This window comes from Macaca mulatta, chromosome 20, assembly GCF_049350105.2.
Source record: "Macaca mulatta isolate MMU2019108-1 chromosome 20, T2T-MMU8v2.0, whole genome shotgun sequence".
In the NCBI taxonomy this organism is placed as follows: domain Eukaryota; kingdom Metazoa; phylum Chordata; class Mammalia; order Primates; family Cercopithecidae; genus Macaca; species Macaca mulatta.
Window position 1 is genome coordinate 19,285,815 of NC_133425.1, and position 61,686 is coordinate 19,347,500.

At 45.2% G+C, this 61,686-nt stretch overlaps 2 protein-coding genes across 20 annotated transcripts in view; both read left to right on the forward strand.

Annotated features, from left to right (window-relative positions):
• Positions 1 to 4,718, forward strand: part of SYT17 (synaptotagmin 17) — a 93,764-nt gene extending 89,046 nt beyond the window's left edge. For all 19 annotated transcript variants that reach the window (XM_077986380.1, XM_077986385.1, XM_001082835.5 and 16 more), the window contains one exon: positions 3,300 to 4,718. In XM_077986380.1, the coding sequence (XP_077842506.1) occupies positions 3,300 to 3,496 (197 nt within the window). In that variant the 3' untranslated portion in view covers positions 3,497 to 4,718. The remainder of the gene's footprint in view (positions 1 to 3,299) is intronic.
• A 17,509-nt stretch (positions 4,719 to 22,227) lies between these two features.
• On the forward strand, positions 22,228 to 46,386 carry CLEC19A (C-type lectin domain containing 19A). The gene is made up of 5 exons (XM_001083721.5): positions 22,228 to 22,436; positions 35,246 to 35,411; positions 39,537 to 39,630; positions 43,016 to 43,148; positions 44,426 to 46,386. The coding sequence occupies exons 1-5, from the start codon at positions 22,349 to 22,351 to the stop codon at positions 44,503 to 44,505; spliced, it is 561 nt and encodes a 186-aa protein (XP_001083721.2). The 5' UTR covers positions 22,228 to 22,348; the 3' UTR covers positions 44,506 to 46,386.
• Positions 46,387 to 61,686: the final 15,300 nt, after the last annotated feature.

The following is a 61,686-nucleotide window of genomic DNA, read 5'->3' on the forward strand; positions in this document are numbered from 1 at the left end:
GCAGAGGTTGCAGTGAGCCAAGATCGTGCCACTGCACCCCAGCCTGGGTGACAAGAGTGAAATTCCCACTCAAAAATAAAAAGAAAAGAAAAAAAAACTTGTTCATAAATGTTTACAGTAGCATTATCCATAATAATAGTCAAAAGGTGGAAACAACCCAAATATTCATCATCTGATGAATAGATAAGCAAAACATGGCATATCCATACAACAGAATGTTAGCTGGCCGTAAAAAGTAACACTACAACATGGATGAACCGGACAGATAGCAGATATGTGAGGCTTTGAGGGCCACATGGCCTCCAAATTATTCAGCTGCTGTGGTCAGTCTGAATAGTTGTCCCCCACCCTGCCAAATTTATATGTTGAAATCCTAACCCACAAAGTGATGACATTAGGAGGTGGGACCTTTGGGAGATGATTAGGTCATGAAGGTTGGAGCCCTCATAATTGGGATTAGTGCCCTTGTAAAAGATGCCCCAGAGAACTAGTCTGTCCCTTCCGCCATGTGGGGACTCAGTGAGAAGATACCACCTATGAGGAAGCAGCTTCTCACCAGACACCGAATTTGCTAGTGTCTTGATCTTGAACTTCCCAGCCTCCAGAACTGTGAGCAATAAGTTTTTGTTGTTTATAAGCCACCCAGTTTATGGCATTTTGTTACAGCGGCCTGAATGGACTAAGACATCAACTCTGCCCTTTTTGCACAAAAGCAGCATTATGTAAACAAATGGGTTTGACTGTGTCCCAATAAAACTTTATTTACAAAAACAGGTAGTAGTCTACATTTGACTTGGAGGCTCTAGTTTGCCTACTCCTGCTATATAAAATATCCTTGTATGTATATTTTTGTCCAGTTGTGCAGAAAATTCTATGGGATCAATTCCTAGAAGTGAAATACTGAGTCATGAATTATGATGTATTTATTTTGAACAGATGTTGTGAACCACCCCAAAATTTGATCCAACTTGCTTTTCCACCAGCAGCACATGAGAGGACTTGAGACTGAGTTTCCCTTTTTTTTTTTTTTTTTTTTGAGACAAGCAAGGTCACTTTGCTACCCAGGCTAGATCCAAGGCAGTGGCACCATCACTGCAGCCTTGACTTCCCCAGGTTCAGGTGATCCTCCCACCTCAGCCTCCCGAGTAGCTGGGACTACAGGCACGCACCACTACATCTGGCTGATTTTTTTTGTATTTTTTAGTAAAGGTGGGGTTTCTCCATGTTGCCCAGACTAGTCTCAGACTCCTGGGCTCAAGCGATCCACCTGCCTCAGCCTCCCAAAGTGCTGGGATTACAGATGGGAGCCACCATGCCCAGTCAGAATTTCCTCTCTTAAATCCCTTTCACAAAGAAGTAGAACCCATACCCATTTACAAGGGAAGTTTCTGCATTGTCTTGAACTTTGGAGAGGAAGAAGAAGATAGAACATTTTGCCCCCAAAGAAGAAAACCAAATGGGACCTAAAGTGGCCTCATGATAGTATCTGATTTTAGATTTGAGGCTCGCAGGGAAGGGGACTTTGGTAACTTGTCCTCGTTTGGTGAGATCAAACCTTACACTGGCCACTGAGTGTCATTCCAAAAAGCCTTGAGTGTTATCTATTCATTTTTTTTTTCAAAGGCCGAGAGCTCCTTAGCAATTTCATTTATTAAGCAAAGCTTCCATTCCTATTATTTCTTTTTATAAGTAATTTGCATGTAAATGAGGTCCACCTATGCATACTGAACATGTTACCAAATGTACAAAAAGTATACACGGTCCATTTTTTCTCCACAGAGCTGACAGGTACCCATCCCTCTTGATGAAGATGACATAGTATTTCACGTAGCCTGGTTTTCCCTAAGTCTTTTTGGCTTTTGGACGATGGATGGAGTTTTTGTTTTTATTTTTCCATTTTTCTTTTTCTCCCTCATTTTCACCATTTGGAATTTGTGGTGTGAAATCCACAGGGGAGAACAGAGACTTGTTAGCATTCAAGCTCTGTTTTTGGATGCATATTTTAGTTGGTTTATATGATATTCGGCATCCCTCCTGGGATCTAGCCCGCCTTTGCTCGGCTCACGCTGGGTGAATCTGTGATATTCCCCATTCTGTAGCCCTTCCTTTATAACACAGGCGTAGCCTGCTTTCCCATTAGTGAGATGGCATGCCTGGACTACCCACACACAGATACAGAATTAGGCGGAACTTGGCCGGGAAGCTAAATCAAGTTAACCATCTCATTAGGCTTGAAAGACACAAATTAAGCTTAAGCTGGGATTAACAGAGAAGCCTTTCAAAGAGACATGCAGCACAACAAGGGGTGGAAGAAATTGCCATAGCCATTACTCTCAGCAAACTTCCACCATTTAATGGAACAGAGGAGACATGAGGTCTCTTTTATAAAAGGTCAACAGACAGAAATTTAGGATCGAAATAGCAGTGTAACATTTGTTGAGCTCTTACCACTTGCTTGGCACTGTGTGCTGAGAGCTTTACACATATTCCATAGAAATTGCACATTGACCTATGAGAGAAGCACTACTAAAATTCCTGCTTAACTGACAAAGAAACTGAGGCTCAGAGAGGTTACTTCGCCTGCCTCAGAGTCCCAGAGCTTGGTCAAATGACAGAGCCAGGATTCGAGCCCAGGATATTTGGCCCCATGGACCATGGCTTAACCTAGTGGTTCCCATTTGGGATGCACTGGCCTCCCCAGGGGACATTTGGCTATGTCTGAAGACATTTTGGGTTGTCACAGCTGTAAAGAGAGCTGCTATCAGCATCTAGTAGGTAGGTACCAGGGATGCTGCTAAACATCCTACAATGCACAGGACAGTTACAGCAAAGGATTATCCCGCCCATAATGTCAACAGTTCCGTGATTGAGAAACCCTTGTTTAATCGCTCAACTGGACTACATTGACAGGCTCACTGTTCCACTAGAACTATCCACTTACAGAGCTCTATATGCAGTGTGGTGATGCTGTGGTATATACGTTTAAGGCTGCATATTGCAGGCGGTGCAGCTATCTGGCAGAAGGAACAGCCAATGCCAAGGCTGAGAGGTAAGACTCTGGCTGGCATGGGATGGCAGGAAGCCAGGTGCAGCTGTTGCAGAGACTCGCAGGAGGATGAGATGAGGGAGTTGGAGTTCTCACCGAGGAAAGGAAAAAGACAACGTGCCCTAAATGATGACCGCCATGTTTGCACTTGACGAATGTGTAGATTAATGGCCTCTGTCTTCTCTCTGCCTTTCTGTTCTGTTCCCCTCCTTCCTCTTGCCTCCCTCCTGCCCTCGACCCTCTGACTCCCTAGTTTTCGGCCACAACATGAAGAGCAGCAATGACTTCATCGGGAGGATCGTCATTGGCCAGTACTCTTCAGGTCCCTCTGAGTCCAACCACTGGAGGCGCATGCTCAACACGCACCGCACGGCCGTGGAGCAGTGGCACAGCCTGAGGTCTCGAGCTGAGTGTGACCGCGTGTCTCCTGCCTCCCTGGAGGTGACCTGAGGGCTGCAGGGAAGGCAGCTTTCATTCGTTTAAAAAAAAAAAAAGACGGAAAAAAATGTGTCACATACTATTACATCCACACCTGCATACACACTCACAACATGTCTACACACGTCCACACACACAGACACACAGACTCCCCAAGTCCTCTCAGAACTGAGAGGAAGCAGACTATTGGTCACAAAATAGCCGCCCTCAGTCAGTGAGGCCTGGGAACTTTCCAGAAGCCCCATCCGTAGTAGATCACAAGCTCAGTGGGCTCTGCCGTCGGACTTATTGGCACTGCCTGTTCTTGTCAATACTCCTGCCCCAAAATGCACTTTCAACCCTCAGGCCAGAGAAAGGACCTCCCAAAGGGTGCCAACCTCCATCAAGACTGTATTATTTACCAAGAGTTTGGCCAGTGTGTGGGAGACCTGACCACTCCCCACTCCCAAAACACACGCCCACTGGGTAACTTCTGAACAGACTGCTGTTCCCTGGGGTTCTTCAAACCTGATACTTTTCTCTAAAGGTGTAAGTATCTTTGTCTTCTCCTTAGTAAATGTGATAACTAGATTATGGACCATTTGGAGAAGCCAAATGGCAACCAAAACTATTCCAGTGTCAGAAGCCCCTCCTGGCTTAATGGAATTGTCCTTGTGTTAGCTCATCCCAGGAAACTGCCTGTGGGTATATATGTGTATGTCTTCGTGCATGTGCCCTCACAGGCGAACACGTGTGTGCCTATGTGTCCTCTTGGAGAGCATGGCGATGGGCTGGGACCTCAGCCCTGAGCACTGCCTTCTCTCTGTCTCTCGTGTCCAGTGAGAGTCCAACCAGTGTCCTCCTGTCTGTCAGAGACCCCACCTTGGATAACAGTAATGTGTGTGTCAAGTAAATAGGATATGATAGAGCAAAAGTAACATTTTTTGACCGAATCATGGTGATTGTGACCCACAAAAGACATACAAAGGACCTGATACATGGATTAAAATGGCTATCACACCCCATCCATGATGATCTTCTTCCTTAGTCATACTCTGAGGATACTTCTGTGTTTGTCTGTGAACCAATGTCATGTCTCTCGTGCTAAGGAATTAGTGTAGTTAGAATAGGTCTTCTCTCTCTCTCTCTTTCCTCTCTCTCTGTTGGATGCTTCTGTATCTTTTTCCACAGCATAATGGCTGGTGTGACGGGGAGCTATTTATTGAAATTAAAGATTATTTATTTGTGCCATGCATTCGAGTTATCTTTTTCTTCATGAACGCAGGACATAGAAGGTGGGAGGGCATTGCAGCTAGTACTGCTGTGTAACAAACCATACTGAACAAGTCAAAACAATGAATTTTTTTTTTTTTTTTGAGACAAAATCTCACGCTGTTGTCCAGGCCAGAGTGCAGTGGTGCAGTCTCTGCTCACTGGTGCAGGCTCTGCTCACTGCAACCTCTGCCTCCTGCATTCAAGCAATTCTCCTGCCTCAGCCTGTCGAGTGACTGGGATTACAGGTGTGCACCACCATGCCTGGCTAATTTTTGTATTTTTAGTAGAGACAGGGTTTCACCACGTTGGCCAAGCTGGAACTGAACTCCTGGCCTCAAGTGACCCGCCTACCTCAGCCTCCAAAAGTGCTGGAATTACAGGCATGAGCCACCACACCCAGCCTCAAAACAACGATATTTATTATACTTATAGATTTTGAGGATCAAGAATGTTGAGTATTTGCAATACATCTGTTTGACTTGAGCAGTGTACTAATGCCAATTATTCCAGCTTTGCTCTTCTCTATAAAACTTTTCACATCCTCAGGGCAAGATTCACGGTTTATTTAGCTTTTTATTGGGCAGGCCCTGCTAAGGGCTTGACTCAGGTAACTGCTCCAAGGGCCAAAATGGCTTCACCCCTCGGGCTACATTGGGTATTGCAGAGAGAACCTCATGGTGTCTCCCATTCTGGAGTGGAAGTGTTGTGGCGGTCAAGGGGGAGAAGCAGGAAGGCTAGGTTAGGTTGATGTGTTCATCCGTTTTGCATTGCTGTAAAGGAGTACCTGAGACTAGGTAACTTATAAAGAGATTTATTTGGCTCATGGTTCTGCAGGCTATACAGGAAGCACAGTGCTGGTATCTGTGCTGGTATTGTTTTGACTTGGCTTCTGTTGAGGCCTCAGGAAGCTTACAATCATGGTAGAGGGCAAAGGGCGAACAGGTGTGTCACTTGGCAAGAGAGGAAGTGAGAGTGAAAGAGGAGGAGGTGCCAGGCTCATTTAAACAACCAGCTCTAATAGAGTGAGAACTCACTCGTCACCAAGCCATTCATGAGGGATCCACCCCCATTACCCAAATACCTCCCACCAGGCCCCACCTCCAACATTGGAGATCACGTTTCAACATGAGATTGGAGGGGAAGAAACATCCAAACGATATCAGTTAAGTTTTCAGAAAAGAAAAGGAGAAGTGTTTTCCTTCTCTATGAAATGGCTTCATTACTGTGGTTTACAGAAGAAGATAAAAGCATAAAAGAACAAACAAAATGAGTGAATATAGGTACATAATAAGCATTTAGAACTAGAGGTGGAGTCATTGGTGATGAGGCCCAAGAGCTCTGGGCCCGAGAAACCATAGTTCAAATCCCAGACCCACCACTCCTTAACTGTGTACTGGGGCACAAACCATGTAAGTCTTCTGAGCCTCAATTTCCTCGTTGTCCTAGGGTGCCTCAAAAACAGACCTTGACATGAGGACTTGGGTGCAGACCACCCCAGCAAGCGTAAGTGAAGAATAAGGGAAAGGAGAAAAGCAAAAGGCTTCATGAATTAGTACTGTGAGCTCAGTCATGCTGAGGACCCCTGTAGAAAACACTAAAGAATGATCATTATGCAGAAGCTGGAGTATTTAATTACTGGCCCTTGTCCCTCCTCATGGCTTAAAGGCTGCCCTGAAAGCATTACATGTTGGCACTTCAGGATTGTCCAGCGTGGTCTGTATAAGCTCCCGTAACATCAGAGAAATCTCTCGGCAGAGGAAGAGGCACATGTGCTTGATGAGGTCAGCTGTGTATGTGCACAACACAGCTCTCTACAGCCACAGGGGAGCCAGGTGGACTGAGGGATATGAGGCAGGGCATCCCCAGCATTTGCCACCTTCATTAGTAATAACAAGAGGGCCGACTAGCACCACTCGAGGTGCCAAACATCACATTTAAGCCTCATGCAGCAACCTTCAGGGGTGTAAAAGAGATGTTAATCTCCTTTTACAAATGGGGAGGCCAAGAATTTTTTCATTTTGTTTTGTTTCTGAGGCAAGGACTTGCTCCATCTCCCAGGTTGGAGTGCAGTGGTGGGATCACGGCTCACAGCACCGGGCGCAATCCTCCCACCTCAGCTCCCCCCGTAGCTGGGATCATAGACCTGGCTAACTTCTTAATTTTTTGTAGAGATGAGCTCTCATTATGTTGTACAGGCTGGCCTTGAATTCCTGGGCTCAAGTGATCCTTCTGCCTCGGCCTCCCATAAGTGCTGAAATTACAGGCATGAGCCACTGTGCCCAGCTGGAATTCAAGATTTAGTAAGTTTAAGTGTCAAGTAACTGCAATAGAGATAAAAAGCCAGCCCAGGGCCAGCTGCCTACCCTGTTACGGGTTGATGATTTGCTGGATTCCTAACCTTAGAATGTGGCCTTATTTGGAGAGAGGGTCTTTACAGAGGTGATCAGGTTGAAGTGAGGTCATGAGGTGAGCCCTCATCTGATATGACTGGAGTCCTTATAAGAAGAGGAAATTTGGCCAGGCGTGGTGGCTCATGCCTGTAATCCCAGCACTTTGGGAGGCCGGGGCAGGAAGATCACTTGAGGTCAGGAGTTCGAGACCAGCCTGGCCAACATGGTGAAACCCCGCCTCCACTAAAAATACAAAAAATTAGCCAGGCATGGTGGCACATGTTTGTAATCTCAGCTACTTGGGAGGCTGAGGCAGGAGAATCGCATGAACCCAGGAGGCGAAGGTTGTGGTAAGCTGAGATTGTGACAGCCTGGGTAACAGAGTGAGACTCTGTCTCAAAAAAAGAAAGAAAAAACAAGAGGAAATTTGAATGCAGAGACAGACACAGAGGGAAGAAGATGTGAAGAGACAGGGAGAAGAAAGCCATCTACAAGCCAAGGAGAGAGGACTGGAACAAATCTTCCCTCACAGCCCTCAGAAGGAACCCACCCTGTTGACACCTCAATCTCAGACTTCTAGCTTCCGGAACTGTGAGACAATGAATTTCTGTTGTTTAAGTCCCAGTCTGTGGCACTTTATTAAGGCAGCCCTAGCAAACTAAGTCAGAGTCAGTGTAAGCTAAACACTCCGCTGGGCTGTGTCATCTAAAAATAGGATGACAATTCTGGTTTTTTGGTCTTATTTTGAGACAGGATCTCACTATGTTCCCAATCTGGTCTCGAACTCCTGGGCTCAATCGATCCTCCTGCCTCAGCTCCCCAAGTAGCCGGAACCACAGGCATGCACCACCATATCCGGAAATAGGGTGACAGTTGTTACCCCTTAGGGTTGGTTAGCTGGGAAAATGCCTGCAGAGGATTTGTTTGTTTAGTTGTTTTTGTTTTGTTTTTTGTTTTCTGCCTGCAAAGTTTTACCATAACCCTTGGCACACTGCACGATGGTGATGATTGCTAGCACACATCAGGCAGTGTTTGCTGGATGATCAGAGGTAACAGTGGTGGACAGATCAGAGCCTTTCACATCTCCAGGAATAGAGCTCATCAGGAGATGAGACGGATATGTTGAAAGGTGAAGGAAGGACTGAGTTTCTGTAGAAACCTGCGCCCAAGGTGCCCTGTTGTGGGCTGCCCAATCGTTTTTATTGGCTTCCTCCTCCTCTTCAGGTAGGAAGTGGGAAAAGAGATACACAGGCCACTTAAACACCCTCTTTGGAATGGGAACTTGAGTTCAAAGAAAAAAAGCTGGATTGGAGATTTTTAAACTCACTTCGACTTTCCCAGGACCATCCAAGAGTCCGCTCATCTTCTTGGGTGAGGCAACATCCCCCCTCCCTCCTTGGCAGTGACTCCGAGCTCATGGCTGACTCCAGGGCACCCCAGGATTCCAGCCCACACCTTGGACTTGGTAGAAGCTAATGACCCCTGCCCAGCTCTGCTCACATAGGATGGGTCCCAGGGTGCTGGGAGTAGCTATTTCCTGGGCACTGATATTTCACTCCTAGAAAGCTGGGAATCACTGCAAGAAAATTCCCCTTCCCTCCCCTCCCCTCCCCTCCCCTCCCCTCCCCTCCCCTCCCCTTCCTCTCCTCTCCTCTCCTCTCCTCTCCTCTCCTCTCCTCTCCTCTCCTCTCCTCTCCTCTCCTCTCCTCTCCTCTCCTCTCCTTTCCTTTCCTTTCCTTTCCAGGTGGACTGTCATCCACTGGCAGTGGGATATCTGCCCTTTTTATGATCAAAAATACCATTTAAAAATAACTCTGGAATGATTTGTAAAAACCGAAAATTTACGCATAGAAAAAAGACTGGATGGCAATGCCCTATAGGTTGGCAGCAGCGGTCCTTTGGATCATTATTTTACTATCTAACTGTATTAGTCAGGGCTCTCAGAGAGACAGTACCAGTAGGAAATATGGAAGGGGATTTAATTAGGGGGAATTGGCTCACATCATCAGAGAGGCAGAGAAATCTCAGGATAGGCCAACTGCAAGCTGGAGAACCGGAGAAGCTAGGAGCGTGGCTCAATCCCAGTCCAAAGCCTCATAACCAGGGAAGCCAACAGTGCAGCCCCCAGTTAGACCCAAGGGGCCCCTGGAGGATGCTGGTGCAAGTCCCAGAGTCCGAAAACCAAAGAACCTGGAGTCTGATGTCCTTTTAAAGGCAAAAAGAGGAAAAGTGTCCCACTCTGGAAGGGAGAGAGAGATCAGAAAGGGCCGATCCTCCTTCTTCCTCTTTGTTCCAGCCAGACCACCGGTCAATCGGATGGCGCCCACCACGCTGAGGGCATCTCCCTCTCTCGGCCCACTGACTCACACGTCAGTGTTCTCTGTAAACGATCCCCAAGACATACCCAGAAACAGTGCTTCCCCACCTGTGTAGGGATCCCTCAACCCAGTCAAGCTGACACCTAAAATTAACCATCACAAGCCTATCCCTTGTCAACCTGGCACCCCCGCATGTCTCCTTAAACCATACTTAATCTCCAAATAAAGACAATTACAGAGTCATGCTTCCACCTAACATGATACAGCTATCCAAAGTACAACCAAAAATGCGCGAATCCCATCCCCAGAAGAGGAGGTAAAGTTCTTGAGTGATGTTTACTCTTCTCCCAATATTCCATAACTGAAATACTAGGATGTAAAATTGACAATGCTTAAATGCTGATATAAAGTTGATAAATCTGGCTGGGCAGGGTGGCTCACACCTGTGATCCTAGCACTTTGGGAGGCTGAGGTGGGCTGATCAATTGAGGCCGGGAGTTCGAGACCAGCCTGGCCAACATAGCAAAGCCCCGTCTCTTATACTAAAAGCTACAAAAATTAGCCGGGCGTGGTGGTGCATGCCTGTAGTCCCAGCTACTCGGGAGGCTGAGGCAGGAGAATTGCTTGAACCCGGGAGGCGGAGGTTGCAATGAGCTGAGATGGTACCATTGCGCTCCAGCCTGGGAACACAGTGAGACTCTGTCTCAAAAATAAATAAATAAAAATAAAGTAGATAAATCTTATGTTACATGATAAAAGAATTAGACAGAAGAGAAAATGAAGATATTTGCTTAATATATGTGTACATATGCACAAGGGATTGAGAGATGCCCTGTATATATAATGGTTTCTTAACCAAGTAGGGAGGAAATGCTCCTATAATTATAATCCTCATTTCTGTAACTGGTGCAGGTCATAGCTGATGTTCATAACTACCTTCTACTACCCATTCTGTATTCCCTTTGCTTTCAGCAAACACCTCAGCTGGTCAAGATTTTTTCGTTTTTGTTTTTGTTTTGTTTTTATAGAGACAGGGTCTCCCTGTGTTGCCCAGGCTGGTCTTGAACTCCTGGGCTCAAGCGATCCTTCCACCTCGGCCTCCCAAAGTGCTGGGTTATAAGTGTGAGCCACTGTGTCAGCCTGCTCTTGGTTTGTTATGAAGCAAGGTGACCCAAACTTTCATTTCTGAAGGGTTTGGGCCATTCATACTTCTGCCTAGACTGGGTTATTGTAGTTTCCCATCGTCCTTAATTACAAGGCATGGTAATACTACAAGACATCCTATGGGATCTCCTGTATTCTGGACATATTGTTCCGTTTCTCCATTGTAGAGTAGTATACAGTTTCCCCTTAGTAGTCCAGATGAATCACCCTACCCAACACCATAACTCCCTTCTCAGCCTGTAGACTCAGAGCATGAGCAGCCCAAAGTGGCCAGGTGGCAGTCTTAACTTTCAGGTCAATAGAATCACTATTGTGTCTCCTGGTAGAAGCATTCCTCCCTCCGGAACTAAGACCTCTAGGGCAGCAGAACATAATGTCGTGGAACAGGAAGCAAAAAAAAAAAAAAAAAAAAAAAGAAAAGAAAAGAAAAAATTGCTAGTGGATCACTAGGAGTAATGGTGAGTGGAGCTGCTCTTATGCTCACTCCTTGATTCCTGGACCCGTGAGTACTAGCTATCAGAGAAAAAATACCATATCTGATTCACAGCATATACAGCCTTCTGGAGAACCTTGCCCCACCCCTATAAAGTATTGTTAACTAGCTGGCTGTGATTTCAAAAGACCATTCCACTGTTCCATCAAGCCAGCTGCTTCAGGATGGTAGAGAACATGGTAAGATCAGTGAATTCCATGAGCATGAGCCCGCTGCCACACTTCTTTGGCTGCAAAATGAGTTCCTTGGTCAGAAGCAATGTTGTGTGGAATATCATGATGGTGGACAAAGCATTCTGTAAGTCCACACATTGTAGTTTTGTCAGAAGCATTGCGTGGAGGGAAGGCAAATCCATATTCAGAGTCAGTGTCTATTCCAACAAGGACAAAATGCTGCCTCTTCGATGATGGAAGTGGTCCAATATAATCAAACTGCCACCAGGTAGTTAGCTGATCACCCCAAGGAATTATGCCATATTGGGTGCTCAGTGCTGGGTTCTGCTGCTGGCTGATTGAGGACTCAGCAGTGGCCACTGTAGCCAGGCCACATTGATGAGTGGGAGTCAATGTTGCTGAGTCCATGCATAACCTCCGTCCCTGCCACCATGGCCACTTTGTTCATGATCCCACTGGGCAACGACGGGGTGGCTGGGGAAAGAGGCTGCCTGGTATTCATAGAACAGGTCATCCTATTCACGTGATTATTAAAATCCTCCTCTGCAGAGGCCACCCTTTGGTGAGTATTCGCCTGGGACACAAATACTCACATTTTTTGCACACTCGGAGAGGTCTATTCATATACCTCATCCCCAGATTTCTTTGTTACCAATCTTCCAATCACGTTCCTTCCAAGTTCCTGACTATTCAGTCAAATCATTGGCTATAGCCCATGAATCAATATATAATCACATGTCTGGCCACTTCTCCTTCCAAGTAAAGTGCACAACCAGGTGCACTGCCCAAGGTTGTGCCAGTTGAGATTTCCCTTCACCATTATCCATTGGAAATGTCCCAGAAAGTGACTGTACTGCTGCCGCTGCCCACTTCTGGGTGATGCCTGCCTATTATGCAGAAACATCTGTAAACCAGACCCCAATCTTCTCTTTTCTTGTCATCTGATCATAGGGTACTCCCCATGAGCCCAAAGGTGCAAGCTGTGAGAGAGAAGATAGTGTAGCAGGAGTGGGGATCTGGGCATCTGGTCCACTTCTTCTTGTAACATACTTGTGCCTTCAGGACCTGCTCAGGCCTGATCACATATACACCACTTCCATTTGATGAGGGAGTGTTGCTGTGCATGTCCAACTTTATGTCTTGGTGGATCAGATAACACCTAATTCATGATGGGCAGCTCAAGTGGCATGAGAGCTTGGTGACCCATAGTCAAGAGTTCAGTTTCTACTAAGGCCAAGTATCAGGCCAAGAGCCATCTCTCAACAGGAGAGGAGTTATCTGTGGATAATGCAGGGCCTTGCTCTAAACTCCAAACAGCATCCCCATCTGCCACTGACACCTTAGGCACCATTAGATCTGCTGGATCATAAGACCCAAGTGGGAGAGCAGCTTTAATAGCAGTCTGGACCCATTACCAAGCATTTTCCTGTTTGGGGCCCCACTTAGAACCAACGACTTTTTGGGTCACTCAGTGAATGGGCGAGAGTAACACACCCAAATGAGGAATGTGTTGCCTCCAAAATCCAAATACACCCACAAGGCATCATGTCTATTTCTTGGTTGTAGGAAGGGCCAAATGCAACAACTTATCCTTCACCTTAGAAGGAGTATCTCAACAGGCCCCTTACCACAGGAATCCTAGAAATTTCACTGATGTAGAAGGTCTCTGGATTTTAGTTGAATTTATATTCCACCCACTAATGTCTTACCAATAAGTTCAGAGTGGTCGCTACTTCTCACTATGTCCAATTAGCACAATGTCACCAATGTAATGGACTGATGTGACACTTTGTAAAAGGGAAAGGCAGTCAAAATCCCTGCAAACAAAATTATGATATAGGGCTGGAGAACTGATGTATCCCTGAGGTAGGACAGGAAAGGTATATTGCTGGCCTTGTCAGCTGAAAGCAAACTACGGTGGATCCTAAAAAATGCATTCGCCAGGTCAATAGTTGCATACTAGGTATCAGGAGATGTATTAATTTGCTCAAGCAATGAGGCCACATCTGGTACAGCAGCTGCAATTGGAGTCACCAGTTGGTTAAGCTTATGATAATCTACTGTTATTCTCCAAGATCCATCTGTCTTCTGCACCAGCCAAATAAGAGAGTTGAATGGAGATGTGTTCTCCATCCATACTGAACACCGAATGGAGAATCACCACTCCTGTGTCTTTCAAGCCCTTGATGATGGCACTAATCTCTGCAATCCCTCCAGGGATGCAATATTGTTTTTGATTTACTATTTTTCTACATAAAGGCAGCTCAATGGCTTCCATTTGAACTTTCTCTCCATAATAGTCCTCTCTCCATAAGTTAGGGGTCCATGTGGGGATTCTGCCAGGTGCTAAGTATGTCTATTTCAGTTAAGCATTCTGGAACTAGGAAATGTTTAATAACCATGGGATGGGTTCCAGGACCCACTGGACCCACTGTAAGTTGGACCTGAGCTAAAGCCCCACTAATTACCTGACCTCTGTAAACCAAAAAGTGTGTGAGACAGATCTCGATCAATTTAGAGGTTTATTTTGTTAAGGCTGAGGATGTGCCTGGGAAAAAGAGATGCATGTTAGAGTAGAATCTACAGCCTGTGCTTTTTTCCCAAGACAATTTTGAGGACTTCAATATTTAAAGGGAAAAGAGGGGCAGGAGGGAAAGGAGGAAAGAAAAAAAGAGGGGGAAGATACACAGTGAAGGGAGCGGTCACATTCTTGTGAGGCTCTGACCAGTGCTCAGTGAATCCACATTTTACATGTGAAAAGGAATGAATGAGAGGAAAAGTCAATTATGTATTCATCTCACACTCAGTAGATCTACATTTTACATAAGATAAAATAAGCATGTGAAGTTATAGCTATCTGGTTAGGAACAAAAGAAAGGCAGTTTTTGCATTACTCAGTTCCCAAGCTTAGCTTTTCTCCTTGGCATAGTGAGTTTGGGGTCCTTAGATTTTAATTTTCTTTCACACCTCCAAAAACCCCTACTTTGACTGGAGGACTACAGTGCCCTTTTTGGGTTTCCTGGAATCAATGTCAGTTAGAGCCAGTGTTGTAGTCCCCAAAGTTCTGATGATTTCCCTTTCCCCAGTGCACAGTTACCTATGGTAAAAGGCCACAGGTCCCTCTGGAGAAGGATGGGGAAAAGATTAACAGCTTAAATCTTCAGTAGTTTCCAAGGTCCTTCCTCAGGGAAACTCAGCCTCCCCTTCTTTCAAAGGGTTCTGGGTCTGTAGGCTGACTCAAGTCTAGAAAGTGATTGAGGGACCATGATTCCCTGTTTTTATGATTTAAATTACTTTTGTTCACTTGACTTGAAAGTTTTCTGCTTACATAGATCAAATAAGAATGTAGTAGACTTCCAGGGCCAGACAAGGTGACACACATCTGTAATACTAGCTACTTGGGAGGCTGAGGAGGGAGGCTCACTTGAGCCCAGGAGATCAAGGCTGCAGTGAACTGTGGTTGTACCACTGCACTCCAGCCTGGGTGATAAAACAAGATCCTGTGTCTTAAAAAAAATTTTTTTTAATAGCTAAAAAAATTAAAATTTTAAAAATAAAAATAATTAAACAAATAAAAGAATGTGGTAGGCTTCCCATCTATTTCACTTCTAGGATCACTATGATTAATTAGCCAATGCCAACAGGAACACGATGATTAATTAGCCAGTGCCATAGGTCAACAGGAGGCCAACTATTCTGGTTGTTGCTTTGCCTTTGTGATCCATTATGGTAACCTCGCCCATCTTGCCTTTGATGGTTAGTGCTGCTACTTGGCTTCTGCCACCCCGGAATCAATTATTTCCATTGCATTTCAGTTTTCCAGTTGAGTGACTGTGGTTCCCACTGTAAGGTCTGGCCTACAGAGAGGAACAATCACAAAACTCTTCAAGGATGCTAGTGTTCCCCTCACAAATCCATTTCTCAAGCATTAGTCAAAGGCATATTTTCTGGTCCTCTCCAGTGTGAGTGAGTAGGTTTTATGTGACAAATCTACTCTATCATCCCAATCTCCCTTCACCTTTAAATCTCTTCCTGCATTAAACCAGGGGAGATCAGGCATCACCAGCTCCATCATGGTGGGCCATCTTTTGATCCATGTTTCAGCCAACCAGTCAAGAAATCAAACTATTAACATCTTTTCTAACTCCCCAAGCTGCAACACTAATGCAGACTCTCTACTTAGTGAGCTTATGTTAGTAAATTAGGCCTGATCCAACTTTCTGTTCCTTCCACCATTATCCCACATCCTGAATATCCTTTCCCACACATGTTCTCCAGATTTCTGCATGTATAAATTAGAAAACTCATGTAGTTCTTCTGGTGTGTAGCATATATTCTCATGGGTCACACTTTGTGCCTCACTTTTATGGGCCTGCTGGGATTAGAGACAGGTTATAGGTCTAGAAGTAAAAAGGGGTGGTGGAGCTAGATCCAGAGGAGAATCCGCATTGTCTTGCCTGGCAACTGCCTTGGAGGAGGCCACTTCTGTTTCCTCAAGCAATGCAGGGTTTAATCCCCCTAGACAAGGGGGATTAACTTATAAGACCTGTAAGTGGTATAAGACCTATACCACTGCAGACAGTGAGGCCTCTTCACTTGGGAAACAAGATTCATCAGAATTTAAGAGCTCAGTGCAGTAAGCTACGATTGTGCTGCTGCATTCCAGCCTGAGCAACAGAGCAAGACACTGTCTCTCTTTTTGAGATGGAGTCTTGCTGGATCACCCAGGCTGGAGTGCAATGGTGCCATCTTGGCTGACTGTAACCTCCACCTCCCAGGCTCAAGCAATTCTCCTGCCTCAGCCTCCCGAGTAGTTGAGATTACAGGTGCCGGCCACCATGCTTGGTTAATTTTTGTATTTTATTTTATTTTATATTTTTTTGAGATGGAGTCTGGCTCTGTCACCCAGGCTGGAGTGCAGTGGTGTGATCTCGGCGCACTGCAAGCACTGCCTCCTGAGTTCACGTCATTCTCCTGACTCAGCCTCCCAAGTAGCTGGGATTACAGGTGCTGGCCACCACCCCTGGCTAATTTTTTGTATTTTTAGTAGAGACGGGGTTTCACTGTGTTAGCCAGGATGGTCTCAATCTCCTGACCTCGTGATCCACCCTCCTCGGCCTCCCAAAGTGCTGGGATTACAGGCGTGAGCCACCACGCCAGGTGAATTTTTGCATTTTTTAGTAGAGATGGGGTGTCACCATGTTGGCCAGGCTGGTCTCAAACTCCTGACCTTCAGTGATCCGCCCCCCTCAGCTTCCCAAAGTGCTGGGATTATAGGCGTGAACCACCATGCCCGTCCAAGACCCTGTCTCTTAAAAAAAAAATAGGGGTTCAGTATTCCAGCCTCACCAGAATCCTCCCACACATCCCTCCCAACTCACAGGGCCCATTCTTTCCCAATCAGTACCCTCACCTTAACAGTAGACACTCTGAGGGACTGAGTTCACCTTTCAATGTAAGTCAGCCAATTGCAGGATGAGGGCTTGTGTTTAATTTTCAGCACTTTCAATCCTATGACTATACAGGAGAGAAGATTCTGCTTCAGGGCACACTTAGAAGCTTCCAGGCTCATTGTGTGTATCTAGAGCTGAGAAATTGAGTCCCTGTCCTCATTCTTTTCTTTCATCACTTTGTCTACGGATGTTAGGAGCAACTAACCCACATCATTCTATGCCTTGGCTTTCTACAAATGCTCAAAAGTATCATGCACAGGGTCACTAAATTCCTTGCTTCTTATTAGTAGTGAACTAGGAGTATCAAGTGCATTTATTTTGTGTATCTCTATTAACAGTTCACGCCATGGACTATCAATGCTCTCTGTACTATGAGAAGTAGAGTCTTTAGCATTTTGGGATTTAATCAGATTACAGAGCCAATTCCAACAACCCCAAAACCAAGTAAGGAAATTCATTCTTAAAATTGTTTCTGTAAATGGACGGGCACGGTGGCTCATGCCTGTAATCCCAGCACTTCGGGAGGCTGAGGCGGGCGGATCACGAGGTCGGGAGTTTGAGACCAGCCTGCCCAGCATGGTGAGACCCCATCTCTACTAAAAATACAACAACAAAAAAATTAGCTGGGCAGGGTGGCACATGCCTGTAATCTCAGCTACTTGGGAGGCTGCAGCAGGAGAATTGCTTGAACCTGGGAGGTGGAGGTTGCAGTGAGCCAAGATCGCACCTTTGCACTCCAGCCTGGGTGACAGAACAAGACTCCATCTCAAAAAAAAAAAAAAAAAAATTATTCCTCTAGAACTACCTCCTGGTACCAAAATCTGTTTTCGCGTTCTCCAGAGAGACAGCCAATAGGATAGATGGAAGGGGAATTATTGAGGAGGAGGTGACAAACACAGTCACAGAGGTGAAGTCTCAGGATAGGCCAACTACAAGCTGGAGAACCAGAGAAGCTGGAATGTGGCTCAAAGCTGGGAGTGTGGCTCAGTCCAAGTCCAAACCCTCATAACCAGGGAAGCCAGCAGAGCAGCCTCCCGTCAAATTCAAGAGCCCCCAGAAGCTACTGGTGCAATCCCTAGAATCCCATTACTGAACCTGGAATCTGATGTCCAAAGGCAAAAAGAGAAAAAGTGTCCCACTCTGGAAGGAAGAGGGAGAGCAGAGAGAGGACCAATCCCCTTCCTTTTGACCATTTTTTCCAGCTGGCTCCCTGCCAGTTGTATGGTGTCCTCCCACAATGACAGCAAGTCTTCCTCTCTGAGTCCCGACTCCCATGTCAGTCTCCTCTGGCGACGCCCTCCCAGACACATTCAGAAACAATGCTATCTCCGGGATTGAGGCACCCCTCAATCCAGTCAAGTTGACACCTAAAATTAACCATCACATCAACTTGATACGTTCCTACACAGTATTTTTGAAGGTTATAAAGTGATCTAATGGTAGCTCCCATATATAGGATGCTTATCATGCGACAAACATTTTTTCTAAGCACTTGTATGAGGGAAGTATTGATTTCTTCCCATTTTGCAGTTGAGAAAATTGAGGATTAGAGGGGTTATATAATCACACAACAACAGGTCTGGAGTCTGAACAAGAATGCATCTGAATTGAAAGCCATGAAATGAACGGGCATCTATTGCCTCTTTTATAATTGTGGTGAAGGGGTAGGGGACTTTGTTTAATCGATAAACGACATTTTTTAAAAGCTAGGAAATTAAGGGAGATAGATGATTGACAGATAAATAGATGATAGAGATTAGATAGACAAACAGACAGAAGGAGAGAGATAAATGAGAGAGAGAGGGAGAATCTTCATGGAACTTCAAGATGCCATGAACACAGTGTATGTACTGGGGGAGAGGAGAGATAGGCCACCACTCAATAAATACAACTGTAAGAAGCCAGGAATACATACAGTGTAACAAAGAGATGCCTACAACCTCCAAATGACAGCAAAGATCATATTCGTTAAGTGGAGAAATTGTCTACTTTCTGGCCAGAAAGCTTGAGATCTAGAAGAGAGATTGGCAAGTGACAGCCCGTGGGCCAAATCTGGCTCCTTGCCTATTTTGGCAAATAAAGTTTTATTGGCCCACTGCCTGGTCCATTCCTGTATTTCTGGCAGAGTTGAGTAGTTGTGACAGAGGTTGTATAACCCACAAGTCCTAAAATATTTACTGTCTAGCTCTTTTTTTTTGAGACAGAGTCTCACTCTGTCACCCAGGCTGAAGTGCAGTCATGATCTTGGCTCACTGCAGCCTAAAACTCCTGGGCCCAAGCAAACCCCCTACCTCAGCCTCCCAAGTAGCTGTGACTACAGGTGTGCACCACCACATCTGGCTAAGATTTTATTTTTTAAGTAGAGATGGGGTCTCACCCTGCTGCCCAGGATGGCCTCAAACTCCTGGCCTCAAGCGATCCTCCCACCTCAGTGTCCCAAAGTGCTGGAATATAAGAATAAGCCACTGTGCCTGGCCTGTCTGCTTCTTTATACAAAAAGTTCCCCACCCTGTCGAGAGCAGTGTTTCATAAACTTTAATATACACACAACCCACCTGGGGAGCAGAATTGACTCAGCAGGTCTGCGGGGCGGTGGGGGGCCTGAGATTCTGCATTTCTGATGTGCTCCCAGGAGATCCCTGTGCCGCTAGTCCATGGACCATACTTGTGTTCGAGGAAGTAACAAATATCTTGTGTGTCTCCATTCAGAGAGGGTACATGAACTGATTTATAAAAACCTTCAGATGTCACAATACAACACAGATAATTTAGGAGGTTTATTTGCCAAATCAAAGGATTCTCCACTTATTAGAAGGATTTCCAGTGGCCTGCTTTGGACCACTCTTCTCCTCCCCACTTAATGTGTCCACACTCAGAGAGACATTGCTATGGTTTGAATGTCTGTCCCCTCCAAAACTCACATTGAAATTTAATTGTCATTGTGATGATACTGGGAGGCGGTACTGGTACTGAGCAATCAATGGGCTTGCTACCCAGTGTGCACAGAGACCAATATGATGGCACTGGCTTTTAAGAAGAGAAAAGCTTTATTGCTAGTCGACTGGCAAGGAGACAGGAGGAAATGCTCAACTCTATCTCCCCAAGCTGGGGTTTGGGTCAGGTTTTATAAGCATAGGGTAATGAGGTATGATCTGATTGGACGTTGCAAAGAGATGATGTGGGGAGGCATGACCTGATTGGATCCTGCCATAGGGTAACGTCAGAGCTCAATCCGATTGGATTCTGGATCCTGTCATGTAGTGTCTGCTTCTGATTTCAGTCCCTGCTCCTCAGTCTGAGCACTTAGGTTCCCCCTGTGGTTGCACACTTGGTTCATCTGGGCGTGCTCAGGTTACGTGACCTTCAATCTGAGGGTCCACGGCAAATGAAAAACAACTCACAATTTTATTACGTAAAAGTTGAACTAGACTGGTCCGATGAGGTTACAGGACTTTTAAGAGGTGTCTGGGTTATGAGAGCTCTTCCCTCATACATGGATCAAAGATGTTATCACAAGGATAGCTCAGGTATGGCAGGAGTGGGTTCATTCCCTCTTTAAAAAGCTCTCTCTCTCTGTGTGTCTTGTCTCTCTTTTACCCTCTCACCTTCCACCATATGATGACTCAGCAAGAAAGCCCTCACCAGATGCCAACACCTTGATCTTGGCCTTCCCAGTCTCTAGAACTGTGAACCAATAAATTCTGCTCATTATAAATTACCAGTCTCGGATGTTCTAGTATAGCAGCACAAAACAGACTAAGATAGACACTTTTAAATTCCAAGCAGCACCCAGGAACCTGACAGTAGGAGCCCCCAAATTTCAGCTTGCAAGATGATAAGGAGTAGGGAGAAAATATCCAAACTTTCTTCCATATTTATATCTTTTATCGACCTTTAATAATGTCCAATGTGGGGGTGTGTGTTTTATAACAGAAATAATACATTAGTACAGTGAGTTGTACCGGCACATCACTTATAAACATGTAATGAATATATCCCATTTATAAACAAGTGAGTGTGCGTGCTCTGGGATATGCACCAGTACACTAGTTTTGAGGCAACCGATCTACCCAAGGAGGCATCCTGTAGGTTGAAGCTGAGCCTGAGCTGTGCTCGTATTCTGAGTCAGACCTTGGCAGACTTTCAGCTCCGGTGCCAGCAGGCAAAGCAAGCTGTGTGGGCACAAGTTAAGTTATTCCTCACAAGCAGAGCAGCAGGTGTTCCAGAAAGAAGACTTGGAAGCCAAACGGACACATTCCAGTCCTCCCTGTGAGTGCCAGCCACACGAGGTGTCATGGCACCTGGCTGAGCATTTCTGGAGAGGAATGAGGGAGTGCAGGGGCAGAGGATGTGGGTGATGCCAAGGAAAGCCTTGCACTGGATCGATGACAACAATAGCAACTGTTGCTGTCATTTATTGAGTACCTACTACTTGCCAGCATCTATGCCAAGTTTTAGAAACAAATTACTTCACTTAATCCTCGTGAGGTAGGTACTCTACTTATCCCCCATTTTACAGAGGAGGAATCTGAGGTTCAGAGAGGCAAAGTGACTTGCCTAAGGACAGAGAAAGTGGGGGAGAAAGACTCTGGTTTTTAGAAATATTGATTCTCCAAAAGTGCGGTGAGATCCCAATGAAAACACTAGGGGTTTTTAAACATCGCATTCCGAGCAAGCCACACAATAGAGCTATGCACCAGTGACGACACTTTCACCTCTTTGTGGAGCACTTATTCTGTGCAACACTCAGTTGAACCTTCCACAGATGCCTCCTTTAACCCCCGGAGGAAACCTGAGAGACCCTGAGAGGTGAAGGGAGAGGAAAGGAGACTTATTCAACAGGCTTCCTGGTGCTTCCTCAGCAGTGGATGCTGTCAGGATCAGACCCATGAGGTGGGGACCTTGGTGAACTGAAGCTCAAAGAGCCTGGCTGAAGGACATGCTCTTTCTCAGCTCCATGCAATTGTTGCCCTGTAGAAATGAGGGCTATGTTTTGTTAGATCTTCCGATTTTCCAATAGAAGGCAGAAATCCCGACTTATACCTAACACCTCTTGGTTTTATACCTTAACAAATTTTTTAGAATTTAAAACACTGCAGACCAAATAAACGACATCCATGGCCCAGGAGACCTCTGCACTCAATGCTGACTTGCAGTATTTTTACCTTTTGGTACATATTTACTCTGAGGGAGGTGAGATACTTTGTCTCCTGTGACAGGCTGGAATGTGAGTTTCGTTACTATCCCATTTTACAGAGGAGGAAACTGAGTCTCAGAGAAGTGCTCACCCAAGGCCACAGGGTGGCTCAGAGACAAGACTGAGAGCTAAAATTTCTTTTGGTTCAGGGGCAAGACTGGGAGCTAAAATGTCTCTTGGTTCTTTGAGGGGGGCTGGCCTAGGGCTGCTTTGCTTTCAGCTGTCATTCTGAGCTGTCTCCAGCAGTGTGAAGAGGAGGGAGGAGAACAGGAAGAAAAGAGGAGGGGACTGGAGTCCATCCAGTCTGTCCCAGCTCCTGCCAGGCTCCATCTGACCTTAGGAGAGCAATCCTGGACCCAAGCTCCAGCCAAAGAGCCTCTCTCATCTACTCAGGCTGGGAGGTTGCTTTCTAGGAGCTCAGGATGCAAAGGTGGACACTGTGGGCTGCAGCCGTCCTGACCCTCCACTCTGCACAGGCCTTTCCACAAACAGACATCAATATCAGCCCAGGTAAGTGCAGGGACCAGGGCTGGGAGCAGGTGGAGAGGCGTACACTCTCAGGTACTTATTATATCGGTGAGGCCTGGCTGCTTCTGTTGGAGGGTTGGGGTGCCCTGACCCGAGTCTCCTCATAGCTTTCCCCCTACCACCTTTATCATGGGCACTCTTCTAGGCCCAGACACAAAAAGTCCTGCGTTTAAATCCCAGTTTTGCAGTTTACAAGCTGTGTGACATAGAAGAAGTTTCTTAACTTCTCTGAGCCTCAGCTTCTAGAAAGTCGGGTCACAGTGGCATTCTCTTTGCGCTACTGTGCAAGGCAGATGAGATAACATGGAGAAAGTGCTTTGCACGGTGTCTGGCACTACAGAAAGGTCTGAACATGGTAGTTTTGGGAGGGATCTGGGCCCCAGCCCCACCTTGGCTGCGACAGCCTTCCCAGGGAGCTTTCAGAGCCGCTGCTGTTGCCACCAGAGGTTAGGTGTGCAGGGAGGGACACTTGTCCCTCTAATGGCCTCCCTGGAGGCCTGGCCCAGCAACACCAAGCCTTGTGGGGCATCCCCAGGGATGAGAACCTGTTGGCCTTGGGAATGTGGCCTCCCAGTGTCCCATATGGAGGATGAAGGTCTTCAAATGAGCTCAATTTCTTCCACTTTGCAATAGGAAGGCTGGGGTACTCATTCTGGGGGACCCTCATCTGGATGAGAAGAGTTCTGAATCCCATAATTTGGTGGCCGAGAGTCTTGACTGTCACCTCTACCAGGTTCTTTCCAGGCTTGTTTAAAAATAATAATATTAGCAATATCAATAACAACAACTAAGACTCACATGACCCTAGTTATGTGCCAGGCACAGTTCTAAGCCCTTTTCAGATATGAATTTATTTAATCCTCATAATAACCTTCATATATGGATTTATTTGTCATAGCAATGGCAGAGATATCATTTTTAAATCCCCATTCAAGTAAAACTAATAATGAAATACTAAGATGGAGATTCTCATAAGGCCAAATTATTAGGTTGTGATACTGTTAGGGTGAATTTAAACAGTGGGTTGATAGGGTTGCCAGATAAAATACCGGTAAATAAATATTAATAAATTCTTTTTTAGTGTAAGCATGCCCCAAATATTACATGGGATGTATTTATATTAAAAATTATCTGTTGTTTACCTGAAATCAAATTTGACTAGATATCCTTCTTTTCTTTCTTTTTGTTTTAACTCTAGCTACCTTAGTGGTAACAATAAGGGATAGTCTTAGTTCATTTGGGCAAGGGGTTTCTGGTCTGTCCTAAACTCTCTGAGTGTATTCTTCAGCTCAGGTTGCCAGAGCAAAATATCACAGACTGGGGAGCTTAAGCAACAAACATTTGTTTCTCACAGTTCTGGAGGCTGGGAAGTTCAAGATCAGGATGCCGGCAGATTTTGTTCCTGGTGAGGACTCTCTTCCTGGCTTGCAGATCGCCGCCTTCTCACTGTACCTGCACATGGCAGAGAAAGAGAAAGCTCTGGTCTCTTCTTCTTATAAGGGCACTAATCCCATCACGAGGATGGGATCCCATCTAAATCTAATCACCTCCCAAAGGTTCCACCTCCCAACACCATCACACTGGGAGTTAGAGCTTTAACATACGAATTAGGTGCAGGGAAGAGGAGAGACACAAACATTCCATTCATAACAATGACTTGCATCCTTACTCTTGGACCTCAGTTTCCTCACCAGTGCAGTAAGCAAGCAGCAGAGAAGATGAACAAAATATTCTTGCAGGCTGCCTTGTATATCCCAAGATCTTGCCTTTCTGCCCAGCAAAAGTGGGAAGGGGCCAAGACTGAGTTTGAAAGCGGGAGTAACTAGGGGTGTTTTCTGTCCTTCACTAGCTTGTGCCCATGGAAACTGTCTGAGACTCAAGTTTCCTCACCTCTCTGAGCCCCAAGCGGGGATAGCAAGGGTCCCTATCAAGGGTTTTGGAGATCTTCAATGAGCTCATGCAAGTGAAGTGCCTAGCACACAGTAAGCACTTGAAAAATGAGTTATTAACATTACTATGTTTGTCACCGTGGTTGTTGATGTTATGCCAGAATTGGCCAGGAGACAGTTTTCTGTTCTGACAAAAGTCTTCAACATTGAAAGGAACTTCTGAACATCAGTCCCCAAGCCTCATCCCTACTCTATAGATAAGGGTACTGAGATTGTGTCAATCTCAGCTACCTGGGAGAGCTCAGAGTGTGGAATTGGAAGGATGGGTCTTAGAAATCCACTCAGCCCAACCTTTCCATATTGCGGCTATGGAAACTGAGGCTACAGAGGCCAATTGAGCCAACCATGGTCATCACTGTCCAAGAGGCAGTTCTACTGCTTCTCAGGTTCCCAGCCCTACAGGAAGCCCAGTTTCAGCCTATGCAGATAGATTCTCTAGAGGAAAGTGATTTCAACACAGAGGGAATGTGTGTGAGTTTATGGGTGCATGTGAGCAGGAGCATGCATGTTGGTATGTTGTAGGGAGGATTTAGGGGTCTCTGTGGGCCCCGGCAGACCATGAGAATACATGCACCTCCAAGGCCCTCCTTATTGAGAATGGGCTTGGTTTTTCATCTTCTTCTGTGTACCCCCAGCCTTTAGGTACAATGCATAACAGGGCACAGGTCATGGGTCATTCATCTGACTACTCCAGACCTTTCATCACCCACTCCCTGCATATGCAAACATATGCAAATAGCACAACTTGGCCACCCCCTATGTTTTGGAGGAAAAAAAAAACTCTTTAGACATCTCTTAGAGACTTGGGAGGATTTAGACAGACTAAATCCTTTTCCCGAAACCTTTTCTCTGAACCTGCCTTTGATCTCATTGTTTAAGTGGATTAATGAATGTAAAGCCCTCAGAACAGTGTCTGGCACAGAGTAAGAGCTACGTAAACATTTATTATTCTTCTTCTACCATCAAAAAGTTTCCTTTCCCTGACTCCTGAGCCCAAGAACTCTCTGTAGCAAAGGAAATTTATAGCAAAGTGTTTTGAAGCTCGGGACCTGCTTCTGCAGGGCTTCAGAAGCGTAGATGGGGAATGAGTCAAGTTATGCAGCCTCTCCCTCAGCCGTCCAAGAGCCTGGCATTGCACTCTCAGCTCTGGGAAAGGTTCTGGGACCCAGACTGTTTCTACTGTAATAATATCTAATACTTACTAGAATCCCTACCTCTGAGCTGGAACTGGCTTTTCTGTGAAGTAGGCACTATGATCATGCCCATTGTACAGATGAGAAAACTGAGGCACAAAGAGCTGAGTTTCCCACTAGGACCATCTGACTCCAGAGTCCAAGCTCTGAACCTGGAGCATAGAGACCTAGGCAACAGTGTTCCTACCTCCTAGAGCAGCCCAGATCCTAAAGTGTCCCTTGGACATTCTGTCCAGTTGCCACTCCTCTATGGTCACTTTGTACATACTTCTAGAATACTTAGTATGCGATGACTCTGCCATGTGCAAGTTCCTTCTTCCAGACTGGGAGTAACCCGAGGACACAGACCTCAAGCCAAATAGGCACCCAGGAAACATCGACTTATTTGCTTAATTAATTGTTACATTTGGTGTTTAATAGATTTATTTCACAAATGAGAAAACGAAGACTGGAAAGAAGATATCTTTTAGAGGCGCTAGTCTGTTCAGGAGTTTCTGAATCTGTCAGACTCAAGTCTCGATACAGTCTCAATCATGGCTCTGCCACTTTTGAGCCAAGAGAGTAAGTGACTTACCCTCTCTGAGCCTTAGTCTCCTCATCTGTAAAATGGGGATGATATCGATACTCCCTCCTAGGCTGATCTCCAGGAGTCACATACTAAACACCCAACGAATGGCTGCTATAATTAGCAATATAAGAAATTGCCTAATGCTTTTCCCCCTGTTTCATGTGGTCTCAAGAGTGACTCACAGAAGGGGCAGCAAAGCTTAGACAGGAGAGACATGGAGCCACCAGTTTCACTTCCCAGAGCCAGGGCTCATTGTGAAGGAGGCAGTGGAACCCGTAGGACAGCAGGAGGGCAGCGAGGGTGACCGAGTCCTCAGAACGCAGCAGCCGCCTTCCCAGAGTCTGTGACACTCTTTCGGCCCCCGGGAGTGTCTGGGGCCCAGTATGGGGACCTGGTGGACAAATGTGGCCCCTGAGCCTCCCCACCTCCCCTCCTGGCTGGGTCCCAAGACTCATCTGAAAAGGCGGCAGCAGGGTAGTGCGTTCGTGGGTGGCTGGATTGGGGCCAGGGGAGCCAGCAGCCAGATTGAGTAGGAAGGTGACAATTTATTCCTTTAAAAAGAGTGGGGGTAGGGGGGAGCCCTGAATTCCACTGATGTGTTTTCTTTCCCTAACAAGCTCAGAGCTCCCAAAGGTTTTGACCCCCACCCCAGCTGGGGGACCTTGGGGCCCTCTCGTGCTGCTAATTGAAGGAAAAGACCAGGTGGTTTGGCCTCCTGGTTTCCAGAGCAACAGCCCCTTTGTGCATCTCCTCCCCTCTGCCTCTCTCCCTCCACTCTCCCTCCCCCACCTCCAGTCTCATCTCTTCCCTCCTCTCCTTCTCAAGTTCCCAGCCATGCTAAACCATTTCTAATTCTCCAGTGCTCCATTCGCTCTCACACCTCCAGACCTCTGCACACGCCGTGCCCTTCCCCTGGAACACTCTTTCTCTAACTCTTGTTCATCCTCCGGGGCTCAGTTGAGACAGCACCTCCTCTAGGAAGCCTCCCAGATCTCCAGGTCAGGGTTGTGTTCCACTTTTAGGGGTTCTTGTGGCAACATCCTCTTTTCCCCCATCCAGGAAGGGAACTCATGATGCCTTGTCATAATCACCTGTGGGATCCTTGAAGATGGGGACAGGGCAGTCACCAATTCAACTAGGGAGAGAAAGTGGCCAACAACCAGTTTCCAAAATAATCGAGGGGGCTGCTCCCTGAAGTTTTTGCTGGCATGACACACATCCACAAATTACATGTTAATGACATCTTTATTTTTGCACTGCTTTTTCTTTCTTTCTTTCTTTTTTTTTTTTTTTTTGAGACAAGGTCTTGCTCTGTTGCCCAGGCTGGAGTATAGTGGTATGGTCATAGCCTGCTGCAGCCTGGAACTCCTGGGCTCAAGTGATGCTCCCTCTTCAGTCTGTTGAGTAGCTGGGACTACAGGCATGTGCCACCACCTATGGCTAATTTTAAAAAAGGTTTTTTTGGTAACGGTGGAGTCTTGCTACACTGCCCAGGCTGGTCTCACACTCCTGGCCTCAAACAATCCTCCTGCCTTTGCCTCCCAAAGTGCTGGGATTACAGGCATGAGCCACTGCACCTGGCCTGTGCTTATTTTTCTTAATTTTGGTCTTCATAGACCATAAGGCTTATGAGGTCAGAAGGCACATCTGTGTAGTATACCGCACAGTATCTTCAACTTGTAACCTACTACCTGAGACCAAGTAGTTGCTCAAATAGTACTTGTTGAATGGATAAAGGAATTAATGAAGGACCAGACCATCAAGATTGGTGTAAGGAAATGGGCTTACATGCAGTGGGACTCTCTAGGTTTGGGGGTAGACTGGCTGGCTTCAAATCCCAGCTGGGAGCTGTGAGATCTTGGGCAAGTTAGCCAACCTTTCTGTGCTTTGGTTTCTTCATCTGTGAAGTGGGGGTGATAGTGGCACTACCTGGTAGGATGTGTGAAGACTGAGTGCATTTTTCTGTATCAAGCATTTAACACAATGCCTGGCACACAGTGAATGCTGAGTCAGAGCTGGCGCTGGCTGTTGTGTTGCCATGGTTACCTGACTGTCAAGCTCTAAAGCTAAAGAAATCCCTTCACAAGAGACAGATTAGCAGAGGCTGGTTTGGGGTCAGGCTGATGAAAGGCCTTCTATTCCCAATTCCTTAAACCCAAGAGGTAAAGGAGGAGGGGGAAGTGCCGTGCAGGTTGGAGTTAATGATCATCTCAGCGCAAGCCAGCGCTCTTTTCTGCCTCCCAGGTCCTCCCAATTAAAGGCCTTCGCCTGCCCTGTTGGAAAGGGGAGTAATTGAGCAGTGACCTGTCACAGCCCCATTTTCTGGTATATTTCACCCCTGGCATCCATAACCACCATTTACTCGATGGAGAAAACCTAAAGGACTAGAATGGGGAGGCGGGGTGTCAATGGTTCAAGGAGCTTGTTTTCCACTCTGGGAGGAGCAGACAGGATTGGAGGCCAGGGTTCTTTTTGAAATATCCACAGTCTTTAGGACCAAGGACCCTTTTCCCCTTCTCACTCCACTCAGCCCCTTTCATTTAATTAATTATTAATTCCTCTTTGCCAGGCTCTATTCAAATGAGAGAATGAATGAATGAATGAATGAGTAATTCCACAGGCTCCATCTTTCAGTCTGGCACACTATAGACCAGGGCTTCCCAGATTTTCACGTGTACAAGAATCACCTGGGGCTCTTGTAAAAATACAGACTCTGATTTGGAAGGCCTGGAGTGGGGCCTGGGAGTCTGAAGGTCCCAGGGGATGCTGAGTTTGGCCTTCGCAGCAATCGTTGTCCTAAACAATATGCAAAACCAGGATCTGGCAACCTGTGATTTCAGGACTTGGTTAAAAAAAAACTCCAGGAACGCCATTGCAGCGTCAGGACCCCTGGTTTCAAAGGCATGAGTTATGCACACAGCCTTCTCACTGTTTTCCCAACAGGTTGCCCTCAAGAAGTGGTGTTTGATTCCCTACATGTATTTATGCATTCAAGCCTAGTCATTGTGCACTTACTATGTGCCAAGGCACCAGGGGGAGAGGAACGATCACAACAGATGCTGATGGGGATAGAGGAGGAATGTGTGAATGTTGAGGTGCAAGGGGCTCTAAAAGCATCTATCAGAGGCTCCTACCTCATCTTCCCTGAATAAGTCACTGTGCAGCAGAGACTCAAAGGAGAAACAGAATTGGCTGCAGTCAGGTTAACGGAATGATCTGCAAAGGTCTGAACGTGTCTTTGAGAAATGGCAAAAGTGTGGGCAAACCTGGGGCACAGAGTAAGGAGGGGGCAGATGACGGAGAATAAGCGAGGGGCAAGCAGTTCCCAAGGGCAAAGGGAACACCTGCAGGGCTTCAGGGAAATGAGGTCAGGCTGTTCCAAGGAGGAAGGATGCCTCCGGACCTGGGAGGTGAGACAAAGCAGGAAGAACAGCGAAAAGGTGTTGAGAAGGTCTTCATGGAAAAAGGTCAAAAAGAATGCAGAAGGAGAAGAAAGAATGAACTGAATTTAGGAGACGGAATAGACATGACATGAAAATTGATGGGTTGTAAGGAGAGGAAAAAAGAGATTATTTTTGGCAAATTATCCAACATGCTAAGAAATTCTGAGCAATGCCAGCCAATTCTTGTCGATTTTGTCTCATCCCAGCCAATCCTAGATAGAGTAGTTTATGTCAAAAAAAAACATGCAGGTAGAGTCAATGTAACAGACGTCCTAAGTTGGATCTGAGCACAAAAAAAGGAAAACACTGAGTAACGTCTGGAGTTTAGGTAATCATGTTGTACCTGTGCTCATTTCTTCGTTTTTTAAGATGTTAACATCAGGGGAAACTGGGTGAAAGGTATACAGGAACTCTCCACACGCTATCTTTGAAACTTCTAATTTTTTTTTTTTTTTTTTTTTTTTGAGACAGGGTCTTGCTCTGTCACCCAGGCTAGAGTGCAGTGGCACAATCCCAGATGACTGAAGTCTTGACCTCTTGGTTTCAAGTGATCCTCCCACCTCAGCCTCCCAAGTAGCTGGGACTACAGGCACATGCCACCATGCCTGGCCGATTTTTGGTAAGAGACAGGGTCTCATTATGTAGCCCAGGCTGGTCTCAAACTCCTGGGCTTAAGCGATCTTCCCACCTTGGCCTCCCAAAGTGTTGAGATTATGGGTGTGAGCCACTGCACGCAGCCTAATTTTTAATTTTTATGGGCCATAGTAGGTGTATATATTTACAGGGGACATGAGATATTTTGGTACAGGCATACAGTGTGTAATAATCCCATCAAGGTAAATGAGGTGTCCATCACCTCAAGCATTTATCATTTCTTTGCATTACAAACACTCCAACTATATTCTTTTAGTTTTTGTTAAATGTATAATAAATTACTGTTGACTGTAGTCACCCTGTTGTGCTATCAAATACTAGATCTTATTCATTCTATCTAACCGTATTTTTGTACCCATTAACCATCCCCACTTTTCCCCTGCCTTCCCCACTAACTACCCTTCCTAGCTTCTGGTAACCATCATTGTACTTTCTGACAACTTTTCTGGAAATCTAAATATATTCCAAAATAAAAAGTTCATTTTAAAAAAAGAGGTAGAAGGCAAAGAGAGCGGAGACTACACAATATGGTGATTTTGAGACTACGAACTCTTCCCACTACCGCCCTGCAGAAAGGTCATGTGAACATCTGCAAACATCCTGCTAAAGTTAGACTGGACTTCCAAGGAAGTGAGGGGGGTCCCCAGGGGCCAGAAACCAAGATAGAGATAGAGAGTAAAGCAAGCATATTGCTCCAGAGCCCTGAGTAGGGCATCAGCCTCCATAATGCCTGGACTGGGGTTTTAACACCTGCACGGGATAGGAGGTGAAGTCAGAGCTATCTGAAGCAGGAAATTGAAACTCAAACCCTTTCTTAGTGCAGAAACTCATGTAGAGTTTCATCTTCAGTGGAAGGGAAACTAGGGGGAAAAAAATCCTCCTACGGTCAGAGAGAGATGACAAAGAAGTTTACTTCATTCTAAACTCAGGGGAGAAAGTGCTAGACTTCCCTTCTGCAGACTTCTTCAGTGAGGTCCATGTCGTTAAATTTAAACACAATGTTAAAGCAATGTCTTCAGTACTTTTAAGCCATGGGCTAGGATTAGTAATACATTTTAACTCTAAAATTAGACAAATGGCCCACACTATACTTCTCATTAGTTGCGGGGGCTGTGTCTTAATTTTTGTTAAAGAAAATAGGAACAGGCTAAGAAATGTGAATGTTTGCTGTGATGTTTCATGTTGCTGTGCTGTGGGGTTATTTTACATTTTTGGAGTCCTGCCTTCCATCTGGGGAAGGGTTTCTCAATCCTGGCACTTCTGACATTTTGGGTTGGATCATTCTTCGTTGTGGGGAGTTGTTCAATATAGGATGTTTAGCAGCATTCCTGGCCTCTACCCATTAGATGCCATTAGTACCACCACTTCCAGTGGTGATAACCAAAAATGTCTCCAGACATTGTCCAATGTCTCCTGGCAAGGGGCAGGGATAAAATTCCCCCTCACGGTTCGAGAGTGACCAACCAATTTCAGTTTGTTGGGAACTGTGAGGGTACCGAGGATGTGGGACTCTCAGGGTTATTGTTGTTGTTGTTATTTTGAGTCAGGCTCTTGCTCTATCATCCAGGCTGGATGGAGGGCAATGGCGTGATCATGGCTCACTGCAATTTTGACCTTCCGTACTCAATCGATCCTCCCACCTCAGAGTAGCTAGGACTACAGGCACACTCCACCACTCTTGGCTAATTTTTGTATTTTTTATAGAGACGGGGTTTTACTGTGTTGCCCAGTCTAGTCTCGAACTCCTGGACTCAAGCAATCCACCCACCTCGGCCTCCCAAAGTGTTGATATTGAAGGCGTGAGCCACCACACTCAGCCAAGACTCTTGATTTTAAAACTGGGATGGTCCTGGGCACACTAGGATGGCTTGGTCACTCTACTTTCATCTCTAATATGAGTATTTAGGGTGCCAAGTAATTTTAGGACAGGTGGGAGTGAGAAAAGTGGTTTATCACCAGCAAATACTGAGTCATCCCAGTCACTCCTGGACAAACTTATCCAAGTTCTCACGGATGAGCGTCCTTGGTTACTGAGTGGAAAGAAGGTAGAAATGATTCGCTGATTCTTATCCATGCTAACGAAGAAACTGCTAAAAAAGTGAACCCAGGCAGCAATTCAGTGTAGCCTTTTTGTGTTGTAGGCAGTGCTCAAAAGTCCCCACAAAGAGCTCAGCAACACCCAGTGTTACAAAGGGTCCATCAACTCTCTTGGCCATTGGCGCTTTAATGCATCAAGGTGCTGTCCTCCTAGACCAATGCTCTCCATCAAGAAAGGAGGGACCTGAGTTCCAGAAAAGGGTAGGGACAGGCCAAGGTGCTGTGCCCACTTACCTCCCCAAGCAGAGCTCCTTCTTTTTGCCATATAGAAGAGGATTAAGAAAGCAAATTCTGAACCAACAGGCTCCAGTTTGGATACTGGCATGTATTGAAAGAGAGTTGGCCAGGATTGACCAGGAGGGGTGGGGAGGTACCCCTGGTCAGCACAGCTGCTGGGGTTGGGGAGAGGCTGTTCTGGTCAAAGGGGAAAGGCCAGTGGCACTGACCAGGCCTGAGAAGCATGGCCTGGAATCTACCTGCCTAGCATACCTATCTTGATAAAAGCAACTGTCCCTTTCTTTCCCCAGAGAAATGCACAGAGGTGCACACACACTTTTAATTTTGCATTTGATTTTGGGAAATTCGCTGAATCTCTGCAGCCCATCGGTCGTGGTTATAAAACCCTGAGCTAATCATTAAGAACAAACATTGTGTAATCCACATATCCCAAGTATTTGGTGAATTTATTTGGCCCAATCAGTTGACCCAGTAACTCCATGAAGCAGGTGCTATAAAGACCGTGAACTATTCTTAGACCTGCTAATTTCCCATCATGAAGCATCATGCCAACTATATGAGCAAGAACTTTGGAGTCAGGAAGCCTGGGTTCAAATCCTTACTATGCCACTTACCTGCAGGATGATCTTGGGCAAGTTACTCAGCCTGCCTTAGCCTTAGTTTCCCTATATGTGCTTGGCATACAGGTAAACTATAACAAATGCTCAGTGAATGTTGTTCACTACTTTATTACTTCATGAGCTCAGCCAACCACTATAGTGGCTTGAAGGCAAAGATTCCACTAAAGGGTGACCTTCACCCACCCTTGAGTGGATGGCTACAAAAGGGACCCCAGAAATCATCTAGTTTGAAGGTCAAGGTGGGAAAGAATGGGCCAGCATCTCACAGCGGGTCACATACAGAGCTGGGGGTAGGACCCAGGCTTCTCAACCTCAGTCTAACAGATTCCACCCCTGCCCACTGCCTGTCTTCATGGATAAGCCATCCAACCTAGTATGAGAAAGGTTCTCAGCTTGCCTGTGTCCTCTTGCCAGTCATCCTGAGTCGTGGTTTCCAAAAAAAGTATCTCTTAAGAAGCTTTCAGGGGGGCTGAGACTTGAGAGAACTTCACTGTCTCAAACATGGGGTTTTAAAAAATTTGTTTCTTTTTAGAATTAAGAACAAATGCTGAACTCCAGGAGTTCAATGGGCAAAGATATAAATAGTCTTGGCTACAGCTTGGCAATAAACATGTGGAAAAATGTGCAGTCTTGCCAGATAGCCCAGCATTGCAAATTGAAACAAGATAACCTTTTTTTGCTTATAAAATTTGCAGATTGCCATGAAAGTGATAACACTGAGCTCTGGCAAGGGCAAAGTGAGATGGGCACTCTCAAACATTACCGTGGGAGGATAAATTGCTTTCAGGAGACAATTTAGCAAATTGTATTAAAGCCTTAAAAAATCTCTCCTCAGAAAATCAGCAGAAATGCCAAAAAAGCTTTATGCACAAAGCTGCTCATCTCAGAATTATTTGTAATAGTTAAAAAAAATAGAGAAGCTATCTAATTATCTAAAAATAAGAGAATGATTAAATAAACTCTAGGAGAGCCACTCAGTAGAGGATTCAAGAGCTATTTAAAACAATGTTTATAAAAATGTATAATAACATCGAAGAAATGCTTATACTCTTCAATTTTTAGAAATCAGAATACCAACTGGTATGCAGAGTACCATATAATCACATTACGTTAAAACATCACTACATACAAGTGTGACATGAGAAAAAACCGTATCAAAGCATTAACACTTTCCAGGTGTTCTATGATGTGCATGTATTATTCTTATAATTTAGTAAAATGTAGGTATGTATATGTTTTTTGAACCTCAAGCATAGAATTGCATAGATCATAATGGGACATGTTTTACTTTCATTCTTAAAAGTATGTACAGGCGGCCGGGCGCAGTGGCTCACGCCTGTAACCCTAGCACTTTGGGAGGCCGAGGAGGGTGGATCATCTGAGGTCAAGAGTTCGAGACCAGCCTGACCAACATGGAGAAACACCGTCTTTACTAAAAATACAAAATTAGCTGGGCACAGGCCTGTAATCCCAGCTACTTGGGAGGCTGAGGCAGGAGAATCGCTTGAACCCGGGAGGCGGAGGTTGCAGTGAGCCAAGATCGCATCATTGCACTCCAGCCTGGGGGACATGAACAAAACTTCGTCTCAAAAAAAATTAAAAAAAAAATTATGTACAGGCAGGGCTTGGTGGCTCATGCCTGCAATTCCAGCACTTTGGGAGGCTGATGCGGGAGGATCACTTGAGCCCTGGAGTTCAAGACCAGCCTGGTCAACATAGTAAGACCTCGTCTCTACAAAAACAAAGCAAAACAAAAATCGAAAAATTAGGCAAGCATGGTGGGGCACACCTGTGGTCCCAGCTACTCAGGAGGCTGAGGTGGGAGTATCACTTGAGCTGGGAGTTGGAGGCTGTAATGAGCTATGATCAAACCACTGCACTTCAGCCTGGGCAACAGAACGAGACCCTGTCTTTAAAAAAAAAAAAATTAAAATTAAAAGATTGTAAAGAAAAGAAAATAGGTACTAAGTTATGGAAACAATGTCAGCACTGCCATCCTTCCTCCCAGTCTGTTTCCTCTCTGCCCCCAGCCCTGCCAGAGTTGCCCCAGCCTTCCCTGTGCCCCCTGTTCTGGATGGAGTTCAAAGGACACTGCTATCGATTCTTCCCTCTTAATAAGACCTGGGCTGAGGCCGACCTCTACTGTTCTGAGTTCTCTGTGGGCAGGAAGTCCGCCAAGCTGGCCTCCATCCACAGGTAAGTGGGATCCCCAGTCCCCCATAGTTCAACTAAGCACCTCTTTGGGAAATGGGATGGAAAATGGTATTTCCAACTGGCATTTCTCTTTGGTAATTGAAACTATTTGAAAGAAGTGGAGATGGAGTCTTGCTCTGTTGCCCAGGCCACTCTCGAACTCCTGAGCTCAAGTGATTCTCCCCGCTCACCCTCCCAGAGTACTGGGATTATAGGCATAAGCCGCAGTGCCTGGCCAATTGAAGCTACTTTTTAATCCAACCCAATTTCTCGCTGAAACCATCCTTGGCTATAGAAGGCAAAGCATTCAGCAGGGGTAGCAAACAGCATGCTGGAAGATCCACCTTTATAAGTGTCAATCTTGTGCTGTCCTCTGCTCTGTATCCTGTGATACAACTGATATACTACATATATAAAGAATATGATGTAAGGAATATAAGAAATCATAACTGACACTTATTTGCTACGTGTTTTATGTACATCAGCACATTAAAGCTCCCTCAAACTATATCACATAGGTATCTTCATTTTACAGATTAGAAAGGTGAGGCTCGGAAAAGGTAAGTAACTTGCTCAACATGACACCGCTCTTAAGTGGGAGAAACCAGTTTTGAACGTGTGGAGTCAGATTCCATAGCCCACCCTCCAAGGCCTCCTTCCACATTCCTCTGTCTCCGAAGCCCCAGCCACACTGACCATCTCAGAGTTCTCCAATTTGGTCCAGCTCTTTTACTTCTGCATACTCTTGGGCATTCTATTCCCTCTGCTGGGAATTCCATCCCTATCTTCTCCAGGTAAATACCTCCTCTGTAGTCCCAGCTACTCGGTAGTCTAGGGCGGGAGGATCACTTGAGCCCAGGAGGTTGAGGCTGCAGTGAGCCATGTTCATGCCACTGCACTCCAGTCTAGGTGACAGAGCGAGATCCTATCTCAAAAAAAAAAAAAAAAAAAAAAAAAAGAGAAGGGGTTCTTTATCTTAGTTTCCAAATGCATCTTGAATCCACACATCTCTTCCTCCAACAGATGTGTTGAACAACCAGTGCATTTTCAGTGGGGCTGAGAAATATACTGAGACAGTCAGGGTCCAACCAGGAAAACCAGAACCACTACAGGTATCTAAAACAGATAATACAGGCAAGTGCTGGAAGCTCAGAACTTAAAAGGGAGTAGTGAGGCAAACTAGAGACACATAGGAGCAGAAAGCCAATTCCATGCCTCAGTTGGAGGGCAGGCCAGTCCTATGGGTGCTGGAGCCACGGAGGAGAGGCAGCCTCTGCCAGAGACTCCCAAGCAGAGGGGGAAAGAAATGCTGTAGTTTCTCCCTCCTACCCATCTGCCAATGACTCATAAGTGCCTTCCATTAACTGAAAGCCGGCTAACATGGAGTCCTATGAAAGACATTCTTCAGGGATGAAATCTGCTATGAGAGCACAGCACAGTACAGAGTTGGCACCTGTAAGGACAGAAGACGTCAATTCTCAAAGAATTCCTAGCCTGCAGAGGAAAATGAGATCTATGCAATAAAAAGCGAACGCAGAAGTGATTTCAAATCAAGGCTTTTCTCTAGATAGCCCTCGTTGAAATTGCAACCTCAATTGCATCAGAAAGACCTTGAACATGGAGAATCAAACTAACCAGCCAGCCCCTGGGGGAAGAGGAACTTTGGGCTACAGGTGGTCAAGCATTGGATAGAAGATATTCATGGAAACTTTCCTGGAAGTACTGGTCCTGGATCAGGATCCTGAAAGATTGGGAAGCTTAGGGAATGAGGGCAGCAGATGTTCCAAATGAAGAAAGCCGTAGGGTACCGTATGAGCATTGATTAAGGGCATTAGAGTCAGGCAGTTCCAGATTCTAGTCCCAGCTCCATCACTTCCTACCTGCACGATCTTGACCAAATCACTTAAACTCTAAGCCAAAGAATTCTCAGCTTGGAAATAGCAATAATCACACTGGTCTTTTAAAGTTGTGAGGCATTAAAGGTGATCATGCATCTAAAGTCTTTATACAGCTTTTGGATAACTCTATGCCCAGCAGTAGGAGTCATTATTATTTTTATTAATTACATTATAATTCTGCCTCGAGGAGGCCAGTTTTTTTTTTTTTAACGTTCCATATCAGTTCATCTTTCTGAGAATGAGCAAGGCTTGTCTCACTCTTCCTCTTTCCTTCCTCTCTTTTGCCTTTCTTTTCCCCCAAGAGTATATGTCAAGTAACTCCCTGCATGTGACCAGCTGGAGCACTGTGTTAAGACAAATTCTGAGTGCCAGAATTCTAAGCGTTTCTAATCTGGAATTAATTGGCAATCAATTCCACTTCACTAACACAAAACTAAAGAGAGTAAATATGGGTGCTTTGATTTACTACCAATGCCTCAAGAAAAAAGAAACCTTCTAATGGTGGGTATTTTAGATTAGGTGGCAGTCTTCAGAGAGCAGTCATTTGGAAGAAGCTGACGGGAGCAGATACACCTTATGGCAACATAAAGGGTACCTCAACATAGTCCTGTTTGGAAGTGAATTATTGAAGTTGATAAGAGAAGATACATGTTGTTGGAACACAAAAGGTATATCAACATGGCCCTGTTTTGAAGTGAAGTATTAGATCTATGGCTGGTTATTATCATTCTGTATTGACTTCTTTGACATACTAAAGTTCACCTTTTAGTGGCATGTGGAAGCCAATAGTGGGAATCATCTGTTCCATGGGATCTGTCATCTGGATCTGTGAACGATTTGAGTGAAGTGTGCCTACCAGTTGTCCATTTGCTGTCACATCCCTTGCCCGTTCTTCTAACCTCTACAAACTACCTTTTTCAGGCTCATTGATATGGGCCCTGGATGAGAAGTTGTCTTGGCTTTCCTTCAGCATCTTCAATGCAGCAGCTCCAAGTTTTGTGTCCAGACATGGCTACAACCTAAGGAGAAAGGGCAGTGCTAGAAACTTGGATCTTCTCTGCATACCTCCCTCCTTTCATCATGGAGAAAAATATTTCCAAGATGTCCCCACAAACATTGCCTTAAATCTAACTGGCCATGCTTGGTCATATGGCCAGTGTTAGCTGCAAAGGGAGCTGGGAAAATAAAATTTGGCTTTTCTGGGTCATAATGAAGGCAATGGGGCAAGGGATTAGGAATGGCTATGGGATAGACAACCAGTAGTATCTGCCCCAGTGCCTGTTTGTTGTGAGAATGAAATTAAAATTAGTTCATGCACATAAAACACTCAGCACAGTACCTGGCGTGAAGTCAATGCTCAAGAAACATTTTAATGATAGGATGAAAATAATTTTGTGTTCATTTCTCTACCTCTCTATCTGTTTATCAATCTGTCTATTCATCTATCCATCCATGTATTCATTCATACACCCACCCATCCACCCATCCACCTATCCACCTACCCATTCATCCGTTTGTCTATCTATCCATTCATCCATCCATTCATTCATCAATCTATCCATCCATCTCTACTTCTTTGTTGTTTTTGGCAGTGGACTGTCACCAGGGTCCTCCACTGATTCCTTTGGATGGGTGAATTATTTGATAAGCTCTTTGAAATAGAGGATAAAGACACCCATGACTTCTAAGGATGGTGGGTTGTTAACTGAGGGGCTTGGTTTTGCTAAGTGGGCAATGCAAGTTGAAGCCTAGAACTGAGTTTCCCAGGAAAACAGAGATTTTGGAGATGGTATGTGAAAAAAGACTAGGAGAGAAGGGGATATATTATAAAAGGGCAGTGTAAGGAGGGTCTTTGAGAGAGAACAGAAATGACTAGTGGAAACTTTTATTTATGTAATGTGTGCAAGGCAATGTAAACTCCTTTCATTGTCTCTTCATGATATCTTCAATATAATCCACCTCATTTGCTAGTGTTTTTGAGACGGATTTAAATTTTAAGGGATGGGTAGCAGTACTGAGTCCTTCTTTGAACTGGCATAGGTCAAATCCAGAGACACCCATGTAGGACCGGCCACATATGGATGACTTAATGAAAAGTGAAGGCCAAATTGGATTATATCATCTATTTCCTTTGGTCCAGGAAGGTAAACAAGGATTGCTTTCAATTTTTGACTCTATTCTATGAAAAGAGGCAATGAGGAACTAGCTACTATGTTTCTTAAATTCACAGCTGGGAGGAGAATGTCTTTGTGTATGATCTCGTGAACAGCTGTGTTCCCGGCATCCCAGCTGACGTCTGGACAGGCCTTCATGATCATAGACAGGTGAGAAAGCAATGGCCATTGGGCCCCCTTGGAAGCTCCAACCAGGATTCTATTTTGATTTAATAAGCTTTTCACATTGGTGCCAGGTCACAGCTATGCACACAGCACACAGAGAGAAATCAGACACCAAGACGCCGCAGTTAGAGCATGACCAATTTGTGAAAGACATTTAATGATGTCCTACTAAATGATGGGAACAGATAGCATGGTCAAAGAAAACCTGTTTGGTTAGGATTCTCTAAAAAAAAAAAAAAAAAAAAAAAAAAAAAAAAGACACTAGGCGGAACGTGGTGGCTCACACCTGTTATCCCAGCACTTTGGGAGGCCGAGGTGGGCAGATCAAGAGGTCAAGAGTTCAAGACCAGCCTGGCCAACATGGTGAAACCCTGCATCTACTAAAAATACAAAAATTAGCTGGACACGCGGTGGTGGGCTCCTGTAATCCCAGCTACTCAGGAGGCTGAGGCAGGAGAATTGCTTGAACCCAGGAGGCAGAGGTTGCAGTGAGCTGAGATCATGCCACTGCACTCCAGCCTGGGTGACAGAGCAAGATTCCATCTTGGGGGAAAAAAAAAGACACTAAAACGTGATTAGATGTGCAAGAGATGTTGGAGGGGAAATATTTGTGAACGAAAAGGAGGAAGGAGGCATAAGTAGGCAGGGAAGGACGTCGGACAACACTGTGGGTCTAAGACATGTGAAAGGAGATCAGAGAGAAAGGACTGGGTAGGGAGAGCCTCAGGTCACAGCACAGTGCTGAGAAAGTCTTGGCTAGGCCAGTGGGGAGTCCCCAAGCAAAGATGCCCAAGAGTGGAATCCTGCGCTGGGCAGGAATGCGCCAGCACCATTACCCCGACATGCTGAGTCACTCACTGGGAACAGTCTGGAGGAAGCATGTCTCACTGTGAATGCAATGGTAGCTCCAAAGAGGCAGAGGCATGTCCTTCCCACAAACAAGGCAGCGAATCCAAGGTGGCAGGAGAGCTGGAGCTGTCCATCAACTCTGCTTTCTGCTGGTCCTCCTGAAGGTGAGCTGGGCAATGTACTTCTGTGGCTGCCACAGCCTTCCTGGGTAAGAGATATTTAAGTCAGTGTCTAATGGGTAAATAGGAGTTAGCCAGAGATAGTATATTCCAGGTAAAGGGAACAGCATGGGTCAACATCCTAAGGAAGGGGAGGTCGTGGCACATTCAAGCAAGTTAATTAAGGAAGACCATTGTGGTTAGGGCACAGAGTGGGGTAGGGGTGGGTGTATAATAAGGCTGAAGAGAGTAACTTGAACCCTCTGCAATGTCATAGCAAACTCCACCTGGAGATTTTTGTCCTCAAACTTTTCCTGGGCAAACTGCATACTGAGTCTGTATTTTGCATGCATACTTCTTGCGTTGCTCAGGGCACTATAGGGAATAAGGTTCCAGTGCCAGTTCCTGTTCTGCCGCTTACTGGCTGGTAGGTGACTTTACACAAATTAAAAATAAACCTCTCTGGGCCTCAGTTTTTGTGTCTGTAAAATGGGGATGAAAATAACAGTGCCTTGTGAAAAGAAAAACAAGTGAGCTAATGTATGTAAAGAGCTTACCGTGGTGCTTAGCATACTAAAAGAACTCATTAAGGATGATGAAAATTGCTGTTAAAGTAGCAGAAGTAACAGTGTGGTCAGACCTAACATTTTTTTTTTTCTCGAGATGGAGTCTCGCAGTCAGACCTAACTTTTTTTTTTTTTTTCTTGAGACGGAGTCTCGCTCTGTTGCCCAGCTGGAGTGCAGTGGCACAATCTCGGCTCACTGCAAGCTCTACCTCCTGGGTTCACGCCGTTCTCCTGCCTCAGCCTCCCGAGTAACTGGGACTACAGGCACCTGCCACCAAGCCTGGCTAATTTTTGTATTTTTAGTAGAGACAGGGTTTCACCATGTTAGCCAGGATGGTCTCGATCTTCTGACCTTGTGATCCACCTGCCTCGGCCACCCAAAGTGCTGGGATTACAGGAGTGAGCCACCGCACTCCTGTCTTTTTTCTTGAGACAGGGTCTTGCTCTGTTGCTCAGGCTGGAGAGCAGTGGTGCGATCACAGCTCACCACAACCTTGAACTCCTGGGCTAAAGCAATCTGCCCAATCTAGGCTCCAGAGTAGCTAGTACTACAGGCAGGAGCCACCACACCTGGATTTTTTGTTTTAATTTTTGGTAGAGACAGGGTCCCGCTATGTTGCCCAGGATTGTCTCCAACTTCTGGCTCCAAGTGATCCTCCCACCTCAGCCTCACAAAGTGCTGAGATTACAGGCATAAGCTATCATGCCTGGTGATGTTTTAAATCAATAGACTTCAACTGGCCAGAACACATAGAGAAGTTATAATTTTAAAAACACTAAAATGTCCATTTATAATAGCAACTCTAAAATTGGATTATAACTACATTAAATGAGAGTTAAAGAAACTTGTATTAAAAGACCTAATAATAATAATAACAAAAAATACAGGAAAATTGCTTTTTTTCTTCTTTTCAGAGCTAGGCACCATGTGTCAGGCATTGTACTAAGTCCTTCACGTGCTTTAATTTGTTCAACCCTCACAACAACTCTCTAAAGGATATATTAATTCCACCATACAGATGTGGAAACTGGGGCTCAGAGAGGTTAAGTAACTTGCCCAGGTTGCAGAGCTAGGCAGCGGGTGGACATAGGACCACAAGCTCTAGTCTCTCTCTCAGAAGTAGCATGCTGTTCCCATTATATGACGTGAGCTCTGTAATCATCAGTGCTTTGGGGTTACTTTTCTTAAAACTTAAATAAATGGAGAAATGGCTCTTGTTCCTGGACAAGTTGCAAAGATGTAGTTCTTTCCACAGTTAATTTGCACATTTATTGCAACACCAATCAAATTCCCAACAGGACTTTTCTTGCAATTGGACAGAGCAGTTCCACCTTAGGCAAGAAAAACACGGACTATTTAGACAAAAAGAAAACAGATGGAGAGTGACTCCCATCCACTGGCAAAGTGTAGTAGTTAGGGGTCTTGGGTACTTGACTCAGATAGACCTGGGTTTGATTCCCAGCACTAATACTTTATTTGCTGTATGAATTTGAATAGGCCAATCTGAGTCTCAGTTTTCCTATCTGTAAAATGGGGCTGATGATGCCTGCTTTTCAGAATGGTGAGGATAAAACGAGTAAAGTGCCTGGCATGGCACATAATAAGCCCTCAACAAATGGCAGCTAGTAATAGTAGTAATAAGAGCAGTAGTATCAGATTGGTAGCAGTAGTATCAGATAGCAGTAGCCTCAGTGAGGACATCTGTGCAGAGGTGTTAAAAATTGAGATGCTGAGATGTCTGAGCTGGAGCTGGCTGGCTCAAATGCCTGATCTTCTTCTCCATGGAACCCTCCCAGGAAGGGCAGTTCGAATGGACTGATGGCTCATCGTATGACTACAGCTACTGGGATGGCAGCCAGCCAGATGATGGTGTCCACGCGGACCCAGAAGAAGAAGACTGCGTGCAGATATGGTACAGGCCTACCAGTGGTGGGTACCCCTGAGACCAAGGCTCTTGCAGGGGTGCTTGGGAGGCATCACAGGGCCTGAGACTGGCAAATTGTTCAGCACCTTGAAGACCAGTTGAGGTCACTAGGGTGTTGCGGGCATGGCCATTCTCCACAGTGGATATGCTTTAAACAACATTAAATGGGGTTTGGTTGACACCTAGACTCCAACTTGGATGAGAAGACATTATAAATAGAAGCATGGGGGGAAAAAGACTTGCATAGAGAGTAGTCAAGGGGTGGTGCTTCCATGTCAGCTCACCAACACACCAAAGTGCAAGCCCCTTCCCCAGGCTTCTGCTACTGAATATTAGAAGCAAGCCACACCTGGGGTGGCATGAAGGTGTACATAGTGACAAGAGTATAGACCTGGATTCAAATTCTGGCCTCGTTGCTTTCTAGCTCTGTGTCCTTGCAAAGAATTACTTATCCTCTCTGAGATGGTTTCTTCTTCTATAAAATAGGCTTAATAATTTGTCCTACTTACAGGACTGCTGTGTAGATTAAAGGAGGCACAGTTGATATAGCACTGTGGCAAGACCATGGACTTGGGAGTTGACTGCCCTTGTGTGAACCCCCGCTCCACCCTTAATGTGTAGCCCAAAGAGAATGCCTTAACCTCTTAGTGCCTCAGATTCTTCATCTTCAAAATGTGGCTAATGATACTTAACTCACAGGTTAATGTGAAAACAAAGAAGATAGTGTTCATAGAACAGCTGCCATGCTCAGTATTCGGTATTAGCAATCACCAGCATCACGATGAATCATCACTTTCATACCAGTCTTAATAGAAACAATATTCCCATTTTGCCGATGAGGAAAATGAGGCTCAGAGAAGTTCAGCAACTTGTTCAAGGTCACACAGCAAGCTAAGTAGTAGAGCTGGGTTTCAAACCTAGATCTACAGAGCTCCAGACCCAGACACTTAATTGTTATTCCCTCTTTGCTCTTTTTTCTTTTCCTAATTAGGGGAGGGAGGTAGAGAACAGCTTATTTTCCTGGGAGCCCTCCCGGAGCCTGGTAGCCAGAGCTGGGCCAAGCCTCTGGCTGAAGTTCGTCCTCCCATCCAAGGTGACAAGCCGGGATCAGCTTTATGCAAGAGTAAGGCTGGACACCAGGCTTGTCAAGTATCAGCAAGAAAGGGCTGCCAGTGTAGACACGAGGCCTACTGGGGAGGGCTTCTACTTCAGAGGAGTGGTGGGATTACTTTATCTTGGCGGATGGATTTTCACCCAGACTCTCTGCTTCTTTCCCTCACAGCTCTGAGATCGTGGAATGATAACATCTGCAGCCGGAAGTTCCCCTTTGTCTGCAAAATCCCATCTCTGACCATTCATTGATCCTGTCTCGTCCTACTGGTGTGAGGGCAACTCCAGTATCACCTTGTAGCTGTAGGCAAGTGTAGAACTGACATTGAATACATGCAAAACAAATATGGGAGGTTAATCTCTTGGACAGAGATTTTAAACAAGCAGATCTTAATTATACAGGGTGGTCGCTTGGCCAAGTGACGGGAAAGCCAGCTCAAATTGGCTTAATTAATTTTTTTAAGTTTTTTTTTTGTTTGTTTGTTTAATTGACCCAAGTAACAAAAGTCCAGGGGTTGTTCTGATTCAGAGTTGAATCTCACTGGCCTGGCTCAGGTCACATGCCCACCCTGAGGCAATCACTTTGGCATATGCTAAGTGACTAGCTCCTGCTTAGCTGCACTTCTTTGGAAAAAATGGGGTGGGAGTCACATCATCAGAGGGGCTGGGAGTGGGGGAAAATGGGAGGGGGTGTTGGTCAAAGGATACAAACTTTTGGAAACAAGATTAATAAGTTTGGGAGACTTACTGTACAGTGTGGTGACTATAGTTAATAATAATGTATTGTATTCCTGAAATTTGCTAAGAGGGTAATTTTTTTTTTTTTTTGAGACAGGGTCTCACTCAGTTGCCCAGGCTGAAGTGCAGTGATGCAATCACAGCTCACTGCAGCCTCAACCTCCCGGGCTCAGGTGATCTTCCCACCTCCAGTCCCTGGAGTAGCTGGGACTACAGGGCGCTATAGGCGCGTGTCACCACATCTGGCTAACTTTTGTATTTTTTTTAAATAGAGAAGAGGTTTCATCATGTCGTCCAAGCTGGTTTCAAACTCCTGGGCACAAGGGATCCACCCACCTCTGCCTCCCAAAGTATTGGGATTACAGGCATGAACCACTGCGCCCAGCCAAGAATACATCTTAAATATTCCCACCACCACATGGGCTCAAAGATGAGGCTGGTTCTTCAAAGGAAAACAAAAATATTACCAAACTCATAAATTGCTGGTGGGAAGGTAAAATCGTGAAGCCACTGCAGAAAAGTTTGTCAGTTCCTCAAAAAGTTAAACATAGAATTACATCTGATCCAGCAATTCCACTCCTAGATCTAGACCTGAGAGAATTGGAAACAGGTATTTAAATATAAGTGGTTGGCCGGGTGTAGTGGCTCATGCCTGTAATCCCAGCACTTTGGGAGGCTGAGGAGGGAGGATCACTTGAGCCCAGGAGTTGAAGACCAGCCTGGGCAGCATAGTAAGGCCCCATCTCCATAAGAATTTTTTTTTTTTTTTAATTAGCCAAGCATGGTAAGGCACATCTGTAGTCCCAGCTATTTGGGAGGCTAAGATGGGAGGATCACTTGAGCCTAGCATATCAAGGCTGCAATGAACCATGACTGTGTGACTGCACTCCAGCCTGGGTGACAGAGCAAGACCCTGTCTCAAAAAACAAAAACAAAAAAATACGATCACAGCAGCATTATTGATAAAAACAAAAAAAAAAGAAGACAACCCAAGTGTTCACCAACAGATGAATGACTAAACAAATGTGGTCTATTCATAGGGTGGAATATTATTCAAGCATGAAAAGGAGGGAAGTAACCATAGATACTACAACCTGAATGAACCTGAAAAACATTATGCTGCCAATCACAAAAGACCACATGTTGTATGATTCCATATATATGAAATATCCAGAATAGGCAAGTCTGTAGAGACAGAAAGTGGATTAGTGGTTGCCAGGGAATGTGTGGAGGGGGAATAGAAAGTGAGTGCTAATAAGTATGGGATTTCTTTGTGGGGTGACCAAAATTCTCTGCAATTAGACAGTGGTAATCATTGCACAATATTGTAAATGTACAAGAAGCCACTGAACTGTACATTTTAAAATAATAGTTAAAATGATACATTTTACATTATATGAATTTTTTTGTTTTATTTTTTGGAGACAGGGTCTCACTCTGTTGCCCCGTCTAGAGTGCAGTGATGCAATCACCTGTCACTGCAGCCTCGACCTCTCAACTCAAGTGATCCTCCTGCCTCAGCCTCCCAAGTAGCTGGGACTACAAGAGCACACCACCTCTCCCAGCTAGGTTTTCGTATTTTTTTTTTTTTAGAGACAGGGTTTCCCCATGTTGTCCAAGCTGGTGTCAAACTCCTGAGCTCAAGTGATCTGCCTGCCTCAGCCTCCCAAAGTGCTAGGACTACAGGCGTGAGCCACTATGCCTGGCCCATTACATGAATTTTATCTCAATTTTTAAAAATGTTACCAGAAGACAGAATGCATGCCAGGCAGGAAAAACAATAGATATTTATTAGCAGAAAGGACATTGAACAGAGAGGCAGGAGGCCTTAGTTCCATTTCCAATTCTATGAGCCTTGTTTCTGCTTTGGTATGGACTGGGGAACCTAAAAATCTGGGCCCTCCAGGACCAAAAAGGAAGCACAGAGAGATTAAAATACACACACAAAAAAATCAGTTGGCATTTGGTAAATTGTGCGGCTTCTCAGATTTTTGCAGGAATATTCTTCTGAAAAGGATGTTAAAATGGGACTTTCCTATTGCTTCAGAATTGGTCCTGGGACCTACAGCTGAAAGCAACAGGTACTAATTACCTCTCATTCTGAAGAGAGCAATGAACACATGAGACCATTCAACTACCCTTAGAGCTTATGTAATGGTTTGCAGACCGGGCCTTACTATAATCGACCACATGAGTAGAGAAAGACAAACAGTGGGATCCTTGGTCTTGTGGGGAACACAGCGCCCACAGTGAAAAAGGATTTTTACCTTTTCTTCCTATGAAAGTAGGAGGGGTTGCTTTCTCTCCATCTACGGTGTCAAGTGAGCAGAGCTTTAAGAAATTGCTCATACAGATTGGGGTGTCTCTAAGAAAGATGCACTGGCTTCTCACTCCCCAGCAAAACGCTGGCTATGCTGTTAAAAATCCTGCCCTCCCCAGTACTACACGGGAGAGGAAATGGGTCAGAGACTTCTCAGGAATGCTTAATGCACCCAGATATGGTGGCTCATGCGTGTAATCCCAACACTTTGGGACGCCAACATAGGAGGATCACTTGAACCCAGGAGTACGAGTACATAGTGAGACCCCACCTGTAAACAGAAAATAAAAATTAGCCAGGTGTGATGGCGTACACCTGTAGTCCCAGCTACTCTAGAGGCTGAGGTGGGAGGATTGCTTTACCCCAGTAGGTCGAGGCTGTAGTGAGCTGTGATCATGCCACTGCATTCTATCCCGGGTGACAGAGTGAGATCTTATCTCATTTTTTTTTTTTAAAGGATGCTTTATGCATTTATCCCTCACAATTTAGCAGTGTAAGGAGGAAAACTTTTCCTCTATCCTCTTATGTTCCTTTCTGGAGGCCTGTGAATCAAACTGTCAAAAGACAGATTAACAGAAGAACAGGCATAAGAGTTGTGTAGATGTTTTTACATGGAGAGGGACTTCGTAGAAAAGAAGTGAAAACCTAAAGAGGTAGTTAGACTTGGGGGCTTATCTACCATTTTAACAAAGGGGGATAAGTCGTGGAGAAGTGACTAGACAAAGGAAAAGAGGGTTGGCTTTCTAGAGGCAGCAAATTGTGGGAAGGTGACTAGGAAATGGATGGTAGATTAAAATTGTTTAGTAAGGTTTGTTATGTAGACTCAAGTGATCTCCAGGGTCATTCATCTCTTCCTGGTACAGGAGAGGGGACCACCTTTACAAATGGAAATTTATGTTACATTTACAAAGGGAAATTTATGCTCTGCTTTTAGGCAAATGTGGAGTCTTAATTAGGGAAAAGGAGTCAGGCTGGTAGGACCAAGGGAAAGCAAAAAGAGAAAGCTGATTAACTATAAGTCTGCCTTTCCTCATGGTCCAGGACACAGCTTTCCTGCACAAAAAAGCTCACAATCTTCCTGTACCCAGCACTCACCAGACACCTGCAAGTTAGCTCACTGCAACCCTGGCATTATCAGTGCTGCAACCCTGGCATTATCAGCACTCTTCAGCACAAGCACCATTCTATAACATCCCCAGCAAGCCTTTGTTTCCTTGCAGACAGCTCCTTCTCTGCTGTGCAGCCCGTTGCAACCTTGCAACATACTTTCATAGTTTCTCTAATAAATCTGCCTTTCTTTACCTACAACTGTCTTGGTGAATTCTTCTTACCCCTGCACCACTGGCCCCAGATAGTTGCCAATCACCTGTGACAGCAATAGGGGGAGGACAGAGAGCTCTTCTTTTGTCTGCCATTTATTTTATTTTTTGTAGAGATGAAGTCTCACTATGTTGCCCAGGCTGTTATCAAACTTCCAGCCTCAAGGGATTCTCTCGCCTTGGCCTCACAAAGTGCTGGGATTACAGGTGTGAGCCACTGCACCTGGCCTGGCATTTCTTGATTGTCTTTAACTCAAAACAGTCCTGATGCCAAAGTGGCATATTTTGGGATATCATATTCTGCTCCCTCTTAGGGGCATCCATGAACAGATTCTGATGCCTACTGGGACCCCAAGTTAGGAAGCTTCTTGTAATTTCCCAAAGCAGAGAGGGGAAAGAGGCAGTGACAAGTGGGCCTGGAAAGAAAAGGATGGACACATGAGCCTGGATGGTTCAGAAAAGGACGTTAGTGGCTCTCCCTGGCTCCACGAGAAGAAGCAGAGAAGTAGAGTTGCTGCTCTGTGCCTCAGCTGCCCTATCTGTAAAATGAGGACAGTAAGTACGTACCTCATCAAGGTCAGCATTCAATGAAATAATATATGTAGAGGCTTTGAACAATGCCTGCACATAGAGCTATGTAAGTTAGGTATTATTCTTACTGTATTGGTTGGCAAGTGCTACAAAAGTGCCATAGAACAAGCCACCCCAAAACTCAGTGGCTGAAAACAACCATTGTTTATTATAACACATGCATCTCTGTGGGTCAGCTGGGATTTGGATGACCTATGCTGGGCTCTTCTGGGCAGCTCTGAGACTCATTGCAAATCTCAAGGATAGCCAGGGTGCCTCTGCTTCATCATGTGTCGGGGGTGCCAACCTCGGTCTTGGGCTGGCATTACAAACTGCCTTAATTAGAAGGTTAACTGCCTTTGAAGTTCAGCAATCTGAGTTCTGAGCTTGTGTTGTGCCGGACCCCTAATGACTCCAACAGGGGTGGCACCATGTCCGAAAGGCCAAAGAAGAGACCCAGAGCCAGTGAAGGAGGCATAGCATTTATTGGGACTTACATACAGGGTGGTCTAGAAGTGTCAAGCTGAACAGGACAAACACTATCACCATCCTTGAAGGGGGATCTGGGTGGTGCATCTCCATGTTACCACATCCGGAATCAAAAAGATATGAATTCAAATGCCACCGCTGACACTTATTGTGTGAGCTCACAGAAGTGGCTTAACCTCTCTGAGTTTTGGTTTCCTCTGTAAAATGGAGACACGGTCCCTTCCAGCCCTGACTGTGATTTATCTGGCAGCTTTGGGACATGAGGAGCTCTGCATAGGTGACTTTTTCAGAAAACTAAAATTTATTCCTTGAGCATTACAAATATCTCTATTTTTACATTTTGGATGGAAATCTTTCTAAACCATGTTACGCATCTCCCTGCCTCCTTAAACAGAAGATCTTCAAGGAGATTCACCTTTTCTTGATTCAGGGTAATATGCGCTGCATCTGCTTCAGGCATTTTTGTCTTCTGTCATGTCTGGATGCCACTGTGCCAGTCTCTGACAGCCCACAGGACTCACAGCCTTTCCTAGATTGTGGCTTCTGGGCCGCTGGGGGCAGGCAAGCTAGGCAACCAAACCTGAGAACAACCCCAGACAGAGAGAGAGAGAAGGAGGAGGAGAGGGGAAGAAGGAGGAGGAGGGGAAGAAGGGAGAAGAAGGAGGAGGGGATGAGTGGAGGGGGAGGAGGAGAGGAGAGGAAGAGGAGAAGGGGGAAGAAGGGAGAGGAAGGAGGAGAAGGTGAGGGGAGCGGGAAGGAGAAGGGGAAGGAAGGAGGAAGGGTTGGGGGGAAGGGGGAAAAGGAGGAGGGGAAGGGGAGAGGGGAGGAGGGGAGGAAGGAAAGGAAAGAAGGGAGGAGAGAGAAAATAGATGATAGGTGACAGATTAATAGTAAATGATAGATAAATGATGGATGGATAAATGAAGATGATAGATATTGTTAGAGATAGGTGATAGGTAGATAATAGTTTATAGGATATGGTAGCCATATATCTGTCTATATATCATATCTATATGATAGTCCTTGGATAGTCATATATGGATAGATAATATATAGTCTCTCCCTTAGGGAAAATAGACGGATAGATGGATAGGCAGGTGATCATGACTATAAATATATGTCACCTATACAACTATTGTAAACAAAGCATAGGACCACATTGTGTGGATGCATCGAAGGATTTAACTATTCTTGTATTGTTAGCTATTTAGATTGCATCTAATTTTTCACTGTTACAAATAACACAGTGATAGGCATCTCTGTACACAAATTCAATTATATTCTCAGGGATATATTCCTAGAAGTGGCATTGGTAGTTCAAAATGTATGCACATTTTAAAACTAGAATTGCTTTTTATTATAAAAATAATGCAGGTGGCATTTGGAGGTAATGAATATGTTTATCACCTTGATTGTGGTAATGGCATCATGGCTGTATGTATGTGTCCAAACTCACCAAATTGTATATGCCTTCAACACTTGGTTTTTAAAATATACAATCATACCTCAATAAAGCTGATTTTTAAAAATGCATGTGGACTACAAAAAAAGGGAGGGCTGTGTCTGTGTGTGTGTGTGTGTGTGTGTCTTCTACAATCCCACCAGCCAGAGATAACCACTACTGACCACAGTAGTGAACCGTTTTCCGGCCATGTATATTGTGGTGGCCATGAGAATGCACCATGCAGACCTCCTAATACCAGGGGCGTGATTGACTGAGGGCCCCAGGTTTTGTGTTTGAAATTCATCACTTCATTTGCATTCCCAGATAATGACTGAGCGACATGGAGTAGTAAGGCAGGAATATTCCTGGGATACACAAGATTCCTTTGGTGGTGAACTTGGCTGAAGGAGGCCCCAGTAGGCCTGCTGGACTTGCCTTAGACTGCAGGATGATCCAGGATGTCTCCACCCTCTCCCTCACAGGGCATCACACTTGCATCATAGTCTGACTATAATAGGGAACATTATGTCATTTATGTTCATAAACTCCCACAGAATTACACTCTATATTTCTATAAATGCGTATGTCTGTAAATAGAGATTTAAAGGCCTGGAAAGATACACATGAAACTGATAACAGAGAGGACTTCAGGGATTGGGGGAAATGGCCCCAAGGTAGAATTTTAGATTTGTCTGTAATGCTTGATTTTTTTTTTTAACGACGATCATGTATTCATGTATTACTTGTGCAGCTAAAAATACCGAGCTATTTTTAAAATGAAACATATTTCAACCCAATTCTCTCTTATAACCTTTAGGGCTAGGTTTGACTTGGCCACAAACCCAGGACCAGCTGCAGTGATTTGGGACAAAACACGGACATGTCTAGCATAATTATTGCGAAAACGCTTTCAAGAAGCGATGCCAATGTACACTCTAATCTAGGCAAAGATGACAAAAATAATAACATTCATTGCTGGTTCTGGTTTTAATTGATGATTCTTTGGTTGTTACTGAAGATGAGCAGTTTTTCCCATGGCATTTTGGCCATCTTCTGGACGTGGTAGGGAGAGGATGCCATTTTTTCCACTTGCTCCTAGGCTGGGAAATGCCCACCTCCCACAGCCTAGGGACCGTTTAATAAATGCCTGCCCCACCCCCTCTAGAACCGAACAACAATCAGATGTTCAGTGAACTCCGCCTCCGCAGAAACCTGTACTTTACCCCGCATCCACCGGAGTCATCACTATTTGCTTTACAACAGAAAGAATCCACCAGTCACATGGGCCTGTCAAAGCCAACCCTCCTGGGGTGCATTGGTCTGCATTAATAACACCATAGATCCACGAGGGCGAGTCTCCAGCTGCGCTATAAGCGTGGATGCCAGGAAGAGATTGGGAGAAGCCCTGCAGGAGCCCTCAGAGACTCCATATGCCCCACTCTCTTCCACGTAGGCCTTGGCAGCTTGATGTGAGCTGGCACCTCCTTGACAAGCCTTGCTGTGCCTCATCCACCACCAGTGTTATTAACTCATTACCTTCCATCCATGCGGGCCAGACCACGGCCAGCCCCGGCCATTGGCCTGCACCCTCACCCTCCATGGGCTGTCTCACGGAGGAAGGTGTTGCAAAAGAGGTTGCACTACAACCCGGTCCTGCTGGGAGAGTCCTTTCCTGCTCTGGGCTCCGCTCGAAGCTGACAACGCTTCATGCTTCCTGGACGATGTGCTGGAGCAGCATCTCTAAGTGTAGAATTTGCTGCCTCCAGCCCTCAAAACGGCCTGCCAGTCATTGTGCTTCTTTCTTTGCCAAAACCCTGTCTCTACAAAAAAACTAATAATAACAAAAATTAGCCAAGCATGGTGGCGTGGCTCTGCAGTCTCAGCTACTTGGAGACTGAGGTGCGAGGATAGCTTGAGCCCTGGACCGGGGGTGGAGGGTACAATGGGTTGTGATTGTGCCCATTGCACTCCAGCCTGGGTGACAAAGTGAGACCTTGTTGTCTCAAAAAAAAAAAAGGAAGAAAGAAAGAAAAAAGAAAAAAATCTGAAATACCAGTTCGAATGTCTGTAAATAAAGCCTTATTGGGTTACAACTACACTTTAGCTGTATCCCAATAAGATTACAAGACATGATAATTTGTCTTTTACTTTGGAGTAGATGTACCAGCATGCTCCTGATTCTTGGACTCCTAAAAAAGTTTTTGGGTTTTGTTAGTTTGTTTTTAGTTGAGACAGGATCTCACCCTGGCACCCAGGCTGGAGTGCAGTGGCATGATCATAGCTCATTGCAGCCTCGACTTCCTGGGCTCAAGCAGTCCTCCAACCTCAGTCTCCCAAGTAGCTGGGACTATAGGCATGCACCACCACATCCAATTTTTTCTTTCTTTCTTTCTCTCTCTCTCTCTCTCTTTTCCTTCCTCCCTCCCTCCCTCCCTCCCTTCCTCCCTTTCTTCTTCCCTCCCTCCTTTCTTTCTCCTTCCCTCCTTTCTTTCTTTACTTTCCTTCTTTCCTTCTTTCCATCTTTCCTCCCTTCCTCTTTCCTCCCTTCCTTTTTCCCTTTCTCCCTTTCTCTCTCTCTTTCTTTCTTTTTCTTGAGACAGGGTCTCTTGTGTTGCCCAGTTTGGTCTCGAACTCTCAGTCTCAAGTGATTCTCCTGTTTTGGCCTCTCAAAATCCTGTATGCCAGGATTACAGGCATAAGCCACCATATCCAGCCCTTAAAAAAAATGTTTTTTATGAGTCTAAGAATCTTTTTGTTGTTGTTGTTGTTTTGAGACAGAGTCTCACCCTTTTGCCCAGGCTGGAGTGCAGTGGCACGATCTCGGCTCGCTGCGACCTCCACCTCCCAGGTTCCAATTATTCTCCTGCCTCAGTCTCCCAAGCAGCTGGGATTACAGGTGACCACCACCACGCCTGGCTAATTTTTGTATCTTTTATTTTTCAGTAGAGACGGGGTTTCACCATGTTGGCCAGGTTGGTCACAAACTCCTGACCTCAAATGATTCGCTCGCCTCGGCCTCCCAAAGTGTTGGGATTATAGGCGTGAGCCACCAGGCCTGGTCCAGGAATCTATTAAATTTATTATAGTAATAATAGAATGGTAGGAGGAAAAATGGTAGGCACCAGAATTTCTCCTGAGGACAAAACTGCGTTTATTTAGGAAAACATCTTGATACTGCACTTGATGTGAGAAGAGCCAAGGGAACAAAAGAGGCGGCCAAACTGCATATTCAAAAAGAAGTGGAATTTGGGAGAGAAGTGAACGGAGAAGCTAGCTCACAAGGATTTCTGTGACGTGCATCCAAGTATAATTGTCAGAAGGTTAAAAAATAACTGTCATACAAATACATGGTGAACATGTATCAAAGACTTATTTAACCCATTAATGAAGGAACCAGCAGGAGGGTAAACTAGTTCAGAGATAGGAAAACCAATGCACATGCCCCACACATTTACACACACACCCATGCACATACATTTAGTGGGACCAAGAAAGGTGGAATGAATGTCTGAGTTAAATACAAAACTAGTTAGTCATCTACAGAACAATAAAACTTCTAGGCTAATCTACCATCTGCCTTTGTATGGTCCATGAACTAAGAATTTTTTAAACAGTTGACAAAAGAACAATATTTTGCTGCACATGAAAATGATACGGTGCCAGGTGTGGTGGCTACGCCTGTAATCCCGGCACTTTGAGCCTAGGAGTTCAAGATCAGCCTGGGCAACATAACAAAAACATGTCTCTACAAAAAAAAAAAAAAAATTAGCCGAGCATGGTGGCATGGCCCTGGAGTTCCAGCTATTTGGAGGCTGAGCTGGAAGGATAGTTTGAGCGCTCGACAAGGAGGTAGGGGCTTCAGTGAGTTGTGATTGTGCCACTGCACTCCGCCTGGGTGACAAAGTGAGACCTTGTTGTCAAAAAAAAGAGAAAAAGATAAAAAAGGAAAGAAAATAATATGAAATACCAGTTCCAATGTTCATAAATAAAGTCTTGCTGGAATACAGCTACACTCATTCATTTATGTGTTTTCTGTGGTTGCTTTCACATTGTAATGGCAGAGTTGATGGCAACAGAGGCGATACAGCCCACAAAGCCTAAAATATATATTATCTGTCTCCTTACTCAAAAAGTTTGCTGGTCTCTGTTCTAGGATAATGATATGTCAATAATCTTTGAGGTTATTGTCTTCTCTACTGGACAGAAATCAGTTGCACCCCTACAGGACAAAACTCTTTTGCAACCTCAATTTCTACAGCTTAACATCTCATGTTATAGAATCTGGGCCCTAATCAATAATAAAATCAACATGACATCCTCTAGAGAATCAGAAAACCCTTAGGCAGACAGTTTTCTAATTTGATTTGGAAGTTACACAGCTAATTTTTTACTTTATTCCAAACTTTCAGATAATTGGTCTTCACACTTGAAACCAAAAGATCAGTAATACAGACTCCATGGTCTACAATTCGTGATCTAGAAGGCCACTGCCTCCACGGGACTTCTCTGAATTAAAGATCTGAAAGCCCTTTTAGGAAATTAGAATGCTGAGGTTTCTCACTGAGCAGAGGACAATCAGGTCTGTTGAAAACAGGAGGGACCGCAGAAAGAAGGTGGCTTGAAGGTTGAAATGTGCGAGCCTAGATGCATGGTGCCACCCTCAACAGGTGGCTGGGGCCAATGGCTGACTGGTGTGGAGGTACAAGAACTCTGTTCTCTTGCCTCAAATCACAATAAACTCTGGGGTGTAATTTAGACTCTAGAGCTCACCATGGCATCAGGTTGAGGGTAGATTTCCCTTTCTTACTTAATTTATTCCTAGGCTTTCTTGCTTCTCTTCTTTCCATACAAATTTCTTCGGTGAGCCCTCCCTCAATACGTCACATACATCTTTGTCTTAGACTCTGCTTTTAGGAAATGTGAGCTCAGAGAGCAGGAATTCCTGAGCATCTGGGAACCGTACCTGTTAAGTGCTGGTCTGGGGGTTCTGAGTAGATGATAACGACGCTCCATCCCTCTATGAACATGTGTTTATGTTTCCCAAATGTCAAATTCTAACATATCTATCTTATAAATTCAAAATATCCCCAAGCCCCTTAGACATTTCTGTATTGATAAGATATAGGAAAGAAGGGAAGCAAAGGTTGGGTGTGCTATGGCACCATATGGTGACTTCACCCCACCCTCATGATCCCATCTTAGAAATATGTGGCTAAGAGGTAGAAGGCAGGGGCTAGACACAGGAGAAATATGAACTGGCATAAATATTCCAATGGGATGAAATCCCAACATTAGCACTTGTACTTTGGGGTCCAGCCTGCTGGGAACAAACTGTGAAACTCCCTGGGTGGGCAATGACTCTGTGATGTATTGATAAACCTAAGATCCAGAGTAACCCACAGTTAAATATATAAACCCACCTACCCTAGGGCTGGTGAGGTGGGGGTTGGAGGTGATGGCTAAGGAGTACAGGGCTCTCTATGTGGGAGCATCTCCACAGGCTGCTTGGACCTCTTCACAGCATGGTTGCTAGATTCCAAGAGATGGGAAGTAAATGCTGGGAATTAGTTCCTTCCTTCCTTCCTTCCTTCCTTCCTTCCTTCCTTCCTTCCTTCCTTCCTTCATTCCTTCCTTCCTTCCTTTCCTTTCTTCCTCTTTCTTTCTTTCTCTTTCTTCTTTTTTCTTTCTTTTGCTTTCTTTCTTTCTCTCTCTCCCTCTTTCTTCTCTGTCTCTTTCTCTCTTTTACTCTTTCTTTTTTCTCCCCTTTTCCCTTTCTTTTTTCTTACTCTTTCTCTCTCTTCTCTTTCTTACTCTTTCTCTCTCTTCTTTCTTTCTTTCTTTCTTTCTTTCTTTCTTTCTTTCTTTCTTTCTTTCTTTCTTTCTCTCTTTCTTTCCTTCTTTCTTTCTTTCTTTCTTTTCTTTTGTACCGGGTCTCATTATGTTGCCCAAGCAGACTTTGAACTCCTGGCCTCAAGCAATCCTCCCACCTCTGCTTCTCTAAGTGCTGGGACTATAAGCATGAGCTGCTGCATTCCACAGCTGTGAGTTTCCTGAGGTCTGGGCCTGGAAACTGGCATGGAGTCACTTCTGCCATATTCTTCTAGTCAGGTGGTCATAGAACCCGGATTCTAAAGAAGGGAACATAGTCCCCTCTCTCTCAATGGGAGGTGTGCCAAACAATTTGGGAGCCATGTTTGAAAACAGTCACATGGGATAAACATGGACAAGGAGAAATGAGTGGGTCCTAACAAAGGTACTGGCTGGGTGCAGTGGCTCATGCCTGTAATCTCAGCACTTTGGGAGGTCAAGGTGGGCAGATCACTTGTGTCTAGGAGTTCAAGACCAGCCTGGGCAACACAGCAAGACCCCATCTCAACAAAAAATGAAAATAAAAATTATCTGGGCATGGTGGCATGCATCTGTAGGCCTAGCTACTCAGGAGGTCAAGACAGAAGGATTACTTGAGCCCAGGAATTTGAGGCTGCACTGAGCTATGATTGTGCCACTTGTACTTTAGCTTGGGTGACAGAGTGAGAGCCCCATCTCTAAATAAATAAATAAAGAGAGGTCCTGATTCAGCTTATCAATCCCACATAAACTAGAGAGAAAACAGCAGAAAATGTATGGGTGAGACCTCTAGTGATGGTTAATTTTTTGTCAATTTGGCTAGGCCACAGTATTCGGACATTTGATCAAATACATTTGGATGTTGCTGTGTAGTTTTTACATGAGATTAACCTTTATATCAGTAGATTTTGAGTAAAGCAATTACCTTCCTAGGATGGTTAATTTTATGTGTCAATTTGACTGGACCATAGAGTGCCCGGATATTTGGCCAAATATCATTCAGGGTGTGTGTCTCTGAGATGAAACTCACATTTGAATGGGTAGACAGTAAAGCAGATTGCCCTTTCGAATGTGGGTGGCCTCATCCAGTCAGCCGAATGCCCAACTAGAACAAAAAGGTTGACCCTCCCCTGAATAAGAGAGAATTCTTCTTGCTTGACAGCCTTTGAACTGGAACATCAGCTTTTCTCCTGCCTTTAGACTCAAGCTGAAACATCAGTTCTTTCTGGGACTCAAGCCTGCCAGCCTTCAGACTGGAACTATACCAGCAGCTCTCCTGGATCTCGGGCCTTCATATTCAGGCAGGAAATATACCATCGGCTCTCCTGGATCTCCAGCTTGCCCACCCACCCTGCAGATCTTAGGACTTGCCAACCTCCATAATCATGTGAGCCAATTCCTTATAGTAAGTATATCTCTCCTCTCTCTCTCTCTCAATCTCTCTCTCTCTCTCTCTCTCTCTCTCTGTGTGTGTGTATCCCACATCCTATTGGTTTGTGGGTGGGCCTTATCTAATCCATTGAAAACCTTAAGAAAAAGACTGATCTCCCCCAAGCAAAAGGGAACTCCACCAACAGACTTTGAACTGCAGCATCAATTCTTCCCTGGGTCTCCTGCCTGCCTACCCTGCAGATTTTGGACTTGCCAGCCCCTCTACTTGTGCGTGTGCCAATTCCTTAAAATAAAAATGTTTAAATATTTATTTATTCATTTATTTAGTGCACATCCTGTTGGTTCTGTTGCTCTGGAGGATCCTGACTAACAGGCCTTTCAATGAGGAGTGACTCTGGCCATTAGTCATCATGGCCTCATCAGTGACTTGTTATCTGGCCAAAGTAGCAGCTCATCTGCGAGAAGAATAAATAGAAAGGGGTGAGCAAAGCATCAGGCAGAATGTCCACCCCGCTTAAAGGAGAAGGCTTTAGAGGGTCCAACGCAGGTGGTGAGACCCTTCAGACTGCCCTTCAGATTCTTCCACCCACCCAGCAACGTCAAGGGCATCGTGGACCCAGAGGTCTTTCTCAATGTTGTCTTCCCAATGTGACAGCCTGTACAGCCATTGCAAAGTAGGACACAGAATTGCAGGAGGAAGTGGATGTGCTGGGATTCCTTAGCCTTGTCTTTGGGGCTGCTGACTGATCAAGGAAAGAGAGAACCTCAGAGCACAGCAGAAGGAGGGCAGGGCTAGGAATCAGAAAGCCCTAGTTCTTACAGGAGTTCCAACACTTACCATTTCTGTAAGTTGAGCCCATTACTCAAGCCTCTGTCTATTCTTCAATAAAATGGGGATAACAGCATCTCCTCTGCCTATACCTGGACCAGAGTGTACACATTAATTGAGCTAACAGGTCTGAGAATCTGCACATCAGTCAGGGCTGCATTTCAGTCAAGAGAGGCAACACCACCAGGAGATTCATGTCCTAAAAGATTTATAAAATGATTTGACCCTACACAATGGTGGGAACTGGGGGCACAGCCCACATGAGGACATTGCTTCTGTGTCTTGTGCTAGAACCTGACATCCATGGGACACCCAGGCAGGAAAGGATGATGGAAATGAAGTACAGGATCGCAATGACAAATGGGAACCTGAGAGACTGAGCTGGAACTAAGAGGACAGGCCAGAACTCACATAGGTCTTTCACTGCCTCTAAGTCTCCAGCATCAATGATGGGAGAATCCTGCAGCAGTAGCTGGTGCTCTTCTTTGTGCAGTTTAACATGCATCTGAGCCAGGTGTGGAGAGAGTGGAAAGAGGATCCAGAAACTGTGGGGCTGGCTGCTTCCCCAACCAACCAGGTGAACCAGAAGATAAGGGACAATGCGTGTGAGCTGCACGGCCCCCTGCAGGCTCCGGCCTCCCCAGCACAGAAAGCAACATGGTTGCTGCCCCACATCCACCTTCTGAATCTTACTCAAAATGTGCCTGTGGCTCATGTCAACCTGGAACTCTGCACGGAAGTGAGTTCTGAGAAATGCAGTTCAATTTTCGCTAAGCTGAAACAATACAAATCCATCACAATTTGTCACATCCAAATTACCAGGACAATAAAAGGGGAGAAAAAAATCCAAAAAGCTTCTTTCCAGCAGAGCTCATTTAACTGGAAGCATATTGGGGCCATGAAATAGCTTGGTGTCAAGCCAGACCCCTGTTGACTCTAATAGGTTTGGCACCATGTCCACCAGGCCAAAGGAGATACCCAGAGCCAGTGAATAAGACACAGGGTTCATTGGGGACTTAAATACCAAGCAGTCCAGGAGTGGCAGGCTGGACAGGAGGGCCACTACCATTTGTAAAAAGCATGCAGTTTATATACCAGTTTTCACTGAGCATCCTCCACCTAGCAATCTCCATTTAACCCAAAACAAAGGGCCTCAATCCCCTAGACAGCCTGCATTCCAAGGGATTAGCCAGAAATTCAGATGCCCTCTATGGATAAGGACTGAATCTTCAAATTGGCCACTCCCGGATTCCTTAGCTCAGAAATCCAAACACATATTCTTCTTAAACCATAGGATCATTCTCAGTGTATGCTTGAGTTTTCGCTGTCAGATGGGTCTGTCATCCACTTGGTTACGGACAACTCTCTGTACAGTGGAGGTAATAATATTACCCCAATAAAATTACACACAAGTGACTTTTGTTTTTCCCCATGCAGTTGTTGAAGCACTTTGGAAAACCCAAGGCCTACACTTTCTTCATTTCTTCTATTAAAAATAGTTAAGAGGCTGGGCCCGGTGGCTCATGCCTGTAATCCTAGCACTTTGGAAGGCCAAGGCAGGTGGATCGCTCGAGGTCAGGAGTTTGAGACCAGCCTGGCCAACCTGGCAAAACCCTGTCTCTACCAAAAATACAAGAATTAGCTGGGTGTGGTGGTTGCATCTGTAGTCCCAGCTACTCAGGAGGCTGAGGCAGGAGAATCACTTGAACACGAATGGCAGAGGTTGCAGTGAGCTGAGACTGCACCACTGCACTTCAGCCTGGACAATAGAGTGAGACCCTGTCTCAAATAATAATAATAATATAATAAGGAATATTATTCAGCCATAAAAGAGAATGGAGTTCTGATGCACACTACAACACAGATGAAGCTTGAAAACATTATGCTAAGTGAAGTAAGCCAAACACAAAAGGACAAATATAGCACGATTCTACTGAGAAGAAGTACCCAAAATAGGCAAATTCATAGACCAAAAGCAGACTAAATAGACCAAAAGCAGACTAGAAGGGCTAGGGGGAGGTGGGAATGGGGAGCTAGTGTTTAACCAGTGAAGAGTTTCTGTTAGGATGGATGAAAGAGCTCTGGAAATGGGCCGGGAGTGGTGGCTCACGCCTGTAATCCCAGCACTTTGGGAGGCCAAGGTGGGAGGATCACCTGAGGTCAGGAGGTCAAGACCAGCCTGGCCAACATGGCAAAACCCTGTTGCTACTAAAAGTACAAAAGTTAGCCGGGCATGGTGGCATATGCCTGTGATCTCAGCTACTCGGGAGGCTTGAACCAGGAGATGGAGGTTGTAGTGAGTCAAGATCGAACCACTGCACTCCAGCCTGGGTGACAAAGTGAGACTCCATTTAAAAAAAAAAAAAAAACAAAAAACACCAAGAAGCAAAGAAAGAGAAACACTTCTGGAAATGGATAGTGGTGATGGTTGCACAACATTGTGAGTGTGCTTCATGTCCTGAATTGTACACTTAAAAAATGGCTA

What these genes read in the sequence shown, in the direction of transcription:
- CLEC19A (XM_001083721.5), top strand. Translation starts at nt 22,349, where the DNA reads ATGCAAAGGTGGACACTGTGGGCTGCAGCCGTCCTGACCCTCCACTCT. An exon ending in AGACATCAATATCAGCCCAG is followed by an intron (nt 22,437 to 35,245) that starts GTAAGTGCAGGG and finishes CTCTGCCCCCAG; the next exon opens with CCCTGCCAGAGTTGCCCCAG. An exon ending in AAGCTGGCCTCCATCCACAG is followed by an intron (nt 35,412 to 39,536) that starts GTAAGTGGGATC and finishes TTAAATTCACAG; the next exon opens with CTGGGAGGAGAATGTCTTTG.